The sequence below is a fragment of the Capra hircus genome, chromosome 19, assembly GCF_001704415.2.
Source record: "Capra hircus breed San Clemente chromosome 19, ASM170441v1, whole genome shotgun sequence".
NCBI lineage: Eukaryota > Metazoa > Chordata > Mammalia > Artiodactyla > Bovidae > Capra > Capra hircus.
This window is the reverse complement of record NC_030826.1, coordinates 27090522-27151469: the sequence shown is the minus strand read 5'-3', so window position 1 is coordinate 27151469 and position 60948 is coordinate 27090522. Positions and strand designations below refer to the sequence as shown.

Here is a 60948-nt window from a genome sequence, read left to right as displayed (position 1 = left end):
TGGGCCGGTCCCGTGAGAACCGGAACAAGATTCCTCTTCAGCCCTGGCTCATCCCTCCTCCCCTCCCCCATCCCGCCCCTCAACAGACCCCCACAGGTGATTTGTAGCTGATGCCCTCACGGTGGTAGGTGGTCGCAGCCAGGAGGGAGTCTGTTCCATGACAGAGGGAGCTGAGAGTTTCCAGGAGAAGAGAGAACAGAGGCCAAGAGATGGGGAGCCAAGCACCACCCCCATCTCCCCCCACCCATCCCATCTCACTCCCCTGGGGACCCTGGCCCAGCCCCAGTCCCCTTGGGGTGGTGGGAATGCAAGGACATTTGGCTGAGCTGATTGATGAGGGAGGAGGCAGCCACTGGGCACTGAGGCTGCTGTTTGCTGAGCACACAGCTTCCTCCCCACTCACCAGCTGCTGCTCCCCACCCCCCCAGGCTGCTCAATCTACCCACCCCCTCACCCCCCCCCACCACCACCACCAGCCACTGGGATTGGAGGGAACCCATGCCTGAGTTTTTGATGGCAACTGAAGGAAGTGGGAGAGCCAGGCCACAAAGGGCTTTGATCCTTCTGGGACCCAGGGACCTGGTCCCCTCAAAACTCCCTTCAGTATTCCACCTTCCCTGCTGCCTTTTAAACATCTCTCCAGTGCTAAATTTTCCCTCCCATTTAGTCTGCATCCTTTTCTCTACCCTCACCCAGCTCCTTCAACCCATCTCAGCCAATCCCCTGCCTCCAAACCAGCCTGCCACATTTCTCCCAGCCTGCCTACAGATCCTGAAAGGACTCTCTAGGGAAGGGAATGCCCCATGTTCATGATTCCCTTTAGAAAGCTCAGTTTTTCATTCTAACTAAATTTCCAGTTGTGGTGTCAATCATCCTCCATCAGAAATTCCCACTGCAACCCTTTGCTCTATTCTCCTTTTCTTAAAACCCTCAACACTGACCACATACACAAACATAAACACCTCAACTTAATTTATATCCTGCTTCTGTTTGGAAGGATAGAAAAATCTGAGCTTCCATCTGCAGCAGAGCCCCCAGGGCAGCCTCCATCCTATGCTGGGTGAGGGCTTTACCTTCTGTGGTCCCCAGCTCTCTCAGATCCTTTACTTCCACTCTGCCTGCCTGCTTTGAACTCTGTCCTAGCAGCCCAAAATCTCAGGGCATCATCCCTGCCCTCCTAGAGTATACAATTTAGTTGAGGAAAACACAACTCACATCTGTACAAGAAACCAAGGGGACAACATAGAAGACCAGGTTAGCTCAGCTTCCTAAATGTGGATTCTTCCTTAGTCATTTGCTGCCCTGGGGAAGGACAGGACACATCTAGAACATGTGTGTGGCTGTGATGTATTCCTTGCTATCTCCAAGCCCGCCTAGATTTCCTTCTGTGCTTCGCACTTTCTGTTCGCTCTTTCTGCTCTGCCCTTCCCATAGTGTCTGCCTTCCTTATGTGCATGCTAAGTTGCTTCAGTTGTGTCAGACTCTTTGCGACACTATGGACTGTAGTCCACCAGTCTCCTCTGTCCATGGGATTCTCCAGGCATGAATACTGGACTGGGTTGCCATGCCCTCTTCCAGGGGATCTTCCTGAACCAGGGATCAAACCCATATCTCCTGCATTGGCAGGCGGGTTCTTTGCCACTAGCGCCACTTGGGAAGCCTGCCTGCCCTCCTTGCCTGCCTTCCTTACTCCTCATTATTCAAGGTCTTGAGCAAATGTCCCTCTTCAGAGAGACTTTCCTAACCTGAAGCATCTCCCTGATACCCTCCACCCTCTGCATCCCCTTGCTGTTTTGTTTATATCACTTATCACTACCAGAAATTTTATTATGTTGTCCCACCAAAATGTGAACTTCATGAAAGCAGAGACTGCCTTATTCACCTCATACTATTAGTGCCTGATATAGTACCTGGAACCAAGTAGACATTTAATACGATGCTGAGCGAATGAATGAATAAATGAATGTTTTCCTGCCCCTCTTCTTTCTGTTATGGCTGTTATCCTGGGAGTGTGTTTGTGTATTTGTACCTAGAAAGCAAATAGGATGGCATGTGTTGTTCTGTATGGTCACCCGAGCTTTCAAATATCATAGCTCAAAACATACACGAGTCACCACACATGTGGAAGGCGGTAGGTCTTGTGTTGTCAGTGTTGCAGGAGGGAGAGTCCATAGATGCCAGTGCTCTGAGGGGGTGTATCCCAGGGTATTGCAGGGATTGCAGAATGCGCTGTTCCTCTCCCCAGCTGTGCATCTGTCCCCAGGTGTCTTCCTGTCTCTCAGCATGTTATGATGTCTCGGCTGCTTTGGTGAGATGTTTGTCTGTCACGGAGACTGTTTATCTCCACTGCTCTCCCTCTCTTCTCTCCACCTGTTCCTCTGGATATATGTGTAGGGGGAGTCTTCCTTGGCTCTCTTGCCCCCTCTCAGACACAGCCCTGCCCCAGTCATGGACCCCTCCCTCGTTCACCGGGCCCTGTTGCTGGGCTCTGGGTTGCCATAGTGACGGTTGCCAAGTCCCTGAGGCTGATAGCCAGCGATGGGGCTGTCGGCTCCATCCACGCGGGAGGCTGAGGGGGGCTTCCCATTGTGTGGAGAAGGGGATGTTGCCATGACAACCAACCCCCACTAAGGGGCAGGGACCAGCCCTTCCACACCCGCCTCCAGCCTCCCCACCTCAGGCAAGCTCCAGTGCAGGCTTAGAAGGCAGGAGTAGATTCCAGACAGCCCAGCACCTGGCCTTCCAGTTTTCAACTCCCCTCCTATAGCACCTGCACCTCTTGGGACCCAGGCATCTTGCTCAGACAGGGGGAGGGGCAGGGGTCTCACTGGATAGAGGCGGGCCAGGAGGACCCCTTGACCTCCAGGCAGATGGGAGACAGTGGGAGGGGACCTAAAGTCAGGGAGGGGCGGGCAGGGCAGAGGTTGTGACCCCTGCCGACTGGCTCCAGCGATGCTCCTGACGGCTGCTTTTGTGACTGGAGAATGGGGCTGAGACTAGGGGGCTGGGCACCCAAGTTTTATGGGGAGAAGAGCCTGGGTTATGGGTACACAAGGAGCCAGGGGATAGGCAGCTTGATGCCTGGGTCCCTGAGTCTTCTGGACATACAAGTGCCTTGGGTCAGGGTAGGAGAGTATAAACTGAACACGTGAACATGTTTTTTCCACTTTGTTTCTGAGACTTGCTTTGAGTCTGGTACTTTGGTTTAACAATAGAAACTTAGGCTTTCCCCCATGTGTGAATGTATATTCGGACATCCCCAATAGGATATATTGGCAACTCCCACTCCCACCTGGGTTTTTCTCTCCCTCCATTGGAAGTGGCTGCCTTCCTCAGCCATCTCACTCACTTCCTTACCCATCCCATCCCCTTCCCCCAGCACATCATGCATTATCCACCTCAGTGATCCCACCAAACCCTCTCCCTACTCCTTGGTTTCATGCAATCCAACCCTCAGCTGGAAAGTCATTCTAACCACCAGTTCCCCATCCCAATTCATGTCCAAACATTTTCCAGCCTTCTTGTCAACTTTTCAAGTTTTTTATTCTTTTTTTTTTTTTTTTTTTGGTTTTTGTTGTTCAAATTTCCCTTTTACAGTAAAACTATTGAGGTGATGGCCATATACTGCCACCTCCCCAATGGCAATATCAACTTCCTGTTCTCTGGAAGGAGTGATTAGAAAAATCAGGAAGGAGCTGGGAACTACAGCACCAGAGAGATGACTTCTGGTGGACAAAGCAACCATTTGGCTGGTGAGTGAGGTGGCTGATGTGGTGCCCAAGGGCAGCTCTGATCTAATGGAAATGAGCTGGGAGGAAACTGAGGCAACATCCAATTAATTGTGCACTAGAGGGCTGGAAGAGGTATCAGCTGGTCACTATGAAAAGAGTGGCTGTTGCTAAGGACCACCATCAGCTAGACCAGTCAGTAGGCCACCATTTTGGTCACTAAGAAGGGAGCTGTGTTGAGTTTGAAGGCAGTAGGATATGGAGGATATGATAAACAAGACAGCCATCTGGGTTACTGGGGACAACACATGGGTTCTTGGGGTCACCCTGTTGGGTAACAGGGACTATATTGGGATATGGAAAGGAAAAAACAAGACAAATTGAGCCTGCCACAGCAGATGGCAGTCACCTTAGCTGTCCTAAAAGCAGCACAGAGAACAGGGGAAGAGGGATCCTGGCACGAGCCACTGAATACTAGGAAGACCCTCCTCAGTCCACTTGATCTTTAGAGTTAAGTTCCAGCTTCCTCCTGAAATGGGAAGTTCTTCCTGCCCCCCCTCCCTTCTCCACAGAGTATGAACCATCCACATCCCCCCACCCCCCAGACTAAGCCACTTCCGGTTCCAGCCAGATCACTTCCTATTTCAGAAGTGCTACTTCCTGTCCTGGATGAAGGCACTTCCAGTTCCTGCTGCACTGCTTCTGCCACTTCCCAGGCCACTTCTGTCCGGGCCTGGTCACTTCTTGTCTGGAGCAAGTCACTTCCTGTCCCAAGTGGCCCATTCAGCATCAGACCAAGTCCATAAGTGTCCCGACTGGTTCATAGCTTGCTATTGGCCACTGGACAAAACAGCGTATTTCTTCTCATGGTAGCTGTCTTGACCCAACCACCCCAAATGGCTGGAGTACGTATGTAGAGGCCTGGGGCAGGGCAGAGGAGGAGTCCTGCTGCCCATGCCCTGAGCTGGGGTGGAATGCCAGAGCCTTCCCCATAAGGCCCCCATTTTCGGCAGACTAAGGGGAGCAGTTGGTAAGAGAAGTCAGAAGAGGGAGCTGAGAGGAGAAATGCCTTGATGCCCCAACCCTGGAGATGGGAGGGGCACAGGATAAGAAGCCAAGAGGGTAAGTAAAAGGAGATACAGGGAGGAGGATGCTAGGGAAGAGGAACAGACCTAGAGACAGAGGAGAGAGAAAGAAAATAAAAGAGAGGGAGAAGAGAAAAACAGTGAGAGGCAGAAAGAGGAGAAGTACCAACCAAAAGATAGACTGTTCCCACCCCAAGCTCTCAGTGGATGAGGGGAACAAGGATCTCTGGGTCATGATTAGAGGAGGAGGCTGAATCTCCGGCCCCTCCCCAGGGGAATAGGACCCAGAAACACAGAGACAGAAGGGTACACACAGCCAACCAGAGGGCAGGCGATAGTTGGGTGGATGTCTCAGGGAATCCTAAAAGTGGAGGAGAGGCAAGAGCCAGGAGGAGCGGAGGAGCTGATGGGGTAAAGGGGGCCAAGGAGATGCTAGAGGTGTCCCTCAAACCATGAATTAAATTGGAGGAGCACCCCACAAAGGGCTGGATCCAGGAGAGCCAGGTCGGAGGAGCCCTCATACCTTGTAGTAGATGTTTGGGGGACTCTGGGGGGGCCCATCCTGCACGATGTACACAGGATGCCCATAGTCACCACTCACCTTCTCATAGTGGGGACAGAAGGGGGGGTCTGCAGCCCCACCACCCCGCAGAGCTATGCCTAGCTCCCCAGGCTCAGTCTCTCTAGGTCCCATCCCTCCTCCACCCCCCAGGCCCAGGGACCCTCCCCTCCCGAAGGAGCCAGGACCAGGGTGGCGACTCTCCGAAGGCTTGGCCCGCCGTCTCCGCCAACACATGGCACCCCCAGCCCCTGCCACGCCCAGCAAGAGCAGCGCCAGCCCCCCTGCTGCCCCGGCCACTGCGGGCATGCTGGGAGGGGGCAGGGGGCCTTCAGCACCCCGGGAGGTTGCATTGCTGGTGGGGTCACCTGGCAGGGAAGGGGTGAAGGAGGAAAGAGGGGGTGGGGCTGAAGGAGCCACCTGGGCATCTGGACACCCAGCCTTGGGGGTTCCCATGGGCTTCCCCAGTAGTGCTCAGGCCCTTTGGGGACCCCAAGCCCTTCCCCTCCCCGCCAAGCCCCATTCCGAATCCAGGTGTGTCCAGCCCTTCAACCCGTGCCAGGCAGTCCTCCCCCCTTCTCTGACAGCGCTGATTGAAGCACTGACTTGGCTAATTAGTTCTAATTGAGTCTTTTCCTCATTTGGCTTCCATTCCCGTCCCACCCTCCCATCCTCTCTTCTCCTCTTTCCTGTATCATTGCCCCCAAAACTGCAGAGGGAGGGAGAAGGTGGCGGCAGGGCAGCTAGGGTCCGAGAGCAGAGGACGAGGGAAGGCAGGAGGCTGGACCCGTGGTTCCTACCTGCAGTGCTCTCTTTCCCAGGCTCCAGGCTGTGGGCTGCCCCTCGGTCTCTTTCCATGGGCATTTCAGACACAGGTTTTCGGGGGGCAGCCCCTCCTCGGGGACCTGGAGATGGGGAAGACCTGAGAGAGGGGCTGAGACAGCAGCCCCCTGACCATGAAGATACTGCCCCAGCCTCCTCCAGCCCTTAGCAGGTGTGCCCCAGCCCCGCTTACTTTGTCCCACTCGGAGAAGCACCTTCATTCCTCTGGTGAGGCACACACCTCCCTGCAAGCTCTCCAGGCCTTCCCGGGTTCCATCCGACGTGGCTAGAAGAGAACCAGAGGGAGAAGTTGGCACTCAGAGCTACCCCTATTCCATCTCCACTCCTGGCCCCAACACCATCCGAGGTGGCTCCAAGGGTCCCTTCCCTTATCTGCCCTCAATCCCAGGGGTACATTCCCACTAGACCCTGCCCTCTGCCCAGCAGTACCAATTATGTAGTAATCGTGGTGTGAGCGGAACTCGTGGCCCCAGAGGTTAGGGCTATACTCCTGGAACTTGATGGTGAAGCGGAGATCCAGATCTGGCCGGTCACAAGTGAGGAGGAGGTTTGGGGCAGGGGGTGCCTCGCAGCGCCGGCCCTGGGCACCCCCTACCAGATACAGCTTGTAGAACTCGTAATTAGGAGAGGAGTGGGGACCCGGAGGGCGGGCCCGGGGGCAGAGCAGATCTAGCCGGTCCCCGATCTGAGGGTAGAGAACGTAACCACCCTCTGCCTGGAACCTGTGGGGAGGAGGGTGAGGTGGACAAGGATGAGAGGTGTCAGAGGTCTGGTCCCCAAGCTTTGCCTTCCTCACCCCTCACCCCTGCAGGACAGCCTTTGTCTGAGTGGGGAGTCTGTTCTGACAGCGCGGGCACTAAGGGCTCTGGAAGCTCACGTGGGGAAGCAGCAGGAGGCCCGGCTCAGAGGTCTCCTGCCCCTTGGTGTGCCCAAATGCACTCTTCAGCCCGCCCTCACCACATGCACACTGCCATCTCTCGCTCCATCACCAGCCCTGTTGCCATGGCAACAGGATGCCAGTTACCAAGGAGCTGGCCTCTCTGGAACCACACAGCCCACCCTCCCAGGTGATTTCACTATTCCATGGCAGTCAACGATGGGGGCAGAGCCTCCCCTCCCCCAGGCCACCACTGAATTTCAGGGATTTCAGGGCAGAGGGGGCAGGATGGGAGAAGAGTGTGGAGGGTGATCCAGTGACCCAAGTTGGCCAGGCAATGTGACAGGAGGCAAACCTGGCAATGGCCCTAAATGGGGCTAACAGGAACCAGGGTCTGTGGGCCAGCTGCCCCAGACTTTACTCTGCTCAGCACCCATCTTCCCCCAGATCCCGCACTTCCTAGGGAAAGTGACCTATTGCTTTGGAATGGAAAGAGCTGACTATTCTACCCATAGCTGACACAAGCCCATGTCTCCCTTGGCCCCAGTGGCCACTAGCCTAACCTGCCAACAACTGCGGCCCCTCCCTGTGCATGAACGGCAGAGAGGGTCTCCGAACTTGGTCACAGGGGACTGCTGCTGGTATCTTCCCAGACTCCCTCCCATCCAACATCCCAAAGAGCCCCCAGAACACTCTAACTCCCTTTTCTCAACTCTATCAGAATAAGCCTAACATATCCTCACACTGCAGTTGATATTTCAGCTGCATGTGGGAGCTGATGGGTAGGAGACTGAGAGAGGAAAAGATATTTGAGATTAGACCCCAAGAGAAAGGGGAGGGGGGTGGCCAGGCCAGGGAAATGTGACAGAAGCCAAAGAACAATGACCCTTGTTCTTCTTCAATGAGCTTATAATGTGTTCAAATACCTTACCTCTAATCTTCATAAAGGCTGTAAGGACTGAGGATACAAACTTGGAAAGGTTAAGTGACTTGCCCAAGGCCACACGGCCAAAACCACAGTGCTAGGATTAAGACTTAGAAGGTTTTGAGCTCCAAAGCATGACCTCTTCCCACGGCCTCATACAGCCTCCCCAGGTAAGTAGGAAGTTTTCAAGACCAAGAATTCTTTTGCTTATGGGGAATGGGATCTGCATGGAGTCAAGGGATCTGGAGGACCTCCCAAGGGTTCTGTCCTACTCTGTGTGGCTTGAAGTTTCATCTGACCCCTGGCCTTTCTTCAGAGCAAAGGAAGTATGCCATGGGACAGAGGTCTGATGGAAGAGGTTGCAGCAGAGATGGGGGAAGGGGCAACCAAGTCCTTAAGACTAGATGTAAGAGAGAACATGGGGGCTTTAAGGGGCTCCAGACTTCTTCCAGTGAGAAATCCCCAAGCCAGGAAGGGAGTAAAGTCTTCTGCTTGGGAGATTGTTCCACCAGGGGCTCACTGACCCTCTGTGGGCACGAGTGGGGAGACGGATGAGTGAAGAAGAGTCAAACAGGCATGGGCGAGTTGTCCCTGAAACCCCAACCTGAGCCCCTCCCCTCGCATCTCCACTGCTGAGTCCCTTCTGGGGAAGGAGGCACCCCCCTTTCCTCTCAGCGCCTCAGCAGCACCTACTCAGCTGCTCTCCTGAGAGCTGACATTAACCAGGCTCCCTCTAAGCCCAGCCCCTGACACCACTCAAGTCTCCCACAAACCCAAATAACCGCTCCCCAGCCCCCCGGGTTACCCAGGAACTTCCAAATCCTTGCCCCTTGGGGGTCTCTCAAACTCTTGACACATGGCTATCACCACCCACATCCAGCTCTGTGTGCCACTCGCTAATCTGGCTCCCAAGATCACCTCTGTCTGGTTACCCATCAGCTCACATCCACACGCCAGCATCCTCCCTCCAGCCTCCTCCCAGCTCAGAGAACCCAGCCCCTCAAAGTCCCCAAAGCTTCCAAGCTTCCTGCCCAGGAGGTGTGGGGTCTCCCCAGCCCGGCGCCGCTCACCTCTTGTTTGCCGAATTCCAGTAGACAGGCTCCAGGCTGAGCCCAGACACCAGCCCCAAAACCCCGAGCAGCAGCAGAGCCCCGACTCGCACGCCCCCCGGCCCAGAATGGGGGGCCCCCATGACCCCGCCAAGGCCCGGGGGGCGGGGCACCAACTCCCCCAAAGTCGCTCACCCCCGGGGGGTGACTGCCTTGGCCGCCCGGGCTATTCTGCCCCGGCCGCCCGGGTGGCCGATGCCCCCAGCTCCCACGCGGACCCGCTTCCTGCTCCGCCTGTGACCCCGCTCCGGAGCGCTCAGCCCACAGGAGCCCTTCCAGGGGCGGTCTGCAGGCGCCCTATGCCCCCGGCCCACGCGCCGGCACCCCGGGATCGGCGAGCGGGCCTAAGTAGGGGACTGGGGGAGCCGGGGGCCGGGCGGGGGCGGCATGGGGCGCCAGGGGAGGGAGCGGGGAATGGGGCGCCGAGCCGGAGCCCCAGCCTCGCTGGGATTGAGGGCAGCGGGCTAAGGGAGGAAACCAGTCCCGAGCCCAGGAGGGGGGAGTTAAAGGAGAGGCGGGGAGGGGGAAAGGATGGCGGAGGGAAAAACCGGAGCTGGAGCCCGAGTCGGAGCGGGCGGCAGGATCGCAGCCCACGTCCCCCACCCCCCTCACCTCGCGCACCTCCCGCCCGCCCAGCTGTCTCACCCCGCGCCCCGCCTTGCTCCCCTGCGCGGTCTCTCACGCCCCCTTTGTCTCTGCCACTCTCGGCCTCTGGCTTAGTTTCTGCCCACCTCCCCTCCTGCCCTGGGATCGCCCGGACGGCTGGAATCTTCCGCTCTCTCAAATCCAGACAGGCTCTCTCGCCCTCTACATCCCGAGGAACCCAGCCCCTTTCCCTCCCGCAGCCTCCTCCTCCCCCATCCCAAAACGTCGCCGCTGCTCTTGGGAGGTCTGGAGAGCATAATAATAACCTTGAAGGCTCCGCACTTGACGGGAGAGAGCAGAGTGGTTCGTCTAGACTACCTGTGTGAGGTGGGAGGGGCAGAGCTGAAGGATCCCCATTGCAGTGATGAAGAAACTGAGGCTCGAGGAGGCCCTGTGACTTGCCCAAGGTCACACCGAGAATCTGGGATGAAGCTGAAACCAAACCCAGGCTGCCGAACTCCCAGTCCCGGGGTCCCTTGTCACAGCCTCCCCGACCCTTTACTGCTACCTGGGCGTTGATGAAAGGCAAGAGATTAGGGGGGAAACGCGGGCCCTTCTTAGATGGTTGTGGGGAGAAACGGGTCTGGAGAGGAAAGGCAAAACCTACAACCCCAAACCCGCGTTCAGCCGGAAGGGCTGTTTCCAATTATCCTGGGGGAAGGGAGGAGGCTTTGCCTTTTTGGGTGTAAGAGCCCCGGCTTTCAGCACCTCTGGGCAGAGGTTCCTCACTCCTCTCCAGTCGTCACAGGCGTCCCGTTCTCCCCTCAGACTGGGAGTCCACAATCAAACCCTCTGCTGACAGTCTCTCTTCAGAGACCCCTTCTCGGTGTCTGGTAAGGTGTGTGTGGAGGGGAAGCGGGGAGCCACTGCTTGAAATAACAACCACCACCCCAACCAAAGACAGAGCAGATAAATGGAGAAACCAGACGAGTGACAGCTGCTGAAAGACTCGCCCTTGCCCTGCGTCAAACGGGAATACAGAATGTGACGTCTGTGGTTTTCGGCACCTTTACTCCTTCATGTGTGCCCTTGACTCCGGCTACTCAGTCACCTGCCTCTCGGGGAGTCCAGGGGAGGGGAGGCGGTCCTCTGGCTCTCCTTTCCCCAGAGCTGACTAAGGGTCCCTCTGCTGCCGAATGATGGTAAATAGTGTCGAGCGGGAGAGAGCGGGTGACTCGTCTGTCACCGTCTGCACAGTCCAACATTCACACCCAACAGTCTGACACACAGCTCCTGCCACTCCTGCTCAGCCACACTCACCCTGACCCCTGCCGCCCCCACCTTGGGAGTGAGATTTCAAACAGGTTTCCCCTCTTCAGTTTACCAAGTTGCCTAGCAACCCACCAGTCAATGGCATGAGGCCCCACCCCCCACTGGCTTGACTTCACACCAAGCTTCGCAGCCCCATTGGTTCCCGCCTAGTCCCACCTCTCAACCCTGGTTTCAGGAATATTATGCCAGTCCCCGCTGCTGGACTCCGGAGCCCACTGGTACCCCTCCCAGCCTCATCTCCATCATCTGCCTCCCCAAAGAGACACAAAGACTCTAGTATCATATAAAATCTTTTTATGTAAACTCACCCCCACCCCCCTCTGTCCCTCCCTGTCCCATCTCCTCCTGGTGGGCATCTGAGATGCTGGTGTCTGGGCCTCCCCCACACCACCAGAGCTGAAGCTGACATTCCAGGTGCACGTGGCTCATCGAGAGGAGAGGAAGGTCCACTTCCTCCTCCCCCTCATCCTCACTCTCCGTGGGCTCCGGAAACACACGCTGCCCGGAGGCGGTGGCCAGCAGAGGCAGGCTAGGGTGCAGGCTATAGGGAGAGATGGGTGGCGCTGGTCAGTTCCCTGAGCCAGGATGCCCACTCGCTCAGGTTTACCTCCCTCCCAAACCGAGCCCCCAAATGTGCAAAATTGACTCGTGACCTCACGCCATTGGTGCAGTCCTTCTGGGGCTGGAAACTCAGCACTGGCTCCAGCTTGCTCTCAAGCCCCACCCGGCTGGTGTCCCACACAGAGACAGCCCCGTTAGTGTTGCCGCTCACGAGGAACTGCCCGGTCCTAGAGGAGAGAGGAGAGGCCTGCCGACATGGAGTCATCACCCAGGGCAGGAACCCTTCACCGTCAAGGGCTGGGATCCCGCAGTTGGGCTCTGGCATCCCAGGGGCATCAAGGCCCCAGCAGAGAGGAGTGCCAGTCACTCACGGGTCCAGATCAAAGTAGATACGCTGATTGGTGGTCACCTCGCGGCTCAGGGACCACAGTGGGTGCCCAAGCTGCCGAAGATCCCAGCACAGAAGCTCAGCATCCTGAGAACAAAAAACAGGAGCCTAGAATCCACCCTCCACTCCCCTGCCTCCAAGACACGTCTGCTTCCCTCCAGGGTTATAAGCACTCCTTTAGCTGGGTTGACTTTTTTGCCCCATGCCCATCTCCCAACATAGCAGACTACATCCCCACTCCTGCCTTCTACCCACTTGTTTTGGAACCTCAGAATATGATCCCCACCTTGCGGGCTCCGGAGAAGAAGCGATTACCATCGGGGTGAAAGCAGAGATGCGTGATGCCCCCTTGGTGTCCTCCCAGCAAGGCAAGAGGGGAGCCATCTTCCCAGGTGTACAGGCCCAGGGAGCGGCCATAGGAGCCACAGGCGTAGAGGGGCTGGGTTGGGCTGAAGGCTATGCAGGAAATGATGCCACTCTGGCCCTGCCTTTTTGCTAGAAGGGGAAGGAACAACGTGGGGGAGAGGGCAAGAGTACCCAACATTAACCAGGCTAATCAGAGGTGTACCTCTGTCTCCTGTCCCAGAGCCCAGGTGTTGGACTCAGTGTCCCCTACACCCCATTCGTTTTCAGCAGGAGGAAAAGTTCTGATGCTCCCTAAATCCTTCTATCCCCTTTAAAGGACCGAAAGATGCAAGCTCCACTTTCTTCCCTCTCAAATCTCAATTTTTCTTTTTTAAAAAAAATTCCATCTTTATTTGTTTCCCCACCCCAATACCTAATAAGCATTCAATTACTGCTTTTGTATTTTCCTTTGGCTGCACCACAAGACATGCAGGATCTTAGTTCCCTGACTGGGATCAAACCTGTGCCCCCTGCAGTGGAAGCGCAATCTTAACCCCTGGACTGCCAGGGAAGTCCCCTCAATTTTTCCTTGGAAGGGTCAGAAAGCTGAGACTTATAGGCAAACAGAATCAGCTTCTCCAGGTTCTTGGAAAAACTAAGACTTTGGGAACCAAGAGGTAAAGAACCAACAGGGGAGGGGCTCAGGAGTGAACCAACTCTTGACTAGAGTTTGATCTTGGGAAAGTTTTATCCCCTCTGTGAGTCTGCTTTCTCCTCTATCTACTGGGTACAACCTCCCAGGGCTGTGAGGGTAACAACCCCTCAACCCCCTACCTCCGCACATGACCACAGGGCCCCTCTGCTCTTGGCTGGGCCCCTTTCTCTCCTCCCTTGGAGGTGTAAACTGCTTACCAAACGTGGTTCGGACCTCGCAGTCTCGGCCGGGCCGGGATGTGGAGAAGACACGCACAGTCCGGTTAAAGCCACAGAAGAGCTGGGAGCCATCCGGGGAGAAGCAGAGCGAGTGGGCTGCTGTCAGCTCATCCTGGGGGAAGGGAAGGGCTGGAAACAGGCCTGGCGCACAGCCTCTTCCTTCTCCAGGAAGGAGAGCTAGGCCAGGGCAAGCCCTGGGGCTGGGCAGAGAGTCCCTACCAGGTGATTGTAGGAGCGAAAGGAAGCCCGGAGCTCTCCGGTGAAGGCGTCCCAGATGTGAATTGGGTTCTCCCGGCTGCTGCTGGCCACGCTGAGAGAGACATGGACACTGAGGCCCAGGTGCTGTCAAAGGAAGGGGAGGAAGCCAACTGACCGGCCCTCTCAGCTCACATCTGAAGGTCAAAGCAAGCTTCCCTCCTCCTGAGACCCCCACAGCCCCTGGCTGTCTCTCAGCAGAGGGTCCCCTTAAAACGGGGGTGGGGAGGGAAAGCAGGCAAAAGACATCACTTACTAGGATGTGTCTGGCTGAGCTGAAGACATCAGGGAATACCAGCAGTAGTCATAGATGGTGTCGCCTTCCACCATTCGAAGGACAGGGGCCTAGACAGAGATGCGGAGATGCCTGGGTCACTGGTAGGACAAGGAGGCCCACTCGGACCTGGAGCAGGTTTATGGCAGCGGGAGATGCTCTGTGGGCACTTAACCAGGCAGGGGAAGGCACATCAGACAAATACAAGAACAAGATCTTGATCTTCCAATTCAAGGCTAGCTCAGACTTTCACATCAGACTTGGGCCACTAAATGCCATACAGATTTATCCTTTTGCTTTGTCAACACTTAGAGAGAGAAACAAATAACACCCCAACCCAGAGACAAAGAACCAGCCAATGATGCAAATACCCACCAAGCCACCTACCAGGTGCCATTGGATCCTTTACAAAAGTTATCGACCAGTTCAAACAAGCAAAGAAGTATTAAAACAAAGCCAAACCAAACCCTGTGAGGCCTCCACTCAGCTTAAGAAACAAAATGTTTAAACCAAACAGTTAAAAACCCTCTTCCCAATGAAATCCTCCTTCAGAGGGAAACACTATCCTGAATTTATCATTCTTGTATATTTTTTTAGGAATATATTCATAGAGGAAAGACAATATATAGCATGGTCTTGCTTGCCTTTAAACTTAATATGAATGGTACCAAGCTGCATGCGTCCCATCGTGATTATGAGATTTACGGTGACAAACTTAGCTTGAATTCACGCATTTTCCCTGCTTCACAGCACTCCATTCACGCATCGTTCTCTATTGACAGTCACTGATGTTTTTCCAGTTTCTGGCAAGTGCACTTTAACAATCTGGTACACATGTGGGAGGGATTCTCTGCAGTTTCTGCTACGGAGGGAAACCACTGGGCTCCATAGTATGTGCTCTGCCAACTCTACGAGATCGTGTCATTTTTTTTTCCAAAAGTGCTCATCCCAATTTATTCTCCCCGCAGCGGCATGTAGGAGCACCCATTGCTCTGCCTCCTCTTGCTGTTGCCAGACTCCCATATTTTTCTCAATTTGAAGGCTGTGAAATGGTATTTCATTACAATATAAACTGGCATCTCTCATTACCAGTGAAGACACTTTTCTTTCTAAGGGCACCTTCTCATAGTTTTTGCTCAGTTTTCTCCTTGGTTGTTGTCTTCGACTTACTGACTTGAAGGAAATCTTCACATCAGCAGGATACGAGTCCTTTGTCCCTTACTTGCTGGCCCTTGGGGTGATGTCACCCAGCTGTGACTGCAGGTCCACATCTCCACTCTTAACCCTTGCATCTGACTGCCTGGAGGAAAGTTCCATTAGGGCATCGCACAGGCTCCTCAACTCAGTTTAGCCGGGACAGACCCAGCCTCTGCTGCCTCTGAATCTGCTGCTCCTCCTGGGCTCTGCACCCGGTTCTCAAGGCTGAAGTCTGAGCACCCTGACTACTACTCTCTTCATGCCCTTTCCTCTCCTGGTCCAATCCAAGGCCAGAGCTTGCCAATTCCACCTCCTAGGTTCACTTGAACATGTCTCCTTACCTCTGATTCCACGTGTAGCCACTACCTTCTTGCCAGCGTTTCTACACATGCCCTGGCCTCCCTCCTCCCCATACTCTAACCTGCCACTCAATTTTCCATTCTTCAGCCACACTGAGGCCCTGGACTCATGTACCGCATCATTCTCCTGCTCAAAGCATTGCAATGCTTCTCCATAACCCTCAGTATAAAACCCAATCTTCTAGGAAGACTTCCCTTACCAGGCATCTACCCCACACCCACCTCTCCAGGCTCATCCCTCACCCCTGCCTTCTTTCCTGTAACATCTCCACACCCCACCATCCTGATTCCCAGCTCTGAGAAGATGCCAACTCACTGCATTCCTGGGCTGCAGGCTTTCACACACACTAGACTCCAAGTCTGGAACAGCCTTCCCTCATTTCCCCCAACAACTCTTCCTGGTCAAATCCCAGCCATCCTTTGGGTCTCTCAGATACTTCTCCCCATGGGAAGCCTCCTCCTGAACCACGTTCCAAATGCCTTCTGTGTCTCCACTCTGCAAAAGGCAGGAATCATGTCTGTCTTACTTACCACTGCTTCCCCAACACCTACTGAGGAATCAGCACAATCAGCAGTCAAATGTTTTAATGGGCAAATGGAAACAGAAGACTGTCCCAATAACATAAGGCCCAAAATAATAGCACCTTGAATTAAAACAGAGTGAACTGGATAAATTAGAAAGATCAGGTGGACTTGATGGGATTTGGTAATTAATTGGATGTGGGGGTTAGGAGAGGGCGATTAAAGGATGAGACCCTGGTTTCTGGTTTGGATACCTAAGGTCACCAAGATGGTACAAAGATGTGGCATGCAGAAGAGAGCTGAGGTGCCAAGGTACTCAGCAAGTTAGGGAGAATCAGACAGCCTAAGCCACAAAGGAACAGTTTTTACAAAGCAGAAAAGCAATTGTCTGGATATAGCATTTGAGAATGAGGACACCCCCTCCCCAACCTGAGATATGTAGGACACAGAGGTTGCACAGTCTCCCCTAGAGAAGGTACAGGAAAGGGAAGGCCTCAGGCAAGAGCCACAGGGTAGGCAGAGTATTCAGGGAAGAGGCGGGGACATAGAAATAGGAGTTCCAGAAAGCTCTGTGAAAAGGTAGAAAAAGGAGGAGAGGAGTTGGGAAACTGTGTTGAGACGAAGCAGTACGCAGATGCACAAAAATACCCCCAAACCGTCCCCCACTTTCCCCACCTAAATAAATGTTATCCATTTCCATACCAAACTTTCAGACGTTAAAAATGAAAATACCATGCCTCAAAGCCAAAACACCAAAACATGAAACAGAAACAATAATGCCACAAATTAAATACAGACTTAAAAAAGAAAATAGCTAATGAGTGAGGTTGTGATAGAACTGGTATACTCATATTGCCAACATCAGTAATAATAATAAAAAGAATAAACAGCATAAAAAGCTTTTGAAAACAAACTGATTATTGGTATTACAAGACATTAAAAAAATACTGATACTCTCCGACCTAGGGTACTTCTTATAAAACTTCTCTGTTTCTCTGAAGAATCTCCATCAAAACACATGGAGATGTTCACTGAAAAATAATTCATGATATAAAAAATCCTGAAAACAATCCAAAAGTCCAAAACAGAGGAAGAGTTAGGAAAACTATCACTGGAGAAGGAAGTGGCAACCCACTCCAGTATTCTTGCCTGGAGAATCCCATAGACAGAGGAGCCTGGCAGGCTACAGTCCATGGGGTTGCAAGAGTCAGACATGACTTAGTGCACTGTCTCACCCCAGAGATCCTGCCACTTATACCACAAAAACCAAACATCCCCCAGTGACCGTGGCCCCACCGTTCCAATCACTCCCAGGTAGGAATTCAGGCACATGTCCACAGAGGTCACAGACAACATACATACGGCTCTGTTATGTCCCATATATTACCCTTTCATGTCCCAAGGAAGACATTTTCTTTTAGAGATTTTCATTTAGTGTATCTTTAAAAAATCTTGTGTTAAACTTGTCTCCATCTTTTTCTTGGGTAAGGACAACACAGAAATGGCCCTTTTGTGTCTGTGATATTGCCATTCACAGCTTTTCTTGATAGGCCTACTACAATCTTGAGAACAGGGTTGCTGTATGCTGAATGTCAGATGGTAGCTCTTAGCTTTGCCTATCTTAGGTAGTTATGCTGTGCATTTTTTATTGGTATACCATGTTTGATTTGCCCCTAATACCTTTGAAGTTTTTCTGAGAAATGAAATAACACAACATGAACTTATTAAAATACATTTTAAGCCTTTTAAAAAAAAGAAAACTATCATAAGCATTCAATGCAATATCATAAACCATTAAGCATGATAACCACAAAGACTGGAGGACCACAAAAAACATTTATGACTGTTAAAAGTAATAGTGTACAAAACCATCTACCATAGTATTACAACCACATAGAAAGCTTCAGTATTTGGACAGAGCTTAGGAAGAATGACAATGACAGAAAACCAAAGACAAACCCAGACAGTGTATTAAAAACCAGAGACATTACTTTGCCTACAAAGATTTCTGTAGTCAAAGCTATGGTTTTTCCAGTAGTTATGTATGAATGCAGAAGCTGGACAATAAAAAAGGCTGAGCACCAAAGAACTAAGGCCTTCGAACTGTGGTGTTGAAGAAGACTCTTGAGAGTCCCTTGAACAGTCAGGAGATCAAACAAGTCAATCCTAAGGGAAATCAACCCTAAATATTTACTGGAAGGACTGATGCTGAAGCTGAAGCTCTTAATATGGTGGCCACCTGATACAAAGAGCTGACTCACTGGAAAAGACCCTGATGCTGGGAAAGATTGAGGGCAGGAGGAAAAGGGGACAACAGAGGATGAGATGGTTGGATGGCATCACCAACTCAATAGACATGAGTTTGAGCAAATTCCAGGAGATGGTGAAGGACAGGGAAGCCTGGCGTGCTGCAGTCCATGGGACTGCAAAGAGTTGGACATTGACTGAGCGACTGAACAATAACAACTAGAAAGAATGTATAAAAACATAAAGGGCTGAATTTTGTAGAGTGGTAGAAAACAATGACTTTTCCCCCTTTGTACCATTTTCATTCCTCTAAAACAAGTGTGTGTAATAAATGTTCGATCTCTCACATTTCCAGCCTCCTCTAACTATCCCTGCTCCTGAACTCTTTCAGGTTGTACCATGTCCATCTGGTCCTGGTTTCTGGACACCATTGGTTTCTTTTCCAGGAACCAGGGCGAGGTGTGCCTTACAGCTTGCACAAAGAACCCCATGTCTGCAGTCTCTGAGCTCACAGAGATGCAGGATAGGCAAGCGTTCAAGACCATCCCTGGAACAGGGCACCTTTCTTTCACAAGACCTGCACTCCCACTGACCTACAGGCATGGCATGTAGACTGTGCTCAATGAATATTTGTTGAATGAATCAGTCAATGAAAGAATGAATAAAAATACCCAACATCCTGGCCTCTGCCATTCCTTGACTTCCTCAGCACCCATGGCCACCACTTCCACTCTGGACCAGCTGCCCACACCCACAACTGAGTCATCACCACAATCTCTGGCCATCATCTCCAACCCATCCAGGGACACCCCACCAGTCTAGTAGTTAGGACTCCATGCTTTCACTGCCAAGGGAGGGCCTGGGTTGGGGAAAAAAAAAAAAGACCATCCAACCCATTCGGCTCCCTGAATTTCTACCACAATAACTGTTCAGCTTCATCAGAAACCCATTTACAACCCTTTTCCTTATCCACCTTACATGCTGGTCAACCATGACAGGGGTACCCCGGCAGACACTCTCGAAACACCCCTGGTCTTTCTCTCCTGGCAAACCCCAGCCAGATCTCCTATTCCTCCTAGACCACGCTTGCACTCAACTAACACCAAGGACTACTAGTGTGTACTGAACACTGACTACATGCCAGGCACTATTTTAAGCACTTTACCCTAATTCTTTTACTTCTCACCACAGCTCTATGAAGTGGGTGCTATTATTACCATCCTCATTTTACAAACAGAGAAACTATAGTCAACTTACTGAGGAAAGATGCGCAACCATGCTAACTGGTCTCACTTTCAATGAAGGATAACAAATTTCTAGCGGGGACTGAGCAAAGAAGAATAGTGCTGGGCTTCCCTTGTGGCTCAGCTGGTCAAGTATCCGCCTGCAATGCAGGAGACCTGGGTTCGATCCCTGGGTTCGGAAGATCCCCTGGAGAAGGGAAAGGCTACCCACTCCAGTATTCTGGCCTGGAGAATTCCATGGACTGTATAGTCTATGGGGTCCCAAAGACTGAGTAGACACAACTGAGTGGGAAAAAAAAAAAAAAAGAAAAGAGCAACGCTACTCTACACCAAGCATTCCTTGGTGGTTTTGATTTTCCACTCCCAGGGGAATGATCATTTCACACCTTCTGCTGTCTCCCCACAGCCCCCTCCCTTCAGCTGACAGCCTCCCGTTATGCTTCCCTGAGAAGCCAAGAGACTGAGATACCCACATCTTCCCATGACCAAACAACTGCCTCTGAACACACCCTCTGCCTTTCTTCCCACGGCGAGCAAGGATGCTGCGCCTGTCAAAGTCTAGCCCTTCAGTGTGCTCTGGATCCTGTCTTCTCCCAGTCACGCACAGACTCTGTCACACACGGCCCTCTCTTACAGTAGCGATTCCTCCCTCTCTACTGGCTATTCCTGACCTCACAGAAGCATCCTGTTCACCTTTCTTTAACCCCACATTCCCTCTGGTCACCATTCCATTTCTCAGCTCCCTTTCACAGGACAACACTTTCAAAGAATTTTCTCTTCCATCCCCCCACGATTGGCTTCTGCCTCCAACATTTCTCTGAAAGTGCTTTTCTTAAAGTCATTAACGTTTTCTACGGTCATTTTCTAAATCTGCCCTCACTCTCAACATGGCTAGACATGATCAGAATCATTAGACGTGACTTTAGCCTCCACTTTTGTAACTTCTCCTGTACCCATCTCCACGCGCCGTAGCGCTCCATCTGCTTGAGCCTTCTTCTCCATCTCCACTCTCTCTTGAGATTGACTCCATCCTCAATTCCAAGATACCATCGACATGCTCTCCCACTTTCAACGTATATCCCCAGCACCCTTCTCCAAGTCCCTCCTTAGATTTACATTTCACATTTAAAGTATCTAAAAATCCTTACCTCTGTCTCAACACTTCTTCATATCCTCTGAGTTAACTGTATCCCTATCCACCCAATTGACTTCCAAGTCCTAAGAAATATACCTCAAAAGCACCCACCTCTATCTCTCCTGATACCACACCAGCACAAGCCAACATCATTTTTTACCTAGACTGTGGGATACACATCCAGATGAATTTCCACTCTTGCCCACTTACAATCCATTCTCTAGATTTCAGCCATCATTTCACTCCTCTCTTTTAATCTCTCCCACGGCTTCCTCAAAACACTCCAAATGCCCTACCCACAAGATGTGGCTGCCAGACACCTTGCCATCTTCACCACGCTTTCCCCCTCACTGGCCTTGGTCCAGGCGTACTGGCTTGCTTTCTGTTGCTTGAACACACAAGGCTCTTTCCCAGCTCTAGGTCTTTGTATAATAGCATTTTTGCCTTTTCTTGGAAAACTTCACATGACTGATCTCGTCATCCTTCAGATATCAGCTCAAATGCCCCTTCTTCAGAGAGCCCCTCCCCTGACCTTTTTTTAAATCTAAAGCAGCATCCTCGGAACTTCCCCAGTGGTCCAGTGGCTAAAACTCTGAGCTCCCAATGCAGGGGGCCTGGGTTCAATCCCTGGTCAGGAAACTAGATCCAACACGCCACATTTAAAAGACCCCACGTGCCACAACTAAGATCTGGCACAGCCAAATAAATAAATAAAGTTTAAATAAATAAATAGGTAAATAAAATGGATCGAACCTGGGTCTCCCGCATTGTAGGCAGATGCTTTACCATCTGAGCCACCAGGGAGGTCCTAAATAAAATGACACTATTCAAAAATACAAATAGGTAGAAATAAAGCGGCATCCTCTAGTTAGCCTCTCTTTGTTCTGTTTATTTCCTTCATAGCATTTATTTATTTCCTTCACAGACTTATTATTATCTGTAAAGAACTTCATTATTTATTGGTTTACACATTTGTTGTCTGTCTCCCACACAAAAAAGCAAACCAGCTCTTTGTCTCATTCATCACTTTACCCCAATACCAAACACAGTAAGTGACTCCTGGTGGTCATTCAACACATCTCTGTAAGTCAATTAAAAACCACAGTGAGAAAGCCACTACTCTTACAGGAAACACATATTCCTAACTAAAGGACAAACATCTTTTTAAGTGACTTCAGAATTCAGGGTAGAAATATTACTTGTGGAAACTCATGGCGAAGAAGTGTCCTGCCTGAGAACAGGAAACATGTGGACTGTTCTTTCTCCATCTACAGGAAGGCCTTGAATGTGCAATGTCTGATGAAGCGGCACTTAACTCTTAGCCCCTGCCCTTACCATTTCTGCATATTCCAGTTGCTCCCCTTCATTGTACAGCTCTGCGGGCAGGTTATAAATCCGCAGAATATTATCAGCACTATTGGTCAAGATGCAGGAACCATCAGGGGCCCTAGGAGGATGAAAGAGTTAGAAAGCTGGACAGACCTAGATTTTCCAAGTGCAGGGCTAGGGCTGAGCTGACCTCTGGGATAGGTAAACACCCCTAGGATCTTGAGGAGAGAAGACACACAATCCTAAACGCAACTGAAGATCCTTCTCACACCATGGTAGATCCTTCTCCCAGATAACTGGGCTGTTTTAAGGTGGAAATCCTGGGCGTGGTTTTCTCGCTGCCCTATAATCCTTACTTACCACTTACAGCCTTTCAAGAAGTTTTCAGGTTGGGTGATGAACTCTGACCAAGAACCACTGAGAAACCGAGGTACCTGGGAGAAGCTGTAGTTCCAAATGCTGTAAGGAAGATGGGGGGTAGACAACAAACCTGGGTCGCCAAAGCGAAGTGGAAATGAGCCTGGAGAAATGGGGCTGAGGACTGGCCTATGAGATTACCTCACTCTCCCAATCTCCTCAGACTCCTGAGCCAACTGCTAGCACCACTTACGTGTATCCCTCATCCTCTGGACTGAGTTCTTCACACACACCTTCCACGTCTTCTCCGGGCCCCAACTCTGGCCTGTTTGTTTCTTCTGCAGGAAGGCTCACATTTTCAGAAAGTTCTTTCTCCTCGACTCGACTGCTCAACTCACTAGGAGGACCAAACCCTGTTTCCAGGGGAGTGGAGAGAGAAGCTGGGACCCCTTCCTCCAGCTCCTGGGACTGAGCTAAGCCAGCCATGGGATCTGAGGACACCTGGGGCAGATCATCCCCATCGCGTGGCGGCGGCATCAGTTCAGGGTCCGTATTTTTATCCATCGGGGAAGCCTGATGAGAGAGACGGGCTGGAGCTGGGGCCTGGTCTGAAGGAAGGCAGTCTGGAGCTAATGGTGGAGCCTCCGGCGTCTTCATACTGCAGAGGAAGCGCGGCAGACATCAGCCGCGGCCAGGCAGCCCTCTTCCCGTCGACTACCAGGGGCCGGGACCGCGGAGCAGCCGAGACCGCTTCAAAGTTCGCAGGGATTGGGATGCAGAACCGGAAAAATGCTCCAGTGTATTCCTCCTCCCTGGAGGGGGCACAAGGCCCAGCGAATAAACAGCGTTCCTAAGCCTAGTCGGTAGCTACGTGCCACCAGTTCTCGCGGGATTTGGGTTCACCTTTCCATTGGACCTCCGCATCCCTGATCAGACTTCGCGCGCAACCCAAGGGAGGGGAGGGGTAGGAATGTAACAGGTCACGGGTTCCCATCAAGCGCTGGGGCCCTGGGAAGTTTGAAGTGGCTGCTGGGAGCTGTAGTCCGAAAGCTTCCGCCTCGACGGGAAGTGCTTGAGCTCCCCCTGCGGTCTTCGGCGATCGTTCTTAAAGCACCTACTCTCCTCTCCAACCGGCAGAGGGCGCCAGCGCTGTATTAGATGTTACAGGTTTTGCGCCTCTTCTGCATCTTATTAGCTAAATTTTTCAGACCTCAGTCTCTTTTCATTCATTCAATAAATATTTATTATTGAACTCTTACTTGCTACCCAGTACTGTAATAGGTACTGGGAAACAACAATCAATAAGATTGTAGACAAGGTCTCTGCCCTTCTAAGTCTTAGGTTGCTATGTATTGAAGGCAAGGAACAAATCACTTCAGAAAGTGATGCTGCTGCTGCTAAATCGCTTCAGTCGTGTCCGACTCTGTGCGACCCCATAGACGGAAGCCCACCAGGCTCCCCCGTCCCCGGGATTCTCCGGGCAAGAACACTGGAATGGGTTGCCATTTCCTTCTCCAATGCATGAAAGTGACAAGTGAAAGGGAAGTCGCTCAGTCGTGTCCGATTCTTAGCGACCCCATGGACTGCAGCCTACCAGGCTCCTCCATCCATGGGATTTTCCAGGCAAGAGTACTGGAGTGGGGTGCCATTGCCTTCTCGGTCAGAAAGTGATAGGGGTGTGAAAATAATTAAGATGGTGTAATATAGCGCATATGGAGGTATACGTTAGATAGGGACATTATGAAAGGCCTTTCTAAAAGTTGACAGTTTAGTTGATGCGTAAAAACTATCCAGCTATCTAGGAGAGGAGTGTTCCAGTCAGAGAATGCAAGTGCAAAGGCTTTCTTCCTTTCAGCATATATGAAACAATGGCAGAAATCTTCCAAAATGGTTTCCACCAATTCGGCCGTTATGGTTTTCGCTTGTCGAACTTCCCCAATCCAAACGGTCACTAGCTACACTACCAATATGGCGAGAATCCTGACTTTCCCCGCACTCTCCTCTCCTACTCTTTCCCCTCGCCTCCGCCCGCAGGGGAATTGCTTGCCCTTACTTGTCATGGCGACTATCCAGCTTTGTGCCAGGAGCCTCGCGAGGGTTGCTGGGATTGGGATTTTCCCCTCCCACGTGCTCCGGACTGGCGCTAAAAGTTTTGAGCTCTTCAAAAGTCCAGAGCCACCATCCTGGCCGCAGTGGCCGCTGGTCTCCGGGGTCATCTAGCGTCCGACCTCGGAGCGTGCATCCCAGGACGGTGACACCCTCCCCTGAGCTTCGGGTAAGCTCTTGACTGAGACTGATGAGTCCTCTATGAGTCACGGGCTCTTGGCTCCTTGTATTTTCAGTTCGGGGGGATAAAGGGCTGGGGGGCGGTAACTGGGGGGTTAACGATTAGCGGCAGGGAGGGCGGGGGTCTTGGCTAGCGGCACCAACAAGAATGCAATGTTAGGAGGCCCGAGTGTAGATGATTGGGATGTTAAGACCAGCCGAACTCGAAGGTGAACACTTGGGCGGGGGAGTGGGGCTTTGGGGAACCTTGAGCCGGCCTAAGGGGTTCTTCCCCACCACCACTAACTCCATCCCAGGGTGTGTGAAATAAGATGCACAAAGCATCAGGGTCGACTTTCGGATCTCGAAACTTAGGGGATTCATGGCTCAGGATTTTAGAACGTGCAGCATCCCAGTGGAACTTCGGGCTCCGTTCCGAAGTGGTTCTGGGTGATCCGGAAAGTCCAAGCTGCTAAGGTCCCATAACTTCCGGACCTTTGTCCTTCCTGGAGTAATCTTCCCCACTGGCTCTCAGCTCCGCTAGATGGAGAAAATCCGGTTAAAGGCTGTCAGTCGTGGAAGGGGGGGCTTGCTAAACCAGAGTTTTGCCCGCGAAGCCCTGCAAACTAGCCCGGCCTCAGAGGCCCTGTTATTGTTCGGCTCTACATTTACATTTCTACCACTGCCGGAGCATTTCCGGTTTCTTTTCTTCGGAGCAGCCCACTATACACCCGACGTGAGGGAAGTACAAAGAGAAAAGGTCTTTTATACTGGTCCTCATTACTTGTGAAAGGAGGCTGCTAACCCCTCTACTTTTTCCCTCCCCTCTCCTAGCCTGGTTAGCTACCGCTTTTGGAAAGGAAGAGGTATTTTTGATGCAAACCTCAATCCCTCCCCCTCTTTGAATGGTGTGCTCCATCCCTGTCGACCGCTACCCAGGCGGACGCTACCATTGCGTGGACGGTTTGGGTTTTTTTTGTTTTTGTTTTTTTAGTGTCAGAGGGCAGACCTTGGGTATTTCGAGAATGGATACATTTGAGAATTAAACGATAGAAGACTAACGATGGGTCGTTTTCTGCGGCGGAGAAACAACTTCTGTATCTAGCTTTGGGCTGAACCATTCCTTTCTCGGACGCAGAGTGAACGTCGTGAAGCGGAAGGGGCGGGGCTTGGAGAGGGGCGGGGCCGAGGTCTTCGAAGCTGTTTTCGGTCTCGACTGGTTCTGCCCGCGGGAGGCGGCGGACCGGGCCTAGGATTTCTACCGGTACCAATTTTCCCGGCATCTTCATTATTTAGGGCGCGGTCACCTACCACGCACCTGCTGCGAACATGACACTGCGCGGTACTTACGTGCTTTTTTCTGTGTTAGGAGTAGCATTTACAGCCACCGCCTTTAATTTGTGTTACCGTGGATTTATTTTGCCTGTTGGAGAACTTATAAATGGAATCATACAGTTTGTGCTCCTTTGTGTCGGGCTTCTTTCCGTCTGTGAAATTCACCCATTTAATTGCATGTATCAGCGTATCAATACTTTGTTTCTTTATATTTTAGTATATTCCACTGAATAAATAAACCATTGATTGCTTATCCATTCTCCTTTTGATGGCCTTTGAGTGGCTTCCCATTTAAGACTATTTTGAATAAAGCTGCTATTAACATTCTTAAAATTATTTTTGTAGTCATGTTTTTATGTTTTTGGATACTTAGGAATGGAATTGCTTGGTCATAGAGTGAGGTGTTTATTTGTATTTTTTAATTACATTAAAAAGTTCTTGTTATTCAAAGTGGTTGTACTGTTTTATATTCCCACCAGCAAGATAGATCCTGTCTCAGGATTTGGTTTGTCAGGCTTTCTAATGTGCCATATCAATGTGGGTTTTATTTTGCAATTAAGTATGTTCCAACAGTTTGCATGTGCTTACTGGCCATTTCTGTGTCAGATATTAAGAGACTGTTCAAGTGTTTTCCCCATTTTAAAAATTAGTTCATTTGCTTTTTTGTGTCTTTGAGGTGTTGGAGTCATTTATATTCTGGATAGCAATAATGTGTATCCTTTGTCAGATACGTGTGTTTTCTCCTGACCTCTTGCTTGTCTAACAACTCTTACAAGGAACAGAAGATTGATTTTTATTTTCAGTGATTGCTTTGACCTGTTTAGGAGATCGTACCCCAAGGTCATGAAGATATTTTCTTATAGTTTCTCATATATTTTCTTTGAGAATCTTTGTAGTTTTAGATTTAACACAAGTCTGTGAGCCATAATTTATTAGTCAAGGAATAATTTTTTTCATGTTGTGAGTTCAAGGTTCTGTTTTATTTTTTCTTATGGATAGCTAGTTGTTCTAGCTCCACTTATTGAAATAGCCTTCCTTCCCCCACTGAACTGCTTTAATTGGACTGTTTGGTCTATTTACATTTAATGCAATTATTGTTAGCATTTGGGTCTGAGTGCTATTTCCTATCTGTCTCCTTTGTTCTTCAATTCAAAAAGTTGAGAAAGAAACAATACCAATCTCACATAAACTCTTTCAGAATGGAGAGGCAGTAACGTTGCCCAACTCATTTTATAAGGCCAGCCTAATGCTGTTAATATATACATAACCGTTGGAAAAGAAGAAATAAAATGGCTTTATTCACAGATGGTATGACTGTATACCAAAAGTCCTAATAGAAAATTCATTATTCATTTTCACACAATGAGAACAAGTGAAAGCTAAAACTAAAGGCAAGTTACAACTTTCAAGGCAATATGCATACACTGTATTTTTATATAATAGCAACCTTGAATCTAAACTCAAAAACCTGACATGTGTTAAGTCATGTCTGAGTCTTTGCAACCCCTTGGACTGTAGCCCACCAGGCTCCTCTGTCCATGGGTTTTTCCAAGCAAGGATACTACAGTGGGTTGCCATTTCCTTTTCCAAAGGATCTTCCTGACCCAGGGATCAAACCTGTGTCTCTTGCATTGGCAGGCAGATTCTTTACCACTGAGCCACCTGGGAAGCCATGGTGAAAAACATGTCATACTCAGGGATAAATTTAACAAAAAATGGACAAAAGCTCCATATAGAAAACTACAAAATACTGCTGAGAGAATTTAAGGAAATTTTAGCATATTCATGAATCGGAACACTCAATGGTGTTAAGGTGTCAGTACTCTTCAGCAAGATTTAACTCAATGATTTTTTAGAAAATGTAGAAACTGACAAGCTGATTCTGAAACAAAACATTGGTACAAGTTCGAGGCCTTAAAATACCTGATTTCAAGATTACTGTAAAGTTAAGTAGGACTTGGTTGTACAACAGAAACTAACACAACATTGTAAAGCAATTATACTCCAATATATGTATTGTCAGTTGTGTCCCAACTCTTTGTGACTCTATGGACTGGAGCCTCCCAGGCTCCTCTGTCCACATTTTCCAGGCAAGACTCAAGTGGGTTGCCATTTCCTCCTCCAAGGGATCTTCCCAATCCATGGATTGAACCCACATTTCTTGTGTCTCCTACACTGGCAGATTTTTTACCCCTGGTGTCACCTGGGAAGCCCCAGTACTCCAATAATAAAACTTAAAAAAATAATAAAGTTACAGTAGAACAACAATCAATGAATAGAGTCTGGGAAAAGACACATAAATGTAGTCAAATGATTTTCTGTGAGGGTACCAGAGTGAATCAGTGGGGAGAGGAAAGTCTCAACAAATGGTGCTGAAACAACTGGAGCAGAAAAATGGATTTTGGCCCCCACCTCTCACCATGCACAACAGTAAATTTGACATGGTTAATAAACCTACACATAAAACTTTCAGAAGAGAACACAGTATCTTTGTCTTGGTATGGGTAGATTACAGAGCTTTATCAAAGTTTGTCAAATTTTGTGATCAAAATAGTATGATACAATTTCAACCTATGTAAGTTTCACCTCAAAAACATTTGTGGGGTTGTGGGGAGTGGCTAGAGGTACAGGTGAAATGATAAAGGCAAAATGCTTGATTATTCTTGAAGCTAAGTGATGGGTACTTGGGAGGACATTATTCTGTTTACCTTTTTTAATCTGATTCAAATATCCATAGTTTCTTTTTTTTTTCCCTTGATATTTTTATTTTGGAAAAGTACAGAGTACAAGAGTAACCACACATTTCCACCAAATAATTTTTAACATTTTGTCTTATTTTTGTCTCTATGTTATTTTAATTACACAAGCAATGTATAGATACCACCTTTAACATTTTTTTCTTCGTTAATAAAGCTAAAACCGGGAATTCCCTGACTATTTCACTTCCAGGGCCCAGGTTCAGTCCCAGGTTGGGTAACTAACATCCCACAAGCTTCAAGACACAGCCAAAGGGGGAAGAAAAACTAAAACCCCTTGACTCTACTACCCCCAATACCCTAAGCATACATCCCCTCTCCCTGAGAATATCATCACTATTAAAGATTTTGTGAATTTGTAGTCTTCTTGCCTTTCATGCTTTTATACATATATTTATAAGCAATAAATAATCATTTTATGTGTTTGATTTCCATAGACTAAATTACTGTGTTTTGTTTTTTCTTGCAAATCGTATTTTCACCCAGTATGTTTCTGAACTGTAACAGGTTACTCTTGGGGGAAAGGACCAGGGTTTTATACACATAAAATTCATTTCCCTAAACCACTGTAATGAATACACCACATTTCATTTACCTATTCCTTATTGATGGATACCAAGGTTGTTTCTTGTCACTGGCCGCTAGGAAAAACAATGTCATGAACATTTTTATGCAAGACTTCTATTGCCCCCTTGCAATCATTTTTCTAGGCTGTCCACCAAGAAACGGTTTTGCTAAGTAGTAAGAGGTATGGTTTTCAGTTTTACCAGATGCTCCCTTATTTCTTCCGAGAATCAGTTTTTTTCAATTACACAGCTTCCAGCCAACAAAAAGCTTTTTGTTTTTGTTTTTGTTTTTTCCAAACATCAGGCCCTGGGAGAACCCAGAGCATAATTATTTAGAGCTTGAGTGTGGCTTCAGACAGCCTGTGTTCAAATCCCTGGCCCTGACCCTGGAGAGCTTTCTGAGCCTGGGTAATTCCTTTAACTTTGTTCTCTCCTCTGATGATAGTACCTACCTTACTTGCTTTTTGAGAGGATTACTGAGATAAGCCACTGAAAGCAGTGGATCCGGTAAGGTCTATATAAACAGCAGCCATTGTTAGGATAGTGATCGGCCTGCCTCTCCTGTAAGTCCCAGCTGAGTTTACTGCCTTCCCAGGGGGCTGCTTTGGAAAGGCTCCACCTCCCCAGCCATCTGGAGGGTCTGGTTCAGCCTCTGACAGTTTAGTATCATGAACCCCTGATGTTCACACCCATGGGAAGTACGTGCTCTGAAGAGGTTTCCTAGAGAAAGAAAATGAGAATTCAGTTGCTACCAAGGACTGAGAGAGGGAGACCTCCTAGGTCCACAGGGCTGTCCCTCTCCCTGTGGGACTGAGACCTTGGCCAACCCTCCCAGAACAGCCCCTCCCAACCTGTTTACTGAACACAGTTGCCTGAAGGGGATGAACTAGCGAAGATCCCCACCCGCTCCCAGTCACAAAGCTCCCTCCAGCGATAATATAGAACAAGTAAAATTGGGATAACCATATAAAGAGAAGCATTTATTGAGCTCTTATATTTCCCATAATCAGTGGGGTACTATTTTATAGCAAAGGACAGGGAAGCACAGAGAGGATTAGCAACCTCCCAAAGTTAAACAGTTATTAGACGGTGGCTCGGGATACAGGCCTAGCCTGTCTGCACCCAGAGCCCATGCTCTGCCATATTTGCCCTGGGAGATTTAAGATGAGTGCGGTCATGCAGCAAATTTAACTGATGATACAGCATCAAATCCAGGGCTTTTGACTTCTGCGCCCCATCTCTACATAAACAGCTTCCCTTCCATAAAAGTCTCTAAAGTTATTTTGATCATCGATCTAGGGGAAACCCTGGTCCTTTCCCCCAAGGCAAATGTTTGGCATCCCACTGCTGTTACCTCTTGCCTTCCTCCAGGCACATTCAGAGTCCATCCCCCATCAGCTTTGGGAGCTATGATAAGTGGCCCTTTGCTAGCCTCTCAGTTGATGGACTTTCATCAGCGAAAATCTTCTCCTCTAGACTTAACTGATTACGAAAGACAGCTCTGCAGGGTAGTCTATAATGAAGTAAGCATCTTAATCCTAGACCTCCAAACAGTCATTTTTCATAAAAGCTCGTTCACTCACCTATATGTATTGTGGGCAGATCACTTAACCTCTCTAAGACATTCTCACCTGTCAAGAGGCAGGTGTGGTTATCCAGACAAGTAAGATAACCGCACTCCAGGAGATAATATTAAAGGACAGGGAAACCTGGTGTGCAGCAGTTCATGAAGTCTCAAAGAATCAGACACAACTGAACAACCACAAGATACCCCACGTGAAACAATTTTGCACACTCTACATAAGTACACAGACCCTATATCAACAGAAAGGTGCAGGTGAACCTTTGTGGTGTGTGTGCTTAGTCGCTCAGTCATATCTGACTCATTGCGACCCCATGGACTATAGCCCGTCAGGCTCCTCTGTCCATGGGGATTCTCCTGGCAAGAATACTGGAGTGGGTTGCCATGTCCTCCTCCAAGGGATCTTCCCAACCCAGGGATTGAACCCAGGTCTCCCACTTTGTAGGCAGATTCTTTACCATCTGAGCCACCAGAGAAGCCCACAAGAGCTGCTTGCTTGGAAATGGTTGTCATTACCATGGACACAGAGGAAAAGTGTAGTGAACATGGACTCTGATCAGTGGCATGGTTCTGAGCAAAGCTGATGACAAATTTGGCAGCAAGAAAGATGGCATGTTGAAACTATTTGAAAGCTAGCCTGGGAGATGAGATGGTGGTGACAGGGCCCTGGCCCAGGGTGCAGCCACCCCCCTGTCCCTTTTGCTCCTTTGACTGCTCATAATCAGATTACAGCCTGGGTATGAGGATTCGCTTATTCACCACAGTTATTGAGCCCAACCAGGTGCAAGCCATTATGCTAGTAACTGGTGAGCATGACAACTTCCCTACCCTGAAGACATTTATATTCCAATAGGGGAAACAGGCAAAATGAGCAGGGAAAGGTAACATAGTGTAATTACCACAAGAATTAAAATAGAGTGACCTGAATTAAAATAAGGTGACAGGGTTTGGCTGGCTGGCTGTGATGGAGAAGTCCAGGGAAACATCCCTGCTAAGGTGCGACGTTCATGATGAGGTCGGTGAGAAGGAGGTTACCCTGTAGGGATGCAGGGCCCAGGGTCCCCAGTTCAGTGAACTGGGAGTATCTGATAAGCATCAGAAAAGGAAAGTGAAGTCACTCAGTTGTGTCCGACTCTTTGCGACCCCATGGACCGTAACCTACCAGGCTCTTCTGTCCATGGGATTTTCCAGGCAAGAATGCTGGAGTGGGTTGCCATTTCCTTCTCCAGGGGATCTTCCCCAATGAGCAATCGAACCCGGGTCTCCCGCATTGCAGGCAGATGCTTTACCATCTGAGCCACCAGGGAAGCCAGAAAAGGAAGAGGGTGCTAAGAGGTGAGGTCAGAGAGGTGGGCAGGGGTTGGGCCCTGAGGGATTTGTAAGCCAGGGTGAGGAACCATCCCAGGGGAGCAGGTAGAGGGATGGGGGCAGAGGAAATGAGTCGAGAGTTACTTCATCCTTATTACTGCAAAGTGAAGTGAAATCGCTCAGTCGTGTCCGACTCTTTGCACCCCGTGGACTGTAGCCCACCAAGCTCCTCCATCCATGGGATTCTCTAGGCAAGAATACTGGAGTGGGTTGCCATTTCCTTCTCCATATTACTGCAAAGGAGGGCAGAAATACATATACATTGAGGAAGGCTTGTGGATTCAGTGGTGGAAAGGTTGGAAGTCCCTCTCTGGTTGCCTTTATCCCTCGAGGAAGTGTGTGATAAGACTGCTGAGGGGTGGGGCAGGCGCCTCCCCTACCCCCCAGCAGATCCTCAGCTTCCAGGTGTGCTGTGGGCGGAGGGGGTCCCTCCTGGCTCTGGGCTGGGTGACCCAGGGTTGGGTGTGTCTCAGGCTGGATCCTCACTTTTCTCCCTCCAGCGGCCACACAACCTTCCAGGGAGCTACAATGGAAGAATCGCAGGCAGAACTCGGTGTGGAGCCCCCTCTGAGTCAGGAGACATTTTCCGACTTGTGGAACCTGTGAGTGGAGGTCTGGAGGAAGGGCAGGTTTACTGCTCAGACTCCAATAACCTTGCCCCACCGCGGTCCCCAGCCCCCTAGTAGAGGCCTGGGAGAAACAAAAGCCAGTCCTGACTTTCTGCTTCTTTCTTTCAGACTTCCTGAAAACAACCTTCTGGTAAGGCCTGGGGCACAGGGGGCCTGGGGCTGCGGGTCCAGAGGGTGGGAACCGGGCCTTCTGATGCACTCCTCCCGTCTGTAGTCCTCCGAGCTCTCCGCACCCGTGGATGACCTGCTCCCGTACTCAGAAGATGTTGTCACCTGGCTGGATGAATGTCCGAATGAAGCGCCCCAAATGCCAGAGCCTCCTGCCCAAGCTGCCCTGGCACCAGCCACCTCCTGGCCCCTGTCGTCCTTTGTCCCCTCCCAGAAGACCTACCCTGGCAACTACGGTTTCCGTCTCGGGTTCCTGCATTCCGGAACAGCCAAGTCTGTGACCTGCACGGTCAGTGGCCCTGGGGAGCCGGCTTCCCTATCAGTGCCTGGCCATACAGCCTAGGGGTTTTCTGTTCAGAAGTTTGGGGTTCCACTTCAGCCTTTGCCTTTTTGTCAGTCTTTTTAGATCTTACCTAGTTAGTTTGTGACCTTTGACTCCATCCCAAGGTTGCATTTTCCCCCTTAGCCCTTGGGTTTTCATCCTTTCCGTCACATTCTCAGTATCTGTCATGAGGCCATTTCTTTTTTTCCTTTTTTCTTCACTCTCATTCATTCTGTAGCTATTAGAAGTACACTTCTGGGATGTGGACCCCCCCATCCCCGACCCTGCCATCTCTAGCTACCCTCCCCTCACAGGACCCGGCTTTCAGTCGGTACTCGGTGCTTGTACATTCGACCCTTGGGTACTTGTCCCCTGACCCCTCCATTCATTCTTCCTCCTCCAGTATTCCCCTTCCCTCAACAAGCTGTTCTGCCAGCTGGCCAAGACCTGCCCAGTGCAGCTATGGGTCGACTCGCCGCCCCCGCCCGGCACCCGCGTCCGCGCCATGGCCATCTACAAGAAGCTGGAGCACATGACGGAGGTTGTGAGGCGCTGTCCCCACCATGAGCGCTCCTCTGACTATAGCGATGGTGAGCGGTGGGGGCTGCGGATGGGACCGGCCTGGCACCCGGAGCCCCAAAGCCCCTAATCCCTCCCTGATTGCTCTCAGGTCTGGCCCCGCCTCAGCACCTTATCCGGGTGGAAGGGAATTTACGCGCGGAGTATTTCGACGACCGGAACACCTTTAGACACAGTGTGGTGGTGCCCTATGAGTCCCCCGAGGTCCGGTTTGGCAACTGAGGTCTCCAGGGGGAGGGGGTTTGTCCGTGACCACCCTAGGTGGGAGGGAGGGGGCTTTCTCCTTCTTACTTGACCTCCCACGGCCTGTGGGGTGCGCAGAGCAGATGGGTTATCACCATTCCACAGCTGAGGAAACAGGCTCACGGAGGCTGAGAGCCTCTGCGGGGCTGGGTAGCCTCACGCCGGGCCTGTGCTCTCTCCCAGATCGAGTCTGAGTGCACCACCATCCACTACAACTTCATGTGTAACAGCTCCTGCATGGGGGGCATGAACCGGCGGCCCATCCTCACCATCATCACACTGGAAGACTCTCGGTAGGGACCGCACACCACCCTCCACGCTAGCTTCCCTCACCTCCGCCTGCCTGTCCCCGGGGCCCCGCCCCTCATCACATTCTCTCACGCTACCAGCCATCGTTCCCTCTCGCTGCATTCCCTTTGTGGACTTCTCTGCTGCTCTCTTCCTCCTTTCTCCGGCTTTGGGACCTCTCTTGCTGGGATCGTCTCAATCTGGAGCTGGAGCTCAGGCTCCCCTTGGGATGGAGGTGGTTGGGAGTAGGTGGGACCTGGTTCACAGGAGAACACAGAGACAGGGTCCCCCTTCCTGATTGCCTCCTGCTTCCCTCTTCCTACCCTGGTAGTGGTAACCTGCTGGGACGGAACAGCTTTGAGGTGCGTGTTTGTGCCTGTCCTGGGAGAGACCGCCGCACTGAAGAAGAAAATTTTCGCAAGAAGGGGCAGTCTTGCCCCGAGCCACCCCCTGGGAGCACTAAGCGAGGTGAGCAGGAGGTAGAAGAGGCAGCGAGGGTGCAGTTCTGCCCCCAATTCACTCTTTTCTCACCTTTCCTTGCCTCTTTCCCAGCACTGCCCAGCAGCACCAGCTCCTCTCCACAGCAAAAGAAGAAACCACTGGATGGAGAATATTTCACTCTTCAGGTACCAAGTCTGGTGGCGAGAGAGAGGTGCAGTCTCTCACCCCCACTCCTTGGGGTTGGGTAAGGGAAGAAAAAAATATAAATGTAGCAGATGTGAGGTTGCTGCTGCTGCTGCTAAGTCACTTCAGTCGTGTCCGACTCTGTGTGACCCCATAGACGGCAGCCCACCACGCTCCCCCGTCCCTGGGATTCTCCAGACAAGAACACTAGAGTGAGTTGCCATTTCCTTCTCCAATGCATGAAAGTGAAAAGTGAAAGGGAAGTCGCTCAGTCGTGTCCGACTCTTTGAGATCCCATGGACCTCAGCCTACCAGGCTCCTCTGTCCATGGGATTTTCCAGGCAAGAGTACTGGAGTGGGGTGCCATCGCCTTCTCCAGATGTGAGGTTAAGCCTGTTTTTTTCTAGTCATCCTTTCCTCTGTCCATGGCCATGATTCATTGGCGGTGGTGATGGTGGCTGTAGTGTTAAGTCATTCAGTCATGTCCGACTTTTGCAACCCCGTGGACTGTAGCCCACCAGGCTCCTCGTCCATGGGATTTCCTAGGCAAGAATACTGGAATGGGTTGCCATTCCCTTCTCTAGGGGATCTTTCCCACCCAGGGATTGAACCCATGTCGCCTGTATTGGCAGGTGGAATCTTTAACACTGAGCTACTGGAGAAGCCCCTTGGTTCTTGTAGCAACTTTGCCTAATATTTCTTTGTTCCCTTCTTTCCTTGCCACAGATCCGTGGGCGTAAACGCTTTGAGATGTTCCGAGAGCTGAATGAGGCCTTGGAGCTGATGGATGCTCAGGCTGGAAGGGAACCAGGGGAAAGCAGGGCTCATTCTAGGTGAGTGATGCAGGTCTTCCCCAGTGCCTGCGTGCACACACACACACGTATCTGCTGCTTTCCTGTGCTAGAAAGCCATGGTATTCATTCTGGTCCTGCCTTCAAGGTAAAAGGCAGCTGATACCCTGCCGCTGGGTCCCAACCCTACCCAGACATTCTTTAGGCTTCCTCCACTTTCCTGCCTCCGGGGGTCCGGGGCATGGATGTTTCTTTGCCTATTCTAGCAAACCCTAGACTCTCAGAGCTAGGGTCTCAAATAGAGACCTGATAACTATGGGATATCAGGCCTTGGAGTCAGATGCTCAGCCTTCCAAAGTACTAGAGTCATGTTGGCCTTGTTACTTCCCTTCCCGGGCTCAGTTTCCTCATGTGTCAACTGGGGTAAGGGAAGATTAAGAGACTTATACCCACAAGTACCCCAAGGTACTCAGTCAGCATGTCTGCCCTTGGCTGTGACCATTTTAACATAAGTTCACCTTGCTCCTGCCTCAGGCCCTTCGAAGCTTAGGTCCAGGAAGAGGGGCCCAGAGCTTCTCACTCAGATGATGTCATCTCCTCCCCTCCCCTTTCTTCTCACAGCCACCTGAAGTCTAAGAAGGGGCCTTCTCCCTCCTGCCATAAAAAACCAATGCTCAAGAGAGAAGGGCCTGACTCAGACTGATGTCTTCTGCTTCCTGTCACCAGTTGACATCCCCACCCTCACCCCCCGCCCCTTCCCTGGCATTTTTTGAGACTCAGGTGCTTAGACCTCTGCTTGGTGCAGGTGCGCCTTAGAAACCCCCTGGGATTCTTCGTCTGCTCAGCCTGTGGCTCTGCCAAAGAGGCAGACCTGTGCTCATGGTTTTCTGGGGATTTGGGGGGTGCTGGCGCTTTCCAGCTTAGCTTTCAAGGTTTTTACTGTGAGCAGCGTTCGGGAGAGGTCAGAAGCTGTTCCTGCATGTGAGGGACATCTTATAACCAGCCATACACTGGGTTGGAAAACTCAGTCCTCTGCCATACTAGCCAGGGAAGCTATCTTAAGTTGTTCGATTTTCTCCTGACTTCATTGTTCACATCTATAAAAAACTGATAATCATAACCTACCTCACGGGGGGTTTGTTGTGAGGGTTAATGAAATAATGTATGTCTGGCCCCAAAACCATCATTTGATTCTATAATGTCTGGGACTTAGTGCCTTTTATGGGTGCTGGTCCTTTGTCCCCCTGGGTGGATGATTTGACAGTTTCTGACTGGATGGCTGGTTAAAGGGAAGAAGTCTCCAAGTCCCTTCTCTCCTGGCCCTGCCAGATCATAACCCCTTGGTGAACCTCAGTGCCAAAGGGGAAAGCTCACCTTATCCTGGATCCCAGTGGCTTCCGTCCCTGCTGTATCTGCCAGTACCTGTTTTCATTTCCCCCAAATGCTTCCGCAGATTCCTTCTGTGCTCTGCAGGGCACATCTGCATGTGCCACTCACACCCCTCCTCTTCCCTTTTTATATCCCATTTTTTATATCAATTTCTTATTTTACAATAAAACTTTGCAACCACCTGTGTGTCTTGAGAGATTGGGGCCAGTACAGGGGTGAATTAAGGGAGTGAGTTTGGGAAGCAGCCACCTGAGTCTTCAGGGAGCACTTTTTTTTGGCGGGAGGGTGGCGGCAGGCGGCGCCAGTGCCTGGTTTCCTGGAGGAGAACAAAGCCTGGAGACTGGGTCAGTCTGCAGGCTGCATGACAATAAGGGAAGGGGTGCCTCCATTCATAACTTGGGAACCAACTGTCCCCCCTCCCCTCCTGCCAGGGCTGGCACAAGGTCTCTGCTCCTGCTTCTAGGATTGGGCTGCTGCCCCCTCTCAGCCTCACCAAGGATTACAGGATTTAAATGTCTGATTTAGTAAGCCTGAGCCTCCGGGGTGGCCATCTGCTCCCAGGAAAGGGGCAGGATACCTGGGCTCTCAAGGGGAAGGACAGTGGGTGCTATGGTGAGGAGAGAGAAGGCCTACCAACCAGGGTCCCCGGGAAGTGGGGGCGGCTAAGGTGAGGGCTGGGACATGGGACTGGGGCCTTCCCGGCGTCCCCTCACCCGGGCCTCATGCCAGCCAGCGGAATGAATGGAAGCTTTAAACTCTGCCAGGAAAACCTTTCAAAGGGCTTCTTGGGGTAGGGAGGAAAGTCGAGCCTGGGGAGCCCTGCACCCCCCTCCACCCCTTCTGTTCCTTAGGGCTGCCAGCTCCCAGGGAGGGGGGCTGGGGGCAGGCTCTCCCCATCACCCCACACCCACCACTGCTGCCTGAGCCAGCATTAGAAGGATGGCCAGACAGGGGATACAGCTCATCCTGCCTCCTCCCTGGGGGCAGAGAGAGCAGAGTAAGGTCCAGAAGGGCTTCTGGGACCACTGTTCCCTCAACCTGGCTTAAAGTCCCTGAGGGAATCCCCAGGCTTACCCTGAGGATCCCAGAGAGCTGTGAAGCCACCAGCCCCCTGGCCTCGAAATCACACTTTTTCTTCCTTTCTGGAGAATGCCAAACACTCCCCAGGATACCCAGAACCACTTCTTGTAGAGATCTTTAACTTTGCCATCTCTCCCCACAAGCCAGGCCCTTGGTAAATCAGAGCACTTGAAACTCATTTCCTCGCCTCACTCCTGTAGTCAGGTCACCTTGAGCCTCTTTCTGACCAGTGTCCTGCACTCCCCCTACACCCTACATTTCTCTAGAGTGTGTCCTTAGCTCTTTTTGTTTCTGCTCTACTCCTTCACAAAGCAGAGCCTTTCTTGCTCTGCCAATCCCTTTGTGTTCTGATAGGTTACTGGTCTGAGAATTATTAGTCCTGGGTTTTCAGGCCAGTTCTACTAAGCTGTGTGACTTCTAATGAGTCCCTGACCTCTCTGGTCCTGTTTGCTCACTTCCTTCCCTCTGGCTATATTCCCTCCTGACAATCTAGCCAGCAGATAGTCATTGACTGATGCTTTACTGTGTGCTCAGGATTGTTCTATGTTGTGGGGACCCGTGGCAGAGTTGGCCGTGCCCTCACATTCAAAGAGCCCAAGTCCTGTTCCGCTAAGTTTTAGAATAATTTTTAAAACTTATCTCCTTGATTTCAGGAACACAGGGGCTCCCAAATCTATAACACTCAGCAGAAGTTGTACAATGAGGAAAATGTAAAGCCATAGATGTTTTCTTCATTTAGAAAAAGAAAAAGGAAGCTAGCACACATCCTAAAAATTAAAGATATAACTTATTGAAAGAGAAAGCCAAGTTGGTTGAAAGAATAAATTCAAAAGCAGGACTCAAGGGGGGAAAAAAAGATACACTTTAAACAAAGAGAAAAACTCAAGAGTTTGATTGAAAAAAAAAGAAAGAATAAGAGCAAATTAATCCAATGTTTAAATAAACTATTCCAGACCATAGGAAAAGTGGAATCTCCAATTCATGTAAATTTTTTGTGATTTCATTAATATTAAAACTTAATCAAGATACTAAAAAATTAAAAGCAAACTAATTTATAGAGATGCAAAATCTCTAAATAGTATCAAAAAATATATATTGGTGAATCAAAAGAATATTAACATTATAACCAAGTAGGGTTTATTCCAGGAGCATAAAATTGGTTTAATAGAGAGTCTGTCAACATAATTCATTGTATTAATAAATTAAGGAATAAAAATATGATCATATCAACAGATGCTGAAAGGAATTTGATTAAATTTCAGCAGCCATTCCTTAAAAAATAAAAATAGTAATGGAGGAACTTTCTAGTGGTCCAGTGGTTAAGACTGTGCTTCCACTGCAGGGGGTTTGGGTTTGATCCCTGGTCAGGGAATTAAGATCCCACATTCCACCTGGCCAAAAAAAAAATAGTAATGGAATACTGGTATTATCCTAATGGTTAAACCCTAAGGTCATTTCAATTTAAATTAGAACTATACTATAAGACTTGCTTTCACTGCAAGAATGCCCACCAACATCAGTTTTAGAGCACTCAACAGGATTTTTAAAATGAAGAAAACAAAACATTGGTTAAAAAATAAATATTTTTGCTTTTTGGATCATATGATTATGTTTATGTACCTAAAAACTGACCTCTTAGTTAATAATAGATGATGGAATTAAGCTAATTTAATAAGGTAGATGGATAGTAGATGGCAATAAAATAATTAAGGATAAGTTTCACAAGAATCACACAAAAAAATGAAAGAATGGCACAGACTCAATATGGAGAAAATTATAAAACCTTATTTAAGGATATAAACCAAGCTCCAAACAAAAGGAAAAGATAACCTGTTCTTACATGGGAAAACTTACTATCTGATAAAAAAGACAAGTTCTCCTGAAATAAAGATACAATGCAATTACAATTAGAATCTCAACAAGTCTTGATGGCTTTTGTTTTTGAGAACTGGATATATTTGTCATAAATTTATAGAGAAGAATAAGTGCCCCCAAATAACCAATAGTTGTTTTTAAAAAGGAATGGGCAAGAGGGCTCGCTTGCCTTGCTAGATATCAGAAAACAGACTATAAAATCAACTGGAATCAGATCAATATGGCGTGGTAAATGGAGTGAGAGACAAGCCAGCAATGAATCCAGAAGAAGAGCTCAGTATATAGTAAAATGTATTATACAGCCAAAGTTGGTATTTCAGTTCAACGTGTTTAGTTGCTCAGTCGTGTGACTCTTCACGAACCCCTGGACTATAGCCCACCAGGCTCCTCTGTCCATGGGGATTCTCCTGGCAAGAATACTGGAGTGGGTTGCCATGCCCTCCAACCCACTCCAGGGGATCTTCCCAACCCAGGGATTGAACCCAGGTCTCTTTCATTACAGGCAGATTCTTTACCATCTGAGCTACCAGGGAAGCCCAAGAATACTGGAGTGGGTAGCCCATCCCATCTCCAGATCTTCCTGACCCAAGAATCAATGGGAGTAAGTAAATTAAGAATTTTAATGAAGCTGACACACTAATAAAATAATACCAGACTCTTCATTTGTACCACACACAAAAAGAAATCAAAATAGACCAAGTGTGGGAATTCCTTGGCAGTCTAGTGGTTAGGACTCCAAGCTTCCAATGTAGGAAGCCAGGGTTTAATCTCTGGTAGTGGATGATCCCTCAAGCTGAGAAGTGAAGCCAAAAATAAATAAATTAATTAAATTTTTAGTTGTTTTTTTTTTTTAATTGGCAAAGGAATTAAGGCATATGTAAAAATTAAAATGAGATAAAATCCTGCCCAAAATATTTTTACAAAATATGAGTATAGCCTCTGGAAATTCCCTGGCAGTCCAGTTATGAAGACTCCGTGCTTTCACTGCTGAGGGGTAGGTTCTATCCCTGGTCCCTAGTCTGGGAACTAAGATCCCACAAGCCACGCAGTGTAGCCAAAAAAAAAAAAAAGAAACCACTTTTTAACAGTAAAGAAGCCACCACAAACTCAAGAGACAAACAATTGATTGGCGGAAATCTACAATGTAGAAAACAGTTTATATCTACAACTGTCAAGAAGCTCTAAGAAATTAACAAGAACAACCCAATAGAAAAAAAATATTATGCAGCCATTTAAAAAAATGAATTAGAACTCTACCAGGCCAGGTGAAATTGAATGAACAAGTGTAATGCACAAAATTGTCTATAATATCTAATATAATATGTATGGGTTTCCCTGGTGGCTCAGACGATAAAGCATCTGCCTGCAATGCAGGTAGACCCAGGTTCAATCCCTGGGTCTGGAAGATCCCCTGGAAAAGAGAAAGGCTACCCACTCCAGTATCCACTCCAGAGAAGCCTGGCGGGCTACAATCCATGGAATCACAAAGTTTAACACAATTGAGTGACTAACACACACACACACATAATATGTATAATGTGCATTATATGACCAAAACCCAGCAATCCATGTGTGTGTACTATGCACTCAAGATAAAACTATATATATGTGTATGCAGAAGTAATAAAGCTATTTTTTCAAGGCAAACACCCAGGCCAACTCATTGCAAACAAAAATAAGCCCCAAGAAAATAAAAATTAAACCCATCCCAAAATACCACAATAAATATTGTTGTACAGACTCATCCATCCTTTTTCTATGCTTGTGTGCTTTTTTTATACACAAAATTGGGATCCTATGGTTCATTCTATTTTGAGATCTGTTTCTTCCAGTCAATTGTCCTCGTCTGTCTCTGGGCATTTGCTGATGCTAGCCTCTCCCCAAAGCCACCCCATCCTTTAAGCCTCTAAGAAACTTTCCCTATGAACCACCCCACCGAACCCCCAGAGAGTGGTTGACCACTCTGAATTTTGTCCTCACCAGCTTTCTCTCCTTCCTGGAAATACGTTTAGGTCTACCTGGTTTGAGAGTTTCTCGTGTGCTCCTCCCCTCTCCTGTTATACTGGGGAGCTCCTTGGGGGCAGGAACTCTGCCTCTTTCATAAGTGTATCTTCACGATGCCTAGAATGCACATAGTAGGCACTTCATGAGTATAGCTGTAGAAAAGGACATAGGCTTCTTGCCTGTCTTGTATTGAGTGATTGATCTAAAGACAGCAGGGGTGATGGAGCAATCTAGGAGGTAGCTGCTTGGACACTGGACAGAAGAGATCAAAGCAGGGAAGTGGTCCTCCCAAGGGCTGGGTATCCCTCAGATCACCCCAATCCACCCCTCACCCCCTTCCCAGGGCTCCTCCAAAAGCTCAGAAAGGAACAACCTGCACTCAGGGCTCCATGTATGATATATATATTTATATATATATATATAATTGCTCTCATTTTATTGTACTTTATCCTCTTTTTACAGTAGATCAGACACAGGCATTAAATAACTGCAGAGAGAGACCACTTGGGTGAGGGGAGTGCAGGAAAACAATGGGATCCAAAGGGAAGAGCCTCAGATCCAGCCAGAGAAAAACAGGGAAAGGTCCACCCGTGGGTGGGGTATGGAAGCTGCAGCATCAAAAAAGAACGGGGAAATTACAGGTGGGGAAGTGAAGGGCGTGGGAGAGGAAAGAGTTAAAATGCCTCTATAACTCAAGAACACAGGAGGTCCCTCATTTAACATTCTATGGGCACTATGGGGTTGTTTAAGAAGGCAAAGGGGTCTGAAGGAGATGGAGCCAAGAAATTCAGAGTCTTAAAAGGAGGAGGTATCTGCAATTTTCAGGCTGGCATGCAGAAGAAAGGGGAGGAGTTAATGATTAGTTGATAACTTGCTAAGAGAACCCACAGAGAGGATGGGGGTGGGGGAGCAGATCTGGGCGGAGGGGAAGGAGATGGAATAGTCCCATAACCAGCTGACGTTTCCAAGGTGGCCACTGGGGACCCAGCCAAAGTGGCTGCCCCTCCCCCAGGGCGCCTGGGAAGTAGAACTTGCAGGATATTCTGGGAAAGGGAACAGAGGGGAGGGAGCCATCGGCAAAAACAAAGTGGATATTCAGCTTAGGTCAACCCCGCCCCTCAGAGGAGTGATAGGAGACTGGGAAGAGAATTTTCAAGAACCAACAGGGATTTCTCTTTTGGACCCTCATTCCCAGCTCACGTATTCAATGTGGAGTGAGAACCCAGCTGTGCCAGGAAAGAAGGAAAAGGCCACAGAGCCACCATGTCTTCAGTTAGAAGTGGTCCCGCTTTCAGTGGAGGGAATGGGGATGGAGAAGTGAGGAAAGACTGACCAGAGGAGTCACACAAGTCAAAAGCCACCGCGACAGCGACTGTGGTAGACAAGGCAGAAGGTGTGGGAGACGGGAGGGGGACAGCGGCTGGGCTGGCATGGGAGGATAGAGGGTCACACCGGTGACCACTCTGTAGCCTACAGAGATATTAAATCATTAAGCTGTGCACCTGGACCTAACAGCAGTGTTGTAAGTTAATTATACTTCAGTTATTTAAAAAAAAAAGAATAGAGTGCCACATTCTGTCTGGAGATAAGCATGAAGAGATTGCCGTTTGTGTGTGGGTGGGTGAAAAGAAAGTGAAAGTCACTCAGTCGTGTCCAGCTCTTTGTGACCCCCATGGACTATACAGTCCAAGGAATTCTCCAGACCAGAATACTGGAGTGGGTAGCTTTTCCTTTCTCCAGGGGATCTTCCCAACCTAGGAATCAAACCAGGGTCTCCCGCATTGCAGGCGGATTCTTCATCAACTGAGCTATGAGGGAAGCCCAAGGTGGGCGGGTGGGCATTTTCTATAGTTCTGGAGGGGTGGGACAGGAGGGCAGGATGGGTGGGGAGCTGTGAGGACAGCCCTCTCACAGCTACACCAGGACTAGAAAGACTCCGAACTCTATGACATCTTGGGGGTTCCATCTCCCTGTCTCTGACAGAGCTTGGGCAGGAAGAAGATGGTGGAAAGTGTGCACAACCAGAGAATCACGACAGATGTCAGGCCGGGTTCAGAAGGAAAGGAACGCGAGGCTCAGACAAGCCATAGCTCTGTTATAAAAAATACCTTTGGGGTGGGTGAGGGAGGGATCAGGCGGGGTCAGGGGTATTCCAGAAGCATCCGTAGGAAAGAGGTGGGGGCGGGAGGAAGGGGGCCTCAGGTTTTGTTGATGCGGAGTTTGAAGGCCACACGCCCCGCGAACTTGTCACGCTCATCGTCAGTGGCGATGTTGGCAGCGTTGATGCGGCACTCCACGTTCACCTCCACGTTGGGGGTCACGTTCAGGAACTTGATGGCCACCAGGGGCTGCGTGTAGTTCACCTGGGCCAGAGGAGAAGAGCGAGGCTCCAGGCCTGAGGCAGCTGGGCCTCCAACCCCGCACCCTGCTCCCCTGGAGGAGCCAGCACCCGGCCTCCCGCAGGACTTACGTGAAACTTCTTGCCGTAGTAGGGAAAGTACATGAGGTCGATGTTGCCGTTTGCAGGGAACATAACGAAGTTGCCGAGATTCTCGGCATCTTCGTCTCGCTGTGGGGGACGCAGGAGGGTGGAGGAGAGCATGTTAGGGATGGTGGGAACTCAGCCGCTGGCCAGACTTCCCTTTGTTCCTCCTTCATCCCGATTGTGCTTTCTCAAATCCGTATCCCTTGTGCTGTTGAGTCTGGTATATTTGCGCGCGTGCACAGGAGGGGGTGTCCTGTCTCCTCCATCAGCCTGGGAAGTTCTCCAGGGTGCTAAGGAGCCCGAAGCCTTCTACTGCCCTCCCACCCCAAATTCTTACCCCATCCTCAGGAATCGGTTTCTGGAGCGGAGCCAAGAGAGAACAGATCAATGAGTAAGAGCTCAGTAGGAAGCAAGGAGGGGGATGAAGCAAGAGGAGCAGGAAGCTCCTAGAGGGACAGAGGTGGGGGGAGCAGGGCTCCAAGGACAATTTAGTGGTGGCAGGTGGTGCTCACAGACCAGCAGCTACCAGATACCTAAAAAGAACTGAGGGCAGAAGAGACATGAGACTGAGGGCAGAAGACATGGTCAGGGAATAGAGAAGATGGAAGGATCAGGGAGAGAAGCCAGCGGCAGGGGCTCAGGTGGAGTCAGGGAGAGGGTGTCTATCATATAAAAGGGCAGACTTCTGCATCCTAGACAGAAGCATGAGGGGTGGCAGCACCTTGGAGTTTGAGCCATATTGAAGCCCATGCTTACCCCCTTGTCCCTAGAGTTATGGGGCCTCTGGAGTAAAGAAGATAGGGAGAGATGAGTGAATGACATGGAAACCATAAGGACAAACAGATGGGGCAAACAGATGGACAAGGCCCAACAAACTCACCTTCCCCACGCAGGTAACATTCATGCTCTGGTTTGCTCCTGCATAGAAGTTGATGACCTGGAGTGAGGAGAGACAGTGGTGAGGGTTAGGAAAAGAAGTTATCAAAAACAGAAATATCCAGCCCCCCAGCCATGATCTCAGCCTCCAGCAGTCACATCTCTCTTGTTCTCTCAGCCACTCAAACATCTAAAAGTCTCCCGAAGCCCAAGTGCCCCAGTAAAAGAAAGCAACTGCCAGCAGATGGTAACTCCCTCCTCCATTCTCCCTGGGGACTAAGGATATGAGTACCCGGTTCATCTTGATGAAGACACAGGGCTGTCCAGTGCTGTAACCATAGTGGGTGGGGTCCCCAATACCAGAGCAGTCACCCAGCTGGGTCCGGTTGAACTGGCAAGCACGTTTTGGGTAGTTTAGAACTCCATTATCTGGTTGTTCATAATAGCGACCAGGGCGGCAGACATCATTCTTCTGGGCTTGGATGGAGTCATTGTAAGCTAAGGAGGTGGGCGAGAGAGAGTCACAGACCTCATGTTCTGCTCCCAGGGTCCCCAACCCCCTGCCCGAAGTCCTGCATAGCCATCGACCCCGTACTCACGCTCCAAGAACTTGTTGAGTTTCTGAACATGCTGGTCCCAGCTTTCAGTGTCACTGACATTGACAATGACATCCAGGTTCTCAGTCTTAGGGCGAATCATCAACCCTAGTCAGCAGAGGCAAGAACGAGGGGGTATACGTTAAGACGAAGGACCCCACAAAGAGGGAAGAAGATGGACATGGGGAACACCAGGGTGAGGGACGACAGGAAGATCTGAGATCACCTTCTGGGGAGGGCGATCTCCTGTGACCCTCTGCCACCTCCCCAGATCACATAGCTCTCAGCTGTGGGGAGTGTGAAGGTGGCCTTCAAAAAGAACTGCCCAGCACGTGGTGACTGGCTCATCAGAACCAAACCTCTAAGAGCTGATAGTTCTCAACCTGCCAGTTCCTTTGGGAGACTTGGGGGCACCAGAGTAGTGAGCCTGGCTGGTGGGGGAGTCTCATCACTCACCTGGTGTGGCCAATCGGTCCTGGTACTTGGGGGTGTGGTCGGAGACCGTCTGCAGCATCACCCACATGGTGAGGGTGAACATGGCGGTGAGGAAGCCATAGAAGACGAGGTAGAAGAGGAGGATAAAGGCTAAAGAGGAGGAAACAGGGTCAGCAGGTGCCAGGTCTCCATCCATGACCTGTCCTGTTGCCACGTGCCCCTCCCCGACTCAGAGGTTCTGCCCAGGAAAGGATGCCAGAGCCCCAGGGAGCCTTCCCCTGGGAGCAAAAGGAGACAAGCTGGAAAAAGGCAGTGTGTCTGGCTTCCAGCCATGGCTCCCAGCCCTTTCTGGTCCTACAGCACAGTGAAGTCCAGTTTTGTGGAGGACACAAGAAACCTAAACTCTTGTTGCTTAGACAACCCCTAGTATAGGCCACAGTCATTTTGCCACAAATTACATTCTCAACTTGTCAACCTTCATGGCCCTGAAAAGGCACACCATCTGTTACTGTTGTATGGGTACTCATGCTTGAAGTTGTCCAGCACGATGACTTTTCAAGCTGGCACTGGCCCCAATTCACCACCAAACTCTCAAACCCTTTGAATGTGAGGGTGTGGACCCTCACACTCAAACAGCAAAATCTTCTCTCTCTGAGCCCTACAAGAGATGAACCTTGAATGGGGCTCCGGCCAAAGCTACAAAATCTCTCAGAGACAGCTGTCCAGAGCCTTCAACAGTCACCCCACCCCCAGCTCACACTCAGCACTCAGGGCAGAGGCAGGTGTAAAGGAAGACCTTCCACAGCCTTCCAGGCAGAGAGCCTGGTGGACTCTTGGTGGACGTGACAAGTCACTGTCACTCCTCAGCCTAGTGTGAGTACCTGCTGTTTCCATTCCCCCAGATCTCGAGTCCTTCCATCTCAGGAGACACTTCCCCAAGCCTCCCCAGATTTTCCCAAGGACTCAAGGACCCCTCCAATCCCATGGACTGGACTTCACGTTTCCTGCATAAGGACTGCATCAGACCCACTTCAAGGGCCCCTTGATGGTGTGGGCTAATGGGAACAGCATTCAGTCAGTGTGGATGAACTGTAAATTGTGTCACACACAATATCTCCTGTGCTTCAACTTCCCAGCTTGAAAATCCATTTTGGAAGAAATCCACCGTTCACTGGCATCTATGCCCAGTACCGGACCCTCAACCAGACACAAGTCCCTCCACATCTCCTGAATATGTGGTCCCACACACCACCTCCAAGGTATGGGTGGGGAAGGTGCCAGGCCATCCAAGCCCTGAGACACAGGGCCCAGATGATGTACACATCTCACCACCAGTGACCACTCCCTCCGCTTGTGACATTTGAGCCCAACACCCAGCCCCGAACACCTCCCAGTGGCACCCCGGCCCCACAGCCCCCCACCCACGAAGCAGTCACAGAAGGCTCCAAAACACGAGGCAGTGGGATCCAGACAACTTCCGCTGTGAAGAACCCTCTCCAACACACACCCCACCTCTCCAAGACCCGCCCCCTAATGAATGTTCCCAGGGTCCAAGGGGTGGGCACGAGCTAAAAATAGAAGGGCCTGGCCAGCTAGTGAGAATCAGAGGGAGGGAAGGGGCGCTCTTCTGGAGAAGGGGGGCGACCGTGTAGAGCTGACCGGCCCCCGATAGGGAGCGCAAGCGCCGCGGCGAGCACACGCGCGCAGAGCCCGCGACCCCCCGCGCGAGGGGGCTCCGCGGGGGGCGGGAAGGCGGCAGTGACCTACTTTCTACGCCTCCGCAGCGGCCAGCCAGGGAGATTAGACCGGCGACTCGGCCCCCTCCCAGCCCGGAGCCCGGCAGGGGGGCCGGACGCCGGGAACCCGGGAAGGGAGCTGGGGCTGCGCCGGCGGGACCTGGTCCTCCCCGGGCGTCGCCAGGCGGATCCCCCCGCCTCCCGCCCCTCGCACGGCCGGCCCCGCATACCCCAGCTGGTCCCTGTGCGGCCCATGAACTGGTGCGTCCTCGGGTTCCACACGAACTCCTTCCACTCCTCAACCACCTGCCCGCAGCTCTTCTTCTCTTTCTGGATGACCATCTTGACGGCGGGGGGCAAGTCCCGCGCGGGGCGGGGGACTATGGAGAAGCCGGGGTGCGGCGCGCTGAAGCCCCCTCACGCACCGGAACGCGCGGGGAGCAAAGGCAGCGGGGCGAAGGGAGACCCCCCTCAGATATGCAGCCGCTGCCAATTCCGGGGCGCAAGGCCACACGCTGCGGGGTGCTGGCGGCGCGGCGTAAGATGAACAGATCCTAAGCCCCCCCACTGCAATGAAAAGGGGGGTTGTCCGAGCAGGGGAGGATAAAAAGGCGAAGGGGTGCGAGCGCAGCTTCACCCCCTAGACCTCCCAGAAGCAAAACGAAAAGGGATGCAAAAATAGACGGCTGCAAAACCCGAGCGAAGCGCAGAAAAATCGGGGTGCAAAGAGGCAGGGAGAGGTGGGGGAGGGGGCCGCCCCGAAATCCGAGATGCAAAGAGGCTGTGGAGAGGAGTCGGGTGACTGTTCAAGGCTCTTCTGACGAGTGGAGACAGCCACACCAAAGGTGGCTCGGCCACGGGGGTGGGGTGGGGACGCGCAGTTGTGGGGACAGGCAGGGATAGGGGTCCCCCGGGCGGAGGCTCCGCTCTTCAGCAGTGCGGGGCTAGCAGCAGCGGCGCGCGGTCTTTATACTCGGCGGCTCCTAGGGTGCCCGCCCCCTTCCCCGCCCCCAGAAGCCCCGCCTCCTCTCTCTGGCCTGGGCGACCTCATGCATATGCAAATTTGGAGAAAGGGCTTGGGCCCGCCTCCCGACGCCTTCTCAGGACCAAGTCTCTCCCCTGCTCCCACCGCAGGTACTGGACGGGATCTGGATGGGTGGAGAGGATAGAAGGCGTGTCTGGGCAAAATGGAAAGATAACCCCGGAGGGACACGGCAGACAGAGAGGAAAGCAGATATATGCTGTGATAGGGGCCCCAGGCAGAGAGTTAGAAAGAAACTAAGATCCTGGAGACAGGACAGAATGTGAGACTAACAGAGAAGGAGCCAGAGATCAAGAAAAATAGATCGAAGAGACTAGCCAGGATATTACACTAGCAGGGCTGGAGGTTAGAACACGCCACCAGGAGACCCATAGAGGCCACCACAGGACGGAAATTCCCCTCGAGGGAGCTGCTGCCAATGTCCCCAACACCTCCTTCTCCAGTCCCACAGCCTCTTCTCCCAACACCTGGTTCTCACCAAGGCTGGGGGCTTCCCTGCCTTCCCACACCCCTCTGAAGCCCCTCCAACACCACTTTCCCAGCCCCCAGCCCTGCCTTGAGAACCCAGCCCTGGAGCCCCATATGCTTGGGTGTTTTGTCTCCTCCCACCACCCACCCCCTGCCCCCGCTTTCTGCACTCCCCTCCTCATTTGCCCATTTGTCAACAAACATTTACTGAGTACCTGCTAAAGACCTTGTGCAACCCAGCCCTAGAGAGGTAAAGTTGAGGTTCTCAACGGGGCTTCTACAATCTGATAGGGAAGTACAAGGGCCTCCAAAGACCTCCTGTTAAGATTCATTGTCTTTTCATGTCTCTTCAAATCTTGTCACTTTTTCTTGGAGACATTTTTCTTCTTTCAACTCTTACCTTACACTCTTGGCTCTATTCCCCAACAATTCCTGTTCTAGCATCCTCCCCTTCAAACTTTCCCCATGCAGGTCAGGGCAGGTTTCATGGACTCAGGATCTGCTCAGTCAAACAAGGTGAAGCCATGTAACTCGCACTGTCTTAATTAGAATGACTCACCTTGTGTCTGGACTTAGTGAGGATCAAGATCTTTGTGTTTCAGTGCAGAAAGAATTTGGTGAGAAATAAAGTGATAGATAAGAAATGGATTTATTTAAAGAAAAATACACTCCACAGAGTGTGGGCCATTTCAGAGGTGAGAGGCCCCAAAATATGGGGTGGCTACGTTTTATGGCATTGCCTTTCTTTGGGATTGGAATGAAAACTGACCTTTTCCAGTCCTGTGGCCACTGCTGAGTTTCCAAATTTGCTGGCATATTGAGTGCAGCACTTTCACAGCATCATCTTTTAGGATTTGAAATAGCTCAGTTAGAATTCCATCACCTCCACTAGCTTTGTTCATGGTGATGCTTCAAGGCCCACTTGACTTCACATTCCAGGATGTCTGGCTCTACGTGAGTGATCAAACCATCCTGGTTATCTGAGTCATGAAGATCCTTCTTGTATAGTTGTTCTGTGTATTCTTGCCGCCTTTTCTTAATATCTTCTGCTTCTGTTAAGTACATACCATTTCTGTCCTTTATTGTGGTCATCTTTGCATGAAATGTTCCCTTGGTATCTTTAATTTTCTTGAAGAGATATCTAGTCTTTCCCATTCTATTGTTTTCCTCCATTTCTTTGCATTGATCAATGAGGAAGGCCAGAGGAACCAGAGATCAAATTGCCAACATCTGTTGGATCATTGAAAAAGCAAGAGAGTTCCAGAAAAAAACATCTGCTTCTGCTTTATTAACTATGCAAAAGCCTTTGACTGTGTGGATCACAACAAACTAGAAAATTCTTAAACAGATGGGAATATCAGACCATCTGACCTGCCTCCTGAGAAATCTGTATGCAGGTCAAGAAGCAACAGTTAGAACTGGACATGAAACAACAGACTGGTTCCAAAATGGGAGAGAAGTACGTCAAGGCTATATATTGTCACCCTGCTCATTTAACTTATATGTAGAGTACATCATGTGAAATGCCAGGCTGGATGAAGCACAATCTGGAATCAAGATTGCCAGGAGAAATATCAGTAACTTCAGATATGCAGATGACACCACCCTTATGGCAGAAAGTGAAGAACTAAAGAGCCTCTTGATGAAAGTGAAAGAGAAGAGTGAAAAAGTTGGTTTAAAACTCAGCATTCAGAAAACTAAGATCATAGCATCCGGTCCCATCAGCTCAGTTCAGTTCAGTTCAATCGCTCAGTCGTGTCCGGCTCTTTGAGACCCCATGGACCGCAACACACCAGGCTTCCATGTCCATCATCAACTCCCAGAGTTTACTCAGACTCATGTCCATCGAGTCAGTGATGCCATCCAACCATCTCATCCTCTGTCATCCCCTTCTCCTCCTGCCCTCAATCTTTCCCAGCATCAGGGTCTTTTCAAATTAATCAGCTGTTCATATCAGGTGGCCAAAGTATTGGAGTTTCAGCTTCAGCATCAGTCCTTCCAATGAACACTCAGGACTGATCTCCTTTAGGATGGACTGGTTGGATCTCCTTGCAGTCCAAGGGACTCTCAAGAGTCTTATCCAACATCACAGTTCAAAAGCATCAATTCTTCAGTGCTCAGCTTTCTTTATAGTCCAACTCTCACATCCATACATGACTACTGTAAAAACCATAGCCTTGACTAGATGAACCTCTGTTGGCAAAGTAATGTCTGCTTTTTATTTTTATTTTTTTGTCTGCTTTTTAATATGCTATCTAGGTTGGTCATAACTTTCCTCCCAAGGAGCAAGTGTCTTTTAATTTCATGGCTGCACTCATTATCTGCAGTGATTTTGGAGCCCCCCAAAATAAAGTCTCTCACTGTTTCCACTGTTTCCCCATCTATTTGTCATGAAGTGATGGGACCAGATGCCATGATCTTCATTTTCTGAAGCTTTAAGCCAACTTTTTCACTCTCCTCTTTCACATTCATCAAGAGGCTCTTTAAAAAAAAAAAAAAAAGGGGGGGGGGCTCTTTAGTTCTTCACTTTCTGCCATAAGGGTGGTGTCATCTGCATGTCTGAGGTTATTGATTATTTCTCCCAGCAATCTTGATTCCAGCTTGTGGTTCTTCCAGCCTGGCGTTTCTCATGATGTACTCTGTATATAAGTTAAATAAGCAGGATGACAATATACAGCCTTCACTTATTCCTTTCCCAATTTGGAACCAGTCTGTTGTTCCATGTCCAGTTCTAACTGTAGCTTCCTGACCTGCATACAGGTCTCAGGAGGTAGGTCAGGTAGTCTGGTATTCCCATCTCTTTCAGAATTTTCCACAGTTTATTGTGATCCACACAGTCAAAGGCTTTGGCATAGTCAATAAAGCAGAAATAGATGTTTTTCTGGAACTCTCTTGCTTTTTTGATGATCCAGCGATGTTCACAATTTGATCTCTGGTTCCTCTGCCTTTTCTAAAACCAGCTTGAACATCTGGAAGTTCACGGTTCACGTATTGCTGAAGCCTGGCTTGGAGAATTTCGAGCATTACTTTACTAGCGTGTGAGATGAGTGCAATTGTGCGGTAGTTTGAGCATTCTTTGGCATTGCCTTTCTTTGGGATTGGAATGAAAACTGACCTTTTCCAGTCCTGTGGCCACTGCTGAGTTTTCCAAATTTGCTGGCATATTGAGTGCAGCACTTTCACAGCATCATCTTTCAGGATTTGAAATAGTTCAACTGGAATTCCATCACCTCTACTAGCTTTGTTCATAGTGATGCTTTCTAAGGCCCACTTGACTTCACATTCCAGGATGTTTGGTTCTAGGTGAGTGTTCACACCATCGTGATTATCTGCATCATGAAGATTTTTTTGTACAGTTCTGTGTATTCTTGCCACCTCTTCTTAATATCTTCTGCTTCTGTTAGGTCCATATCATTTCTGTCCTTTATTGTGGTCATCTTTGCATGAAATGTTCCCTGGGTATCTCTAATTTTCTTGAAGAGATCTCTATTTCATGGCAAATAGATGGGGAAACAATGGAAACAGTGAGAGACTTTATTTTGGGGGGCTCCAAAATCACTGCAGATGGTGAGTATAGCCATGAAATTAAAAGACACTTGCTCCTTGAAAGAAAAGTTATGACCAACCTAGACAGCATATTAAAAAGCAGAGACATTACTTTGCCAACAAAGGTCCATCTAGTCGAGGATATGGTTTTTCCAATAGTCACGTGTGGATGTTGGACTATAAAGAAAGCTGAGCACTGAAGAATTGATGCTTTTTTTTTTTTTGAATTGATGCTTTTGAACTGTGATGTTGGATAAGACTCTTGAGAGTCCCTTGGACTGCAAGGAGATCCAACCAGTCCATCCTAAAGGAAATCAGTCTTGAGTGTTCATTGGGAGGACTGATGCTGAAGCTGAAACTCCAATACTTTGGCCATCTGATATGAAGAACTTATCATTTGAAAAGACCTGGAGGCTGGAAAAGACAGGAGGAGAAGGGGATGACAGAGGATGAGATGGTTGGATGGCATCACTGACTCGATGGACGTGAGTGAGTCTGAGTAAACTCCGGGAGTTGGTGATGGACATGGAAGCCTGGCATGCTGCAGTCCATGGGGTCACAAAGTGTTGGACATGACTGAGTGACTGAACTGAACTGACTGATGTTTTGTGGGCTGGGCAATTTCATAGGCTAATTAGTGGGAAGTGAAGTCGTTCAGTCGTGCCCAACTCTTTGCGACCCCATGGATAGTAGCCTGCACCAAGCTCCTCCGTCCATGCGGTTTTCAAGGCAAGAGTACTGGAGTGGGTCACCATTTCCTTCTCCAGGGAATCTTCCCAACCCAGGGATAGAACCCAGGTCTCTCACGTTGTAGACAGACGCTTTACCATCTGAGCCACCAGGGAAGTCAATGAGTGGGAGGATTATTCTATTTCAGGGGAAGGGGTGGGGATTTCCAGGAACTGGGCCACTGCCCACTTTTTAATCTTTGATTGTTATCCTCAATCCATATCCTTTCGGTCATGGCACTGGTGGGTGTGTCACTTACCTTGCAGATGTGTTACAGTGAGCATATACTGAGGCTCTTTGCTGGTAGTTCAACAGTAAAGAATCCTCCTGCAGTGCAGGAGGCCCAGGTTTGATCCCTGCGTTGGGACAATCCCCTGAGGAAGGAAATGGCTACCCACTCCAGTATTCTTGCCTAGTGAATTCCATGGACATTACAGCCTGGAGGACTATGTCCATGGGATCACAAAGAGTTGGACACGACTGAGAGACTAACACTTTCATTCTGAGGCTCAAGGTCTAGTGGAAGTCAGCCATCTTGGACTTATTTTGTTCTAATTAGTTATGTCATGTCCTTGGGCTATGTCCTTCTTTTAAAGTGTGTGTCGTGCCCTCTTCCCTCCTGTTTCAAAGGCCCAGGCTCAGAATTGCCTTGTGCTTGGTCTTGTGCTTTGTGGCCACCATCTTGGATTTCTTAATAATTTTACCTTTGAACTTGTGCTTTGTCCAATGGGACAATAGCCCATATGTGTTAGTAGAGGAGATAAGCCTAATATGCCATTTGGGATGCTCCATGAGCACAGAGGGCTTCCCTTGTGGCTCAGCTGCTAAAGAATTTGCCTGCAATGAGGGAGACCTGGGTTCAATCCCTGGTTTGGGAAGATCCCCTGGTGAAGGGGAAGGCTACCCACTCCAGTATTCTGGCCTGGAGAATTCCATGGACTATATAGTCCATGGGATCACAAAGAGTCGGCACAGAACTCTGATGGACCCACCATACATGGGAGTTCAGTGAGACTCAAAGTGAGTACAAGATAAGCATGTCATGTCTACACCTGAATAAGTGTAGGGGATGACAGCTGAGAGGCTACCGTTCCATTTGAAACAGAACTTTCTTTGAATCCAGAAAGAAGATAGTGGTCTTCTAGGAGACATGGATGATGGCAGGCATCCTACCATATCCATTCCCAGTCACATTAATTCGCTGCTTTAGGCAACCACTTCTTCTGGCAATGATGACAGACAGGGAAAATTGGGGCAACCCACAATTCTGTTTTCATTTCAGTCATCAGTAAGCTGAAGGTTAAAAAATGCTATTTTCTTTATTTAAAATAACATTAAATAAATTAAAAACACCATGAAAAGTCATGAGAAGAATCATGGAAGAAAGGAAAGCATTTTATATTTTAGTACCTTGTGAAAAGAGAAAGTGTTAGTGGCTCAGTCATGTCTGACTCTTTGCAACCCCATGGACTATAGCCTGCCAAGCTCCTCTGTCTATGGAATTCTCCAGTTTACTAAATGGAAGACCAGTTTTTTCCAGCCTTTTTTCAAAAATATTTACTTATTTGACTGTGCCAGGTCTCAGTTGTGGCACTTGGGATTCTTATCAGGAGGTCCTTGGAGGCGGCATGTAGGACCTATATTTGCGGCATGTGGGATCTGATTCCCTGACAAGGGATGGAACCCAGGCCCCCTGCACAGTGAGTGCAGTGTCTTAGCCACTGGACCACCAGGGAAGTCCTTTCCCCTTTTTGAATAAGGGATTCCACATTTTCATTTTGCACTGGGTCCTACAAATTAGGCAGCTGGTCTTACTTCAGTCCCTTCTGCAGCAGACTCTGGATTAATTTTCTCAAAAGACAGTTTTAATTAGGCCACCCCTCAGCTCAAAGGGCTTCAGATGGCTTCTTGTGATCTTGCAGGATGCAGTTCTGATTCCTAGTCTAACTTTCAGGGAGCTTCACAATCTAGGCCCAGTCTGTGTCCCCAACTTCTTTTGCCTCTAGGCTCCAACTAGCCCTCCGCTGAAGCTGAGCAGGCCATTCCTGGGACAGGCTGTGCTTACTCCTGACATTATTATACCTTTGTCCATTTTCTTTCCGAGTCCTGGAAGACTGCCCACTCTTCATAGTCCAGCCCCAACTTCCATTCATTCATTCAATGCGTACCTAATGAGAATTTGTTTAGAGCCAGGCGCTGTTCTTGTCCCTATGCTCCTGGGGCTCCCATTCTAATAAACAGTAAAAACAAACAAATTAAATGTTGGAGGGAGGAGGGAAAAACTGAGAGACTGGGATTGACATGTACACACTACTATATATAGAATAGATAGCTAATAAGGACCTACTGTAGAGCACAGGGAGCTCTACTCAGCATTCTGTAATGACCTATATGGGGAAAGAATCTCAAAAAGAGTGTAACTGATTCACTTTGTTGTACAGCAGAAACTAACGCAACATGGTAAATCAACTATACTCCAGTAAAAATTCATTAAAAAAAAAATCAGCAGTGGGGCAATCCCTAAAAGATGTTCACCCATTTAGAGCAGGAATAAAAGAAGTATTTTCAATAAAAATTTAAACAGGGTTTCCCTGGTGGTTCAGGGGTAAAGAATCCGCCTGCCACTGCAGGAGACATGGGTTTGATCCCTGGTCTTGGAAGATCCCACATGCCAAGGAGCAACTCAGCCCATGTGCCACAACTATCGAGCCTGTGCTCCAGAGCCTGAGAGCCACAATGACTGTGCCTATGTGCTGCAACTACTGAAGCTCGCATGCCGTAGAGCCCTACTCCACAAGAGAAGCTACCACAATGAGAAGCCTGCATATTGCGACGAAGAGTAACTCCTGCTCACCACAACTAGAGAGAAGCCCGCACAGCAGCAAAGACCCAGCACAGCCAAGAATAAAGAAATACATTAAGTTAAATTTCAAAATTAATAACATTAATATTATGCAGGAAAAAAAGTAAGACATGTAAAAGTAAAAGTGTGATGTGCCAGAGAATGCCTGAGTGTTCAGGGAAAGTCTTACTGAAAAGGTAAGTTTTAATGACCCGAAGTAATGCAAAGGAGCCATGGGGAACTGTAGGGGAAGAGCATTCTGGGAGGAGGAAGGGGTGAGTGCAAAGGCTGCGCTCCTGTGAGGGAAAAAGGCAAGACTGGGACAGCAAGAGATCTGAGAGGTAGGCAGAGGCCAAATCGTAAGGGTCCTTGTAAGCCAAAGGGAGCAGTTTGGATTTTAATCCAACCATCACAGAAACAATTCTAGGATTTTAAGCAGGGAATCGACTCAGTTAAACGTAATGAAAATCACCATGGCCACTGTGTGAGAGCTCACCAGGGGAAGCAAGGAGACCAGGAAGCAAGGCTTTGTAGCGGTCCAGGTGGGAAATATGGATGGCCTGGCCCAAGGCAGCAGCTTTACAGGTGGAGACAGAAGTTCAGGATCTGCCATGAGCAATGGAGGTGACAGAGAGAGGAATCATGGCTAGTTGCCTAGGTTTTTGTCTTCAGCAACTGTGCTGAAAACTCATCTATTTTATCTTTGCAACCAGGCTGTAAGTTCTTTCAAAACAGGCCTTTGCTTTAGACCTTGTTTTTGTTTTATTTCAATATTTGGCTGCACCGGGTCTGAGTTGCAGCATGCGGTATCTTTTTAGTTGCCGCATCTGGGATCCTGAGTTGGGGCCTGTGAACTCTTAGTTGCAGCATGTGGGATCCAGTTCCCTGAGCAAACTTGGTTCCCTGGGACCAAACCCAGGCCCTCTGCACTGGGAGCATGAAGTCTTAGCTGTTGGATCACCAGGAAAGTCCCTGTCTTACATTTCGTATATAGCCCCCATATCCAAGCAACCCACAGAGCTACCCGCGATAAAGCCTGGTTGCTGCCCCGCCCTTCATGAATGCTTAGTCATATTTGACTCTTTTCGACCCCATGGACTGTAGCCCACCAGGCTCCTGTGTCCATGGGATTCTCCAGGCAAGAATACCAGAGTGGGTTGCCATTTCCTCCTCCGAGGTATTTTCCCGACTCAGCAATTGAACCCGGGTTTGCTGCATTGCAACAAGATGCTTTACCACTGAGCCACCAGGGAAGCCCCTTGGTTGCTGAACTGGGCTTAAACATGGAATAGCTCTTTCTACGTGAAACCCTAGTGAAGCAACTTGCCTTTTCCTTCATCAGACAGTACTGAAAGTGTTATTCGCTCAGTCATGGCCAACTCTTTGCGACCCCATGGACTGTAGCTCGCCAGGCTCCTCTGTCCATGGAATTCTCCAGGCAAGAATACTGGAGTAGGTTGCCACTCCCTTCTTGAGGGGATCTTCCTGACCCAAGGATCAAACCTGGGTCTCCAGCATTGCAGGCAGATTCGTTATCTTCTGATCAACAGGGAAGCCCCATTCATCAGATAAGGAGCAGAGTTATGGGCCAGCCTCAGTCTAGAGAGATGAGCCTGGATCTTACCCTCAACACACACAGCTTGGCAAACACAGGCCCAGGGGTGGCTTCAAGACTGTTGCTTCAGTCTCTGCCCTGCCTGAACCCCAAGGTCACTTGAAAAAGAAAGAACGAGTGTCTTCTATACGTTTAGATAATGTTGCTCCCTTCCACACCTTCTTGTCAAGGTGAGGGTCAGCATGAGGAGGGTTGGGATTTGAGGGGGGAGAACCCTCGACTCCAAGCAGCACTAGTGCTCACAGAGCAACAAGCTGAGGAAGGGTGTGGGGCAAAGAGCCATTACAACCTCCAACCTCTCCCCGGAACTCAGGCCTCCCTCCAGCATCTCCAGAAAGGAGGAAGGGATTAAGAGCTCCCATCTCCCCTCACCCATACCCAGAGCCTGTCCTGAGGTCTGTGCCCAGTAATTCCCTTCCCCCTCCCAATGAAATCCCAGGGACTCAGCTGTTTGGGTTCCCAACAAGATGGGTCTTTGTAGAGACAAGAACAAGGAAAGAAGGGGGAGGGGAGCAAGAGGAGTTATTATTTACTGGGTACAGAGTTTCGGTTTTACAAGAAGAGTTCTGGAGCTGGATGGTTCCACAACACTGTGAAGTCTATTGTCACTAAACAGGACACTTAGACATGGTTAAGATGGGGGCTTCCCTGGTGGCCCAGTGGCTAAGAGTCAGCCTGCTAATACAGGGGACATGGGTTCAATCCCTACTCCAGGAAGATCCTACATGCTCTGGGGCAACTAAGCCCCTGCATGGAAACTACTGAAGCCCATACAAATAGAGCCCGAACTCTGAAACAAGAGAAGCCAGCACGATGAGAAGCCTGTGCATTGGAACCAAGGAGTAGATCCTGCTTGCTAGAACTAGAGAAAGCCTTGCATTATACTGAAGACTCAGTATGACCCAAAATAAATAAATAATAAATCTTAAAAAAAAATGGTTAGGATGGGAGACTTCCATGGTGGTTCAATGGTTAAGACAGGTTTGATCTCTGATCAGGGAACTAACGTTCTACAAGCTATGTGGTGAGGCGAAAAAAAAAAACATTTAAGATGGTAAATTTTGTTATGTGTATTTTATCACAATCAAACAAACAGGAAGGAAAGACAGAAGTTCCTCTGCTAACCATATCAAGCTCCAACTCCCCAGGAGGACATACAAGGCCTCTCCCTCCACGGCACAAGGAGCCTCCCCAGTCTGCCCTCACTCCATCTCAGCCTGCCCCCAGTTCAATCACATCACACACTCTTCCTTATATTCCGTACCCAGAAGGCTGAGACTTCTATTTCAAGAATTACACACAAGGCTAATGACATCAACAAAAGCAACATCTCTGGTACGTGGAGCACTTTCTATATGCCACACATCCAACCTATTCGATTCCATCAAACCCTCCCAGCAACCCTGAGTAGAGTAACCTGCCCATTTTGCAGATGGGGAAACTGAAAAGTAAAGAGGACTAGTCATTTGTTCGAGTTCCTCACACTTCCTAGGAGATCCCTATGAAAGCATTTTACATGTCTGTTTCTCTCCCCAGACCACTACTCTCTGGGCCAGGACCAAGTCTTATTTATTTTTGGAGTCCCTGTAGACTGCCTAACTCAGTATTTGGCATACTGTTGTGTGTGTGTGTTGGTGTGTAGTCGCTAAGTCGTGTCCAACTCTCTTGTGACACCATGGACTGTAGCCCGTCAGGCTCCTCTGTCCATGGGATTTCCCAGGCAAGAATACTGGAGTGGGTATTTCCTTCTCCAGGTAATCTTCCAAACCCAGGAATTGAACCCAAGTCTCTTGCATTGCAGGCAGATTCTTTACTGCTGAGCCACCAGGGAAGCCCCTTGGCATACTGTCAGGGGCCAATAAATGTTAGTTGAAAGAAAGAGAGAGAGAAGGAAAGAGAGAAGGCGAGAGAGAGGTAACACACATGGTGGCGTGAGTGGATGGCATAGGTCTGGAGGCTACACCATATGCTGCCAAGCTCCAGAAAGGTTTTTAGGGGTATGAGAGAGGCAGGGACACTGGACTGGCACTGTAGGTGCACTTGGTGGGAGCCTGGCAGAGTCTGTGTCAAAGCAGAATCAGTCTTAATGAAAGAGTGTAGACAGCTCTGGATGGTAATCAGGAATCTTGGAATCTAGGGCAGGCTGAAGAAAGAGAGGTTGGGGGCACAGTGTCCTGGACAGGATGGGATGGAGGGAGGACAGAAAAGCCAACCCTCAGGAGATTCCTCAGGGACCCGGGGCCAAGAAGTTGCCACTCAGAATAACCCCTTTGGTGGGGACCCAGGCGTGTTCAGGCCCTTTAGCCTCTCACTCCCACTGGCTTGCTCATACCTGAGGCACCCCACAGGACTGGTTTCATTATTCAGGTCTCTGCTGAAGTGACACTGCCTCAGAAAGACCTTCCCTGACCACTCGGCTAATGCTGCCTCTCCCATACCACCTCTGATTGACTACAGGATTTTACTCTCTTTATTGAGATAATCACTACCTGAAATGACCTTGCTTATTCGTTTCGGTTTATGGG

General features: G+C 49.6%; 4 protein-coding genes across 5 annotated transcripts; 1 reads left to right on the top strand and 3 right to left on the bottom strand.

Annotated features, from left to right (window-relative positions):
* Positions 3525-9710, bottom strand: EFNB3 (ephrin B3). Its single transcript, XM_018064594.1, has 5 exons — positions 9088-9710; positions 6645-6937; positions 6388-6480; positions 6173-6277; positions 3525-5740 (listed from the first exon to the last, which is right to left on the bottom strand). The coding sequence occupies exons 1-5, from the start codon at positions 9207-9209 to the stop codon at positions 5331-5333; spliced, it is 1023 nt and encodes a 340-aa protein (XP_017920083.1). The 5' UTR covers positions 9210-9710; the 3' UTR covers positions 3525-5330.
* WRAP53 (WD repeat containing antisense to TP53) lies at positions 11323-23125 on the bottom strand. Its single transcript, XM_005693531.3, has 10 exons — positions 22443-23125; positions 22193-22291; positions 21839-21950; positions 13782-13870; positions 13490-13580; positions 13250-13382; positions 12279-12487; positions 11976-12079; positions 11697-11831; positions 11323-11584 (listed from the first exon to the last, which is right to left on the bottom strand). Exons 1-10 carry the CDS (start codon positions 22844-22846, stop codon positions 11338-11340), a joined length of 1623 nt encoding a protein of 540 aa, XP_005693588.1. The 5' UTR covers positions 22847-23125; the 3' UTR covers positions 11323-11337.
* On the top strand, positions 24290-37274 carry TP53 (tumor protein p53). 2 transcript variants are annotated; one of them, XM_005693530.3, is made up of 11 exons: positions 24290-24464; positions 32562-32663; positions 32799-32820; positions 32905-33147; positions 33584-33770; positions 33851-33963; positions 34186-34295; positions 34622-34758; positions 34843-34916; positions 35641-35747; positions 36327-37274. In XM_005693530.3, the coding sequence occupies exons 2-11, from the start codon at positions 32590-32592 to the stop codon at positions 36406-36408; spliced, it is 1149 nt and encodes a 382-aa protein (XP_005693587.1). In that variant the 5' UTR covers positions 24290-24464; positions 32562-32589; the 3' UTR covers positions 36409-37274. The 2 variants fall into 2 exon arrangements, with proteins under 2 accessions (XP_005693587.1, XP_017920082.1); XM_018064593.1 differs by lacking the exon at positions 24290-24464 and adding an exon at positions 32005-32028.
* On the bottom strand, positions 42440-49110 carry ATP1B2 (ATPase Na+/K+ transporting subunit beta 2). The gene is made up of 7 exons (XM_013972245.2): positions 48412-49110; positions 46467-46595; positions 46014-46118; positions 45707-45912; positions 45419-45475; positions 44524-44622; positions 42440-44416 (listed from the first exon to the last, which is right to left on the bottom strand). The coding sequence occupies exons 1-7, from the start codon at positions 48521-48523 to the stop codon at positions 44252-44254; spliced, it is 873 nt and encodes a 290-aa protein (XP_013827699.1). The 5' UTR covers positions 48524-49110; the 3' UTR covers positions 42440-44251.

Coding starts and splice junctions, on each gene's coding strand:
- EFNB3 (XM_018064594.1), bottom strand. CDS start 9,209: ATGGGGGCCCCCCATTCTGGGCCGGGGGGCGTGCGAGTCGGGGCTCTG. Junction 6,481..6,644: donor CCACGATTACTACATAATTG/GTACTGCTGGGC, acceptor GTTCTCTTCTAG/CCACGTCGGATGGAACCCGG. Junction 6,278..6,387: donor GCTTCTCCGAGTGGGACAAA/GTAAGCGGGGCT, acceptor CCCCATCTCCAG/GTCCCCGAGGAGGGGCTGCC.
- ATP1B2 (XM_013972245.2), bottom strand. CDS start 48,523: ATGGTCATCCAGAAAGAGAAGAAGAGCTGCGGGCAGGTGGTTGAGGAG. Junction 46,119..46,466: donor GGACCGATTGGCCACACCAG/GTGAGTGATGAG, acceptor TCTGCTGACTAG/GGTTGATGATTCGCCCTAAG. Junction 45,913..46,013: donor ACTCAACAAGTTCTTGGAGC/GTGAGTACGGGG, acceptor CCACCTCCTTAG/CTTACAATGACTCCATCCAA.
- TP53 (XM_005693530.3), top strand. CDS start 32,590: ATGGAAGAATCGCAGGCAGAACTCGGTGTGGAGCCCCCTCTGAGTCAG. Junction 34,296..34,621: donor ATCACACTGGAAGACTCTCG/GTAGGGACCGCA, acceptor CTACCCTGGTAG/TGGTAACCTGCTGGGACGGA. Junction 34,759..34,842: donor CCCTGGGAGCACTAAGCGAG/GTGAGCAGGAGG, acceptor CCTCTTTCCCAG/CACTGCCCAGCAGCACCAGC.
- WRAP53 (XM_005693531.3), bottom strand. CDS start 22,846: ATGAAGACGCCGGAGGCTCCACCATTAGCTCCAGACTGCCTTCCTTCA. Junction 21,951..22,192: donor TTCTTGAAAGGCTGTAAGTG/GTAAGTAAGGAT, acceptor TCATCCTCCTAG/GGCCCCTGATGGTTCCTGCA. Junction 13,581..13,781: donor GCTCAGCCAGACACATCCTA/GTAAGTGATGTC, acceptor TGTCTCTCTCAG/CGTGGCCAGCAGCAGCCGGG.